This window comes from Melanotaenia boesemani, chromosome 10 (assembly GCF_017639745.1).
Source record: "Melanotaenia boesemani isolate fMelBoe1 chromosome 10, fMelBoe1.pri, whole genome shotgun sequence".
NCBI classification, from domain to species: Eukaryota; Metazoa; Chordata; class Actinopteri; order Atheriniformes; family Melanotaeniidae; genus Melanotaenia; species Melanotaenia boesemani.
This window is the reverse complement of record NC_055691.1, coordinates 12,558,437-12,630,525: the sequence shown is the minus strand read 5'-3', so window position 1 is coordinate 12,630,525 and position 72,089 is coordinate 12,558,437. Positions and strand designations below refer to the sequence as shown.

At 42.0% G+C, this 72,089-nt stretch overlaps 2 protein-coding genes across 2 annotated transcripts; one reads left to right on the top strand and one right to left on the bottom strand.

Moving 5' to 3' along the window:
- Positions 1-16,645: 16,645 nt before the first annotated feature.
- LOC121647525 lies at positions 16,646-21,012 on the top strand. Its single transcript, XM_041997047.1, has 14 exons — positions 16,646-16,723; positions 17,032-17,187; positions 17,270-17,314; positions 17,403-17,490; positions 17,725-17,808; positions 18,004-18,092; positions 18,226-18,328; positions 18,435-18,551; positions 18,723-18,805; positions 19,318-19,356; positions 19,847-19,907; positions 20,443-20,571; positions 20,673-20,768; positions 20,929-21,012. The coding sequence occupies exons 3-14, from the start codon at positions 17,277-17,279 to the stop codon at positions 21,010-21,012; spliced, it is 1,011 nt and encodes a 336-aa protein (XP_041852981.1). The 5' UTR covers positions 16,646-16,723; positions 17,032-17,187; positions 17,270-17,276.
- Positions 21,013-28,614: 7,602 nt separating this feature from the next.
- LOC121646948 (cytochrome P450 2D15-like) lies at positions 28,615-71,083 on the bottom strand. The gene is made up of 11 exons (XM_041996089.1): positions 70,782-71,083; positions 68,329-68,491; positions 63,589-63,741; positions 63,336-63,496; positions 58,573-58,641; positions 39,250-39,354; positions 30,519-30,657; positions 30,041-30,126; positions 29,699-29,800; positions 29,010-29,151; positions 28,615-28,925 (listed from the first exon to the last, which is right to left on the bottom strand). Exons 1-11 carry the CDS (start codon positions 70,941-70,943, stop codon positions 28,738-28,740), a joined length of 1,470 nt encoding a protein of 489 aa, XP_041852023.1. The 5' UTR covers positions 70,944-71,083; the 3' UTR covers positions 28,615-28,737.
- Between the last annotated feature and the right edge of the window lie 1,006 nt (positions 71,084-72,089).

The window sequence follows — 72,089 nt, the reverse complement described above, 5'->3', positions numbered from 1 at the left end:
CACACACTCACCATCCTTCCACCATACACTCTCCCACACCTACCCCATCCTCCCACACACACATCATCCCTCCACCACTCATCCTCCCACACATACACCATCCTCCCTCTCATACACCATTCATCTACCTTCACACCTCCCACACACACACACACACACCATCCTTCCACTACCCATCCTCCCACACATACATCATTCTCCTACACATACACCGTCCTCCCTCTCCTACACCAAACATCCACCTTCACGTACCCCATCCTCCCACACACACACACCACCCCTCCATCACCCACTCTCCCAAACATACACCACTCCCCCACACACACACCATCCTCCCTCCCATACACCATCCATCCTCCCGCACACACACCATCCTTCCACCATCCATCCTCCCACACACTCCCCCATCCCTGCACCATACATTCTCCCACACATACCCCATCCTCCCACACATACATCATCCCTCCACCATTCATCCTCCCACACCCACACCACCCCCCCTCCCACACACCACGCATCCACCTCCACACACCCCACCCTCCCACACACCATCCCTCCACCACCCATCCCCCCACACCCACACCACTCTCCCACCCACACACCACCCCCCCCCCAACACACACACACACAAACACCATCCCCCAACCACCATCCTCCCGCCACCCCACGCCGCGGGGGGACAGCCCCAGCCAGGAGGCGAGGAGACACGAGCCAGGCCCCCACCCCCCCACTCCGCCCCCGCCCCCCACTCCCCACCCCTAAAACAGCACCTTCCCCCCAGGGCCAGCAGCCAAAACCCCCCGGGACAGCCCGCCTACGCCCCGGGCCAACGTGACAGGCCACCCGGCCCGCCCCGCCCCCGGGCCATCCATGGAGACAGGGGCGCTTGAAGACCCCATCCCCCCTCCCTCCCTCACTAGTGATGGAATATATTATGTGCTGTTTGCAATTAAAAAAAGAGGGTTAAAATTGGGGGGCAGTAACTGCATTGAGGAGGGGGCAGGGCCACCTGAGCAGTCCCACCCACCTGACCTCGCATGTTCCACCCCCCAAAACGTGTTTGTATGTTGCAAATGTTATTTGTGCTCAGTGACTAAGTGGAATTAAAAGCTGGGAGGCATGCTGCCGCTCGGCGAAGCAACGGGGCCACTATGATGACCCCCCTGCCCCGCCCAGCGCAACAAGCACACCTCCCACAGCCCTACCTGTGTATGTAGTGAAGAGTGGGGGAGGGGAGGGGTCAGGAGATGTAGGTCCAGAGGGGAGTAGGCCTCCCCCCTGGAAGACGACCCGCCAGTGGCCTAGGGCGCCCCCGTCCCCCGCCGGCCCCGAAGGGCGTCACAGGCCCGGAGCAGGCACCCCAACCCAGGCACGCCACGAACCCCCCCAGGGGCCAGCCACCAGCCCAAGGGGCCACTTTGCTCTTTCTGAGTGGGAGGGGGGCGAGGCAAAGGAAGGGAACCCCAGGCCCACGCCCCCAACACCCGGCCAGGGCGCCCCCCAGAGGACACGTCCTAACCCCCTGCAAACGCACACATACTCTTTTTTTTTTTTTTTTTTTTTTTTTTCCCCCAGCCACTCACACACCCTCTCACACACCTCTATACACCAACACCTCAATACATGCACATACCTCCACACACACACTTCACGCACATACCTATAAACACACACACCGGTGCCCACATACACACACACTCTCATACCCCTCCATACACATACACCACTACATACGCACTCACATACATACCTGCATATACACACAAGCACCTCCATACATACTCACGCCTCCACCCACTCCTTCACTCCTCCACACACACCTCGACCTCCAAGTGCACACACTCATCTATACACACCTTCACACACACCCACACACACCTCCCACATAGACCTCCACACACACACCCGCACACCACTCACACACACATACACGCACACACCTAGACCTTCATACACACCCACACACACATACAGCACACACATCCCTCTACACCCACCCACACACCAGCATACCTACAGACACACACACACACACACACCCACCTAAATACAAACACACCCCCACCCAGGTTCCGGGGCTGCGACCAAGCACCAGGGCACGGACCAACCCCCGGCACGGCACATCCGGACGGGCCCAACCCCCCCAGCAGCGGCAGACCCCCCACCCCCAGGAGCGGGGGGAGACCCGACACCCCAGAGCCCGGGGCCCCCACCCGGCCCACCCCGGGCCCGACCGGCCACCCGGCCAGGGGCCGACGGACACCGACCCAGGCACCCCGGCAGCCACCCCCCACCGCCACGAGGCAGCCCCACCCCGGGGCCCACCCAATGCCGCCCGCCCAGACCGGAACCCCCAGCTGACCCAGCAGCGGAGCGGCCGAGATCCCCACCCAGGAGACAACCGGAGACCCGAAGCCACCAGGGACCCCCCACCCATATCCACCCCCATCCCAGCGAAGCCGCAATCCTCCACCTACATTAGGTGATGTAGCCAGTCACAGGGGACCAGAGGGAATGAAAGTCATCTGATTGGTTCCTGGAGGAGGCAGGCATTGTCTCAATGCTGATGTGATCTAACAGGAGATTTCTAAACTGCTGGATAGACAAATTATTCTTATCTTTCCAGTTCACAAGAATAGTTTTCTTTGCGATGCATAAGACTGCGAGGACCAAGTTTATGGAATGTATTCCTATGTTAGTGTCACCCAGGTCGCCCAGTAGGCAAAGTGTGGGGTTTGCAGAAAAACTGGTTTTAAACCATTTTGAGAGATCTTCACACACCTTAATCCAGAACCTTTGGACAGGTGTGCAGGACCACAGCGCATGGATGTAGCTATCAGAAGTGTTCTCAGAGCAGTGTGGGCAGATATCTGATGGTGAAAGGCCCATCCTGAACATCCTGTGTCCTGTATAATGAGTTCTATGGAGAATTTTGAATTGTATTAGTTGTATATTTGAATTCTGAGTCATTTTAAACATGTTTAAACATATTTGTGACCATCTTTTCTGATCAAAGTTATTAGATAAATCATCTTCCCATTTTGAAGTTGGGAGAGATATCCTGTCTTCTAGCTTTGCAAATAATCTATATATTTTTGATAATAATTTTGGAGTATTAAGATTCAAGAATTCTGCTATTCTGACAGGAAGCTGCAAGTCTAACTGTACAGGGGTATACTTCTTACATATAATTGATTTTAGTTGGTGGTACTCTAAGAATTTATTGCTGTTGATTCCATACTGTGAGACAATTGTGTTGAAAGATACAAAGTTTCCATTTTCTATTATCTGTCCTAACTGTTGTATTCCTTTAGTCTTCCATTGAGTGAAGTTTATCATCTTTTTGTTCTGCAGGATGTCAGGGTTGTTCCAGATGGGTGTAAGTCTACATGGAAAGAGGGAAGATCTGGTTATCTTACAGAATTCCCACCAAGCCATTAAGGAAAAACGGATGTTAAGGCTTTTAAAGCACTTATATGGTTTAATGGTTGAGCTGATGAACGGCAGGTCAGAGATGACTAAGTCCTCACACAAAGCCTGCTCCACATCTAGCCACGGCTCATCCAGATAACTGGGTTTGAGCCACTTTGAGATGTACTGCAGTCTGTTAGCTATAAAGTAGTGATTAAAGTTTGGTAGATCCAGTCCTCCTCTATCTTTAGTCTGCTGTAAGGTTTTAAGACTGATACGTGACGGCTTGTTTTTCCAAAGAAACTTGGATATGAAAGAGTCCAGAGATTTAAACCAACTGGTGGAGGGTTTAGTGGGTATCATTGAAAATAAATAATTAACTTTAGGTAGAATCATCATCTTAATGGTGGCAACTCTCCCCATTAGTGAGATGGGTAAGCGCCTCCACCGTAAGAGATCATCTTCTATTGTTTTTAGTAGCTGAACATAGTTTAATTTTGTTAAATCTGATAATCTGGGGGAAATATTTATACCTAAATATCTAATGTTTCCTGTCTGTATTTTGATATTAGGGATGTTTTGTAGGTCACAGTTGATGGACATGGCTGTAGTCTTAGACCAGTTAATAGAATAATCAGATATTGATGAGAACTTATTAATAACTGTGATTGTCTCAGAGAGTGATGTTTGTGAGTTCTGAAGGAAGAGTAATACATCATCTGCATAAAGACTTATTTTATGTTCTATATTTTTGCCCTGGATTCCTTTAATTTCTATATTTTGTCTAATAGCAGCTGCTAACGGCTCTATGAATATGGCAAAAAGTGAGGGGGAGAGTGGACAGCCCTGTCTGGTGCCTCTCTGTAAGCGGAAGCTTGGAGAAGTTTGATCGTTGGTTTTCACACATGCATTTGGGTTATTATATAATATTTTAATCCACTCTATGAAAGCAGGTCCAAACCCAAATTTGTCTAGTGTTGCAAATAGAAACTTCCAGTTTACCCTGTCGAAGGCTTTTTCTGCATCTAGAGAAATGATTGTGGATTCTAGATTATGTAAAGTAGAGTAATCTATGAGGTTAATTAGTCTACGCGTGTTAGTAGATGAATGTCGGCCTTTTATAAAACCTGTCTGGTCCGGATGTATTATAAGAGGGGTTATTTTTTCTATCCTTCTGGCAAGAGCTTTACTAATTATTTTCAGGTCTACATTTATTAAAGATATGGGACGGTAACTGGATGGAAGTGTGGGGTCTTTGCCTGGTTTTAGCAATAGTGTTATATTAGCTAAGTTCATATTTTGCGGTATTTTTTGGTTTTCCTGTATTTCTAACAACATATTATAAAATGTAGGAGCTAGCGTTGTCCAGAATTCCTTGTAAAATTCTGCTGAGTAACCATCTGGACCCGGGGCTTTATTGTTGGGCATATGTTGGAGAGCTTCGTGGAGTTCATCTACAGTAATAGGTGCATCTAAATTTATTTTATTTTCATTTTTTAGTTTTGGTAGATTAATGTTGTTTAAAAATTGTTCAATATGTTCATCTGTTGGATTAATCTGTGATTCATATAATGTTTTATAGAAGCTTCTAAACGTGTCATTTATCTTGTCTGGGTCATGGCTGATGTTTCCGTCTTGATCTTTAACAGAGGAGATTGTTGTTTTCTCCTTGTTTGTTTTTAGTTGATTTGCTAAAAACTTTCCAGATTTGTTACTATGTTCAAAGTTCTCCAAGCGAAGTCTTTGCACTAAAAACTGTGTTTTTTTATCTATAATTTCTTTAAGCTGCAATTTAGTTTTCCTTATATTATTCATTGTGTGCTCTTCGGGGGAAATGCGGTAAGCCTCCTCCAATGATTTAATCCTGAGTTCTAATTCTAAAACTCTTGCTGTTTCCTTCTTCTTCTTATGTGAGGAGAAGGAAATTATTTTCCCTCGCATTACTGCTTTTCCTGCTTCCCAAAGGAGACACGCTGAAGTTTCAGGCATGTCATTTTTTTCTATATAAATTGACCATTCTTTTTTAAAATAATCAATAAACTCAGGATCTTTCAATAAAGAGGTGTTAAATCTCCAGCTTTTACCAATCGGTTTATTATTTTTGATTCTCAGACTGAATGAAACTGGTGCGTGATCGCTGATGCTGATTGGATGTATCTGAGTCTCTGAAATGTCGCCCATTAGTGAGTTACTATTTAAAATATAATCTATTCTAGAGAAGGAGTGGTGAACTGAAGAGAAGAAGGTGTATTCTCTTAGTTTAAGATGGTGAGAGCGCCAAGCATCGCAAAGACCAAAATCCTTCATGTACCGTTTGATAGTTTCTGACGACTGCCAGACTCGATGACTGCCTGATGTGCTGCAGCGATCTTGTTCAGTCAAGACTACATTAAAATCACCAGCTAGCACTATTCTGTTATCTGAATAATTCTGGAGTGTAGCAAACAGGGAGTGGAAAAAGGAGGGATCATCTGCATTGGGACCGTACACATTGGTAATACATAATTTGATATTACAAATAGATAATAAAGTTATCAGAAATCTGCCTTCAGGATCCACTACTGTGCTATCTATGTCAAAATTTAGTCTCTTATTAATAAGAGTAGCTACTCCTCTCTGCCTAGAATTGTAACAAGCTGAGTAAACATGAGGAAACTGAGCTATTTTAAGAAGATCTATGGTTGAGTTTGTTAGATGAGTCTCTTGTAGTAAGACAATGTCAGCCTGCAGCTCCTGTAATTTATTAAAGATCTTCAACCTCTTCTCCCTGGAACCGGCTCCATGTACATTCCAACAGACGATTTTTAACATGGTTATTGTGAACGGTTTAATGCTTCATGCGTGTTACTGACGCGTGTGTCTTTGTGCGCCCCTCTTGCGTGTTCGCGCGTGTTTGCATGCAGCCTGATTGCGCGCGTTTGTCCGTATGTTAAATGTCCGTATATGTAGTCTACCTTAATGCATGTTCTCTCATACAGAAAACGCGAGTGTTTATATGTATCATGTATGGTGCGGCTGTGCGTCCTGACGGTGTTCGACCGGCTACGTGCGCTGCTGATATTACGAGCTAGATTACAATTAACAGTGAAGACATGAAATAGAAAGATAGTGAAAAGTGAAAAGTGAGAAGAGTGGTAAAACAGAAAAAAATACATCGATCTAGGTGTAGAGGCTGTGGTGAGACGAGCAGTGTGTTCTACTGTCAATGATCTATAATGGCGAGTTAAGAGTGATCATTTGGAGAGATTGACTTACAGCACCTGGGATCAGAAGAGCCACGGAGTGATGTCCGGGTTGCGGTACAGTTGTTCATTAATAAACAGTTTATCCACCGCGATGACAGCGCGAGCGCCATCGGCGATCTTTTTCCTCCTGATGGGAAACAGGACTCTCCGTCGGTCCAGAATCTCTCTCGGATATTGGTCGTTTACTCCGAAGTTGGTCCCCTTCAGTTCGCGGCCCTGGTTCTTCACCTGCTCCTTCTGTTTGAAGCTGACGAACTTCGCTACTATGGGTCTTGGTCTGCTGGACCCGGGTTTCCTCCCGCCGAGCCGATGGACTCTGTGAAAGGAGATGTTTTTCACCGTTTCTTCCGGGAGCTTCAGGTGGGTTTTGATGAAGTTTTTCACCGTGGTCTCGGGGTCCTCCTCCGTCTGCTCTGGAATCCCTGCAAACACCAGGTTCTCTCTCATGCTCCGCGCCTGCAGATCGATCACCGTTTCCTTAATCTTCTTATTTTCATCTGAGAGACGGGTCAAGCCCTCGGTGAGGGATTTTACCGTCTCTCTGAGACCGGCATTTTCTGCAGCCAGACTTTCCACCTGCTTCTGGCTGAATTCTAATGATTCACGTAGCGCCTGGAACTCTTTGTGGAGAATTTCTACCAAACTCAAACGGGCATCAAAACTACTGAGTTTCTTATCTATGGAGATCAGAACATCTGTTGAGTCGTTCCCCGTTGGTGAAATAGCTCCAGGTGAATCCTCATTTCGCTGTCTCTTGGACTTGGATGAGGTGGAGGGGGTGGAGGTGTTGTTTGGTTTCCCCATGACGATTCTGTCGTAACAACGATCTATAAAATCTGTCAGGCTGGCCAAATCCTCCCCGCTGTGCTCCAGAGTGTACCTTTTAAAGACACTATAGTCCTACTTTAAAGAATATTTTGATTAAGTTGGCAAAAAATACAATCGAATGAAAGTAGAAATGTTTGGGCGCGCCTAGTTTGAATCTGCCGTCTCCCCCGGAATTACGTCACCTACAGCATTAGCGTCACTTACCTGCCACTTACCTGCCACCAGCGCCACCTTCTAGCTTTTAGCTGAGCTGGAGCTAAGCTAAAAGCTAGAAGGTGGCGGTATAAGCCCTTTGTACCATCAGGAATCATGGGAAATGGTCATTCTATGCAAGGAACTGGAGACTTTGGTGAGGTAGGACAGAGCTTACCAGGAGTGTTGCTTGTACCTCCTCACAGAGTCTTGGCTGACGGATAGCATCACTGACTTATGCTGGGCTTACTCCAGAAGACTTTTAAAAGATTTGCAAAAGACTCTAGAAACCTACAGCTCACAACCGCTCACATCTAAAGACAAATGTTTAGAGTTTTAAGTCTCAGCTTAGTCTCAGACTGAGATTTGACAAAGACTCTGAATCACTATTTACAAGACTACAACTAGATTCTTTTAGCATTTCTGTGATATGTTGGACAGTTGATGTTGAACAGGGCTGACCTGCCCACAGCAAAGCAAGCAAGGAGAGCGTTTCCCTCCAGGGAATTACCTTTGCATCTCCACCAGGTGTTACACCGACTCATCAGAATCTGGAGGGATGAATGAGTTTTCTATTTTTCTTTCAATTGTTAGATCATGGTACTGTAAAACATAAATGATCCACAGCAGACATTTACTTCTTAATAACCATTGGCTCCTCTTTCTTTACGGTCCACCGACAACATTTCATCACCGCTTCTTGTTCGTCTTTTTTTTTTTTTTTTTTTTTTGTCCATTTTTGACTATCAGGATTCCTGTTCCTGCTTTTGTCAGAGCTCGTTATCATCCAAAGACATGATGCTGGAGGTGAGAGGTTGTTTGTCTCTCTGTGTTGGTCCTGCTATGGACGGGTGACCTGTCCAGATGTATCTGCCTCTCACCTGATAAATGCTCGGATAGGCTCCAGCTTTCCTGTGATTCTTAATGGACGAAGCGGTATAGATAATGAATGAATGGTGTGTCACTTGCCACACCACTCCTTGGGCCGCGGCATGGGGCATGGGGACCTGGGCTGGTGGCTGGTGGCTGCTGGCCCAGGGCTGGGTGGCCCTGGGCCTCAGGCTTGACCGGTGGTCTGGGTGTGGAGCCTGGGGCTCCTGCTGTCCCCCCAGGGCGGCGACGTAATGTGACTAGGGAGGTTGGGCACCTGAGGTGTTGCTGCCTACCACGGCCAGCTGGGGAGCTGGTTGCCTGGGAGGAGAGTTCTCCTTCGGGTTGTGCCCCTCACTTCTCCCACCTCATGACACCAAACATGGTCACATGAGCACGGTCACATGGTTACACTTACATGCTCACTTGTGCGCCCACTGAGGTGCTCCTTGTTTCTTATGCTTTCTGCTGGTTGCTACTGCTATTTGTGTGTTTCTACTTTTCTCTCTGCAGGTGCTATTGATGATTATCTGTGGCGTTCTCTCATGGAGGCTGTATGACGCTTTTTGTTTGCTTCATGGTCTTATTCTAGCTTTTACTTACTTTTACTTCTGGCTCTGATAGTGTTTAAATTAGTTATTGTAATCAAAGTAACGATTTTGGCAGCCTAGTCTGTTTCCTATTCCAGCTGTAATTTCTGTTTTTTATCTCTTCACCTCTTTTTGTTTCTACCTTCTTTTTCTCCTGTATGTGATGGTGGGGTTAGTTTCCTGGTAAGGAATTCATCATAATTTTTGCTCCATATTTCTTTATTTTGCTGTATCTAAAGCACGTCTCCAGATGTGACCTATTTTAGAGAGGGGGTTGTTGCGAAAATAGTGGTCTGGTCCAGACCATGGTCCAGACCACTGTAATGAGTGGTCCCTGCCACTGGGAGCCATTTAAATCAGTGATAGCTACATACTATACATTTCAGATACCAATATAAGAGAGCTAGTTTTATTATTTTTCTTTCTTTTTTACATTTGTTATGGAAGAACAAAATTCATCATAAATAAAAAAAGACCTTTGGTAAAATATGAAAACTGAAGTATTAGAGCATTAGATTTTAAATTTTTTTTAAAGTTATTATTATTTTTTCTTTACAAATTTTCACACAACCTCTCTCCCCATGCTTCCACTTTATGGAATAATAGAGTAATAACCATTAATAGGAAGCCAATATTTAAACAGAATTGATATGAAAAAGGCATTTTCTTTGTAATGGACTTTCAGGACATAAATGAAAATATTTTTCTCAACATTTTTCCACTAAATTTATTTTTATTTTCCTAAAATAGACATCATTAAGGTTTGCAAACCATTCCTGTACCCCTGCTTGTAGTCTTACACAATGGTTTTCAATATTCTCTTCTGAAACCAAGTTTAACAAAAATTGCAGTAGGAGGACTTCATTTTTTTAAATTGATTACTACATTGTTTAAATCTAAGATATTACATAATTATGACCGACATGTCAGACAAACAGAAGATTCTAAACCTTTTTCAGTGATAAAACCTAGTCTAATTTTATAGAATGCCCTGTAAGACCCAAAGTCAAGGAAACACATTTTAAAATGATAGAAAAAAAAAAAAAAATCTATCCTGTTTTAGACATATTAAATAATTTAAGGTGAACCCATGCTCTTTCTGTAAGGTTGCAGTAGACTCCTTAGAGCTTTTTTTTTGTGTCCTGCCCTCTGTCAAACAGTTTCTGGGTTACTAAAGAAATTCAATCCTTCAGGCTTTTGACATTATGTCTACTTATGTCTACTTATGAACCTAAAATTAAATTTCTCTGATGTCAATATTATTATTTTATTGGAAAACTAGAGAAATTACAGAAGCATGGAGCTCTTACCAAAATGAGACCTTATCGCGTTATAACGTGATAGTTTTATTGTAAAAACATGAAACTTATTACGTTATAACATAATAATAATAATAATATATAATAATATATAATAATAATAATAATAATAATACATTCTCTATAAAAGTGCCTTTCAAAACACCCAAGGACACTGTACAAAAGAACATTAAATTAGTTTTTAAAAAACTAATTACAAAACAAAACGTAACACATTTTGTGGTTAAAACATGGACTATAAACCATATTTGTCGTTAAATGGGGAAACTGTGCGTGCTACGTCAAGAGAAATGCCTAATTTACCAAATGGGATTAAGTTGTACTTCATTGGAGCGATTTGGTGAAGCTTGGAGGACACTGTGTTGACGTTGTACCCTCAAAGCAGACTGGACCACGTCTTTGTTTTGGCAACTTGTTTCTCCTGGTCCCAGCAGTGCATATATCCTTTATAATTTTCGTTTTTATGTTTAGGAGACAGCCATATGCGTAATCGCTGGTAAGTGTTATTAACTAAAAGCAGCGCACACACTCTATGGGAGGAATCACTAATCCGGACCTCTTGAGTCAGTGTCCTGCAGGTTTTCACTGCATCCCTGCTGCAACACACTTGGTTCAAATGAAATAGTTCTCCAACAGCTTGTTGTTAAGGTCTGCACCAGTCTCTGAAAGACCCATTATTTGAGTCGATATATTAAAAACCTGCAGGACACTGGCTCAAGATGTCCCGAGTTGATGATGCCTGCTCTATGGCAATTCAGGTACACGCACGCACCATCTCACTGTTCGCAGGCAGGTGACGCACTGCGTTGCTCATAACTGTCCCACATTTCTGTGTGTACAACAATAAACCAGAGTACAACAGTTAATCATTGGTAAACATAACTCAAATGTTAGTGCTTGATGAGTATATTTTCCATAAAATGTATTTTGCTGAAATATAGATCACAACATACAGTACAGACTATGTTCCTACAACTTATCACGTTATAACATGATACGTTTCACGTTTTTACAATAAAACTATGACGTCATAACGTGATAAGGTCTGTTTTTTCAGCTCCACGCTTCCGTTAGAAATAAACCTTCCTATGCTTGTTTTAAAAATGCGCTTATCATATATTATTCATGCCTAAGTAAAATGTCAAACAAGTATGCACATAAATTTGTGTTGCTTTTAAAAAAAAAAATTCCTTCAGAAAAGTCCTGATTTGATGTTGGCTTTTTACTATGGTTTGATAACAGCTGTTGCTATATTTTTTATTTAATTGTCCACTAATAATTTATCTTTATTTACTGAACCCCTTTGGTATGCCAAACCCCCCCCCCCCCCTCCCCCCCAATACATTTGTTGGCGTAGTTCATGGTTGGATTGGCTTATCCGGTGCGTACATTTGTATAGTATACTTCCCAGATGAAACATTATATATATCAGCAGTATTAATAGAGAAAAAAATTTAAATCAGTGGTTTCTGTCAAGCACTGCTGCACAATCCTCTGGAAAAAAAAATACTTTCATCGTTTAAAATGATTTACTCTTTTCACGTTTGATTATGGCGATTTATATTTTAGATGTTTTGCACTTTCATTCTTGTATTTTATCGTAACGCGTCTTTGAGTGTCATGAGAAGCGGTCTATAAATAAATTGTCCCTGCACTAGGCCACTGTAATGAGTGGTCCCTGCCACAAGTGGATGGTCCGGACCACTGTAATGAGTGGTCCCTGCCACCAGGGGGTACCACATCAGTGGTCCGGACCACTGTAATGAGTGGTCCCTGCCACTAGGGGGCGACTAGATCAGTGGTCCCTGAGTGCTCTGTGCCAAGGGATAAAAAGGACAAGCAAATGGTACTGTTCAGTTGTAGGCTTACATTCTGCGGTGCGAGCATTTAGTGATACTTTGGAGTCAACATAGTAGAGGAAGCAATGGCTAATGGTAAGTAACTCCCTTTTTTCATGTTCTGTATTTTGGCAAATTTTTAAGATAGGAGACTGACACCTGTGCTTTTTTTCTAGATACAGTTTTCCGAAGGTTGGAAGATTTGTACTCCAACGAGGACAGGGACTGCCCCTACTGCCAAATAAAAACAACGGCGACTCGAGATCACATGAAACTCGTTCATTTTAAATACTCTGTATTTTTTAGCGTGGAAGGCATTGGTAAGTCGGGTCAGACAATAAGCTTCTTTTTTTAAAAAAGTTGTGCTGGTATTTGCTGTCTGTATTTGCCTTACCATTAGTATAAATAAAAAAAAATTCAAATTTATACAAGGGGTTTAGTTTTTTACTCGACACCCCGACGTGTTCTTGACCTCTTTTGTACAGGGTACGTACACGTTAAAGTAACACAGTCTTACAAGTTTTAGTGTCTTTACAAAAATCTGTTTATAGTAGTATTTGTATATTCAGACAATATTTAAGAGTGTTTCAAGTAGCATAGTTTTGTGCATAGGTTGTAATTTTTTGTAAAAGGTAAAATGAAATCCATGTATTTTAAACGGAAATTTGCTTTTTATCTCATTACTCTGTACATTCCCTTTGTTAGGATATTTGCTTTGACTGAATGACTGAATATAATGAAAAACATTGTACTGGTGATTACTTTCAATGGTAATGGTAATGAAAAGTGCTAAACACACAACAGGGCCCCCATTCAAATTCAAGACAGCAACATTCCAAGGTTAATGTGGCCTGACTGTAAACAATGATCCCTAATGGCTTCCATTCTTCTGTGCTGTAGCATACTTGCATTTTTATTGTGGGTACATATTTATATTCATGTATGTCAGGCTCTTAAGCGAGAGCAATGGATTCAACAGCATCTCAACCCATACAAAATACGTTTTCATATCTGTTGTTTTCCACTTTGTCAACTTGTCTGTTAAGTGTTTTCATTTGTATCAATTTTCCCAATAGAAAAGTTTTGCATACCATGCCACTGCAGCCTCAAACTCCAAAATCGCAGCCACTGGCACTGTCCCAGTTGCACAGCAGTGATACAGCGGAAGCATAACTTTCTGGCACACTTGAGATTTCATGGTAAAAATTTCATATTATCATTACTAATTGATGGTTAAACAGCTATAGATAAGTTGTTACACATAAAGTCCATATGTTCATTATGAAAAAAACAAATTCCCAAACACACCCACAGTCAGCTATGTGCTGCAGAGAAACTTAATAAAACTGTCACAAACTTGTATAATGTACACTGGATCTTTCAAGAGCGACCAGAGTTGTTGAAAAATGACTGTGATGCTGTCATGTCGTCAGACGCTGAAGATGAGGGAGTAGATGCAGAGCTCATGGAATGTGAACCACTCCAGAGAAAAACACATATCTCCTCCATGCAAATTAAAGCCATGGTGGAATATATGCTCAGGGCAAAAAGAATACTGCCTCAACTTCCAGGGGACATGCCTTTAAAACCACCAGACATCCTCTTAAAACTTTCTCCTGAAGAGACATCATGTCCATACTGCCCTGGCCCGACACCACCTAGATTGTCAGCAGAAGAATTGGTGACAAAAAAGGCAACTATATATGGGATTCTAGCAATTCACAAAGGTTTGTCGGTGTTTTGTCTTTTTCATAGCGCTTCAACAAATAGTATATTTCTTGGCGTTTTTAGCACATCTTTATGATATAAAACGTAATAAAACTGTGTTCATGGTATAATTTATGAAATTGCAAATGTATTTCTTGTGCAAAGTCATTAAAGAGGCATCTACATTCTTTTCTCCTCAGATGTCCATGTTTACAAGAAAACCTGCCCAGTCTGTGACACACCAGTAATGTTTCAAGATTACACAACAGGTTTCCACAACTACAACAACAGAGTGATTTTGACTTTGCAGCTTTGCTCATTCCTGACTAATTTACTAAAGGTGATTACACTGGGTTTTAAAATCATGAATATTCTTTCTATATTCATTCATATAAATAATTTTTTGTTTGTTTTACCATAATTTTCTCACTGTCCAACAGAGTCACACTGCCATAGGAAGATTCCTAAAAGCCATGGAGCTTCAGCTGAACACAACTATCCACCATAATACTATAAGAAAGGCTTTTTTCCACTATTCTGCTCTCACAGCATATGACTACAACTTTTCATGCCTCAGATGTGGCCACAACCCAGCTATTCTCATTTCAGATGCCAACTGGAAGGTTTCATTTGACTTGCCTGGTAAGTATGTACAAATTTTCTTTCACTGAAGAAAGAAAACACATAGGAAAAAAATTTGACAGTAGTTTTATTTTACTAGTTTAATATGGCATAAAATTAGCAAACCCTACATCACATGCATGCACACAAACTTAATATATATATGTGCATTGCATAAATGTAAGTATTTGCCAAATTCATAACTATTACATTGATGTAGTTTATGGATTTTTTTTAAAATTCAATGTTAATGCTTTTAAAACACTAACAATTCTATTTCACCAGTAGTAAGTCTTTTGAAGAGGCCAGTATCAGAAGATGTGGCGGAGGTTGACCTCACAGTCAACATCAGACAGAAATGGGACCGGCTGGAAAGGGAGATCTTGGCAAGTGGAATCTGTGAAGGTTTGTTTGAAAGTATAATTCTTTATCTAGGCTCTTTTTTTAAGTAAAGCAATCTAACAACATTAATAATCATGAAACATTGATGAGCCAATATACTGTATCTTTCTTTTTATATAAATAAAGACTTGAACGCACAAAACCCATTTTCGGAGAAACTGGACCATTCCAATTTTACCCTGTGGATTGGAGCACACAGCCGGATTGGTGATATAGTTCCAAAAACTGAGCTACTTAAAGGCCTCACTCATAATGTTACTGTGGGTTCAAAATCCAAAGAAGACCAAGGCATGAATAAAGATGAGCTCCTACGTCTAGTGGAATCCAAGAGGGTATTGTCATTTTATCTGTATAAATCCCAGTTTCTCAAGCAAGCAGATTTGTGCTCATACAGATTCTCTTTTTACATGCTCTAGAATTACATTGTTTTCTCTACTTTTTGCAGCCCTCCAAAGCTGATTTGGTGAAAGCCTGCTCAGATCCTGGAGTTTCATCGGCTGGAACAGAGGCTGACTTGATCAACCGTCTGCAGGAAATGCTTCTGTACAAGGATGTCTATCCTAAGATGTTTCTTAAGCTGCAGAAAACTGGAGGTATGCATAGAGTTTCACCATTAGCATATAGATTAGTTTGAGATAGTTTTATAAGAAACTCAACAAATCATCAACTATAAAAAAGTGTAGGGGTAAAGAATGAATCCAATTTAACTCATTGTAGAAAATTTTAGTTCAACAAGTATTTGCCTTTTTTTTTAAGCCCCCAAAAATTATGTTATTGAACTGCATTCTAAAAAATATTCATGTTCCTTAAATCCCTATTGTGTCTGTGTAGGTGGCGTGCTGCACATGGGCTGCACTCATGCCGTCACCTACTATCACTCCCCTCTGCTATGGCAAGAGAGTGCCCGGGACCATGCAGATGGGCTCCTAAGTTTTGCCCATCCCCCAAACATTTATGTTTCAACAATAGGACAAGGCAGATGTTTTTCCAGCCTAACGATGGAAGACTCTGTGAACCCTCTCCTGAGAACATTGTTGCTGCGCTACAGAAAACACTGAGAGTTGAGCTGCCTTGGGTCAAAACCCTGCAGTTCCGAAGGCACGCCCCAGACATAACCTGTCCTGAAACAACAAGGCAGCACCCAATCACTGGTAGTTCCAATCACTACTCACTCTATGACAGATTCCATCAAAAGAATCAAAAAAGGCATGAGGAGCTTCTTAGAAGCCTTGACATTGCACCAGACCTGGCTTTTGTTAATTCCTCTGAGGCTGAGCAGAAGAATAGGGAACTGTCTTATGACAGATACTTCCTTTGCCAGCTTAAGGAATCACATTTTTTATTTTGTTTACGTGTAGTGTTTCATTTACAAAATGAGCAGATAAACCAAACATTTATCAAACAGATAAAAAAACAAACAGATGTCACTACACACATTGGTGCAGATGGGCGACTGCTCCTCCAAACAGCAGGTAATTCTAGGCAAATTTTTGTTTCAGAGATCTTTTGTAAGTGTGGCTGTGCTTGTGAGAAATTAATTCCTAGATTATTGACCATGTGTATCTATTTTGTGATTGTACCATTCAGAAACAGTGCTACATGTGCACAAACCTGAAATAAAGTTCAAGGAGGAAGAGGCACCAAAACCACAAGGAGTGGGTTTCTCAGTGAGCCTCTTCCACATTCAGGAGGACCTAAAGGTAATTTTTTTGCCTTACAGATTAGCGACAACAAACTTTGCTGCTAATAATTTAAAACACATGTGAGTGGGTCAAGAGTGAACTGTAATTGTACACTTCAGACATAGTTTCATATGGACAAAATGTGTTGTGTCACAAGACCCCCAAAATGCATGCGTCCCCATATGTTTGATCATGTTGTTTACAACTTTGTCTTTGATTTGTCTCACATTTCTTACATATAACTTCCACTTTTACAAAAATGTAAGACCTTTCTGTTGTCGCCATCCTTTTTTAACGCTGCTAATCAACAATGTCTAATCGACTAGACAAAACTGGTTGAAGTCTACCAAGGACCTGAGACACATTATGCACTCGTGAAATTGGACAATGCTTTTGTCTACATGAGGGATCTGGAAAGTCTTTGCCCCAGGCCTCTTCTGGAAGATATCTTTGAGGGCACATATCCTTGACTCACAGATGATGTATGTAGCTGTTTCTCGTTTGATCCTGTGTGGATGATAAAGCAAAAGACATTTATAATTGCCAAATACATCACTGTTCCAGGTGGTGAATGCCAGAATTGTCCAGTTGGCCAGGAAAATGGACAATGTAAGACAAATTTGAATACAATTTACTTCATTAAATAATCTGCAGAGACAATTCACCTACATCAAAATGACATGTTATGAATCTACAGACGCTTTGCAAACATTCCATTTCATTGCCTGGTGGAGAAATTGGATAAATGCAGAATCCATCAACACACGGCATTTGAATGCATCCAGGTGAGTTTGTCTGAGCAAAGTCCAAACATATCTCTATGCTGCTAGTTATATTATGATTATGTTTTGTAAACAATAAATACAAACTTTGTGTTTTGAAAGTTTTATTTAAATGGTACCATGGTAAACTTATTTGTTTAAAACTATTTGTGGGAAAACAACTGTAATTAGTAACTAAAATAATTTCTTTGCTATATATAAGCAAATCTAATAAAGCTTTTTATTTTTTTTAACAAGGAAATAAACCAGAATTCTTCTGTCCTATTTCCTCGTGTGGTTGGACACTCGACTCCAGAGACAGGGAATCATTTCATTCTTTGGGTGAGTACTTGTTTTTACTAAAATGTTATGAGTTTTCTTTTAGTATTTGGCAGCCGGTGAATGATTATAACTTTCTATTATGTAGTTATTATTTAAATTTCAGTGACAATAGAAGGGTGCTCCAGAAAGCATCTGTTGTGATAGTCATATCTCCAGTACATAAACAAGTATGAACAATAACAACCTCTTTTGCAGGTTTTGAATGGCCTCACAAAAGAAATCATGGTGTACGATTCCATGAGGCACCACATGGTCATTTCTCCACAGGACATGGATATACTCAGGTATTGCTTTATAATCTTTATAATATTGGCACCTCTAAATGGCAAATGGGAAGGACCACAGATTGCAAATGCAAACAGATAGATGCTAATGGTATATCATCATTTCATAATTTGCAATTGTTTCTATTTCAAGTCGAGCATTTGAGAAAATATGGAAACTCAAAGAATGGACGGTGACCTTCCCAAACCAGTGGAGGCAGGAGGACAGTGTTAACTGTGGCGTGTTTGTCTGCACAGTAAGTATTGCTAATTTGATAGACATGTTATTGCAAATTAATTTGGAATGACATAGACAGTCCTCCAATAAAAAAAATAAAAAAATAAAAACATTGTTGTTGCCAGGCAGCAGACCTATACATCAGGGGACTGCAAATGAAGACTGAAGCCCTGAACCAGATACAACTGGGCCAGCTCAGAGTGTATCACGCAACCTCCCTGATGGCTGATGTGGTTCCAAAGGTTAAACAAATAAAAAATGTGACTTACTTTACTTCAATTACTCATTGACCTATTAAAAGCAACTACGCTTCGCTTACAAGTAGGATTCACCTGAATTTAGGGTGGGCCAGTTAATAGAAATATGTTATGGATTATATAACTGTGACAAAGTATTTTTCCATTTTCAAACAGGGACAAAAAGTGCGTGAAAATTGCATGGTGGAGGTCATTCATGGCTGCATTTTCTATGACTCCAGCGGAAAGGGACAGAAAAAGTAAGCTATACATTAGCAACTCTACCTTTTTTAAAGTTTTAGATATGTTGTTACTTGTCATTTCATGTTGGGGTAACATAATATAGGATAGAAAGGAAGAAAATTACCATACATTTATAATTTGTCTTGCAAAAACCATTTTGAATGTATAAGTTTCAACACTCTTATAAATGTATGCAAGTTGTCACTTTTTTTGCTATTGTGATGTTTACCACTACAGTTAGAATATTCAGAACAAATAGAAGAAGTATTGTTTGAAAAATTGCTCAGTGCACTATTATTAAAGGGGAGTATACGATCTTGGTGAGGCTGGATTTCCTCAGCTTGAAAACAACATGCTCATGATTAGTTCAAAGTTTATTCTAATTGCAAATAAAAAGAATACTTTGATAGCATGAATAATACTTTGTTTGTAGGAATGCATTTGTAACTTGAACATCAACATTGTGAGCATCCAGAAACTACAACAAAAGGCGATCCCAGTGTGTCATTCACTTTTGTCTATATTTCAGGAGGTTGTATCCACACACAAACAAAGAAAACTGGATAAAGTGTGAGTCATGTAATGGTTGGCTTCATATTTAATGTGCCACGTGTGACCTATCAGCACCTGCTGACATTTTTACATGTGGCTGTGACCTGGATGAGCCTTACATATGTTCAAGGTGGGAACAAATCTATAATTTGCATGTAAATATTTTTTCAATTTGAAGGTCGACCTGTAACTCTATCTTCAGATATTAGGGGGGGCGGCATGGCTCAGTGGGTAGAGTGGTTGTCCTGTAACCCAAGGGTCACCGGCTCGATCTCGGCCCGGAGAGTCCATGTTGGGGTGTCCCTGAGCCAGACACCGAACCCTCAATTGCTCCTGATGGGTCGTGGTTGAGCACCTTGCATGTCAGCTTCCACCATCAGTGTGTGAATGTTTGTGTGAATAGGTGAATGTGACGTACTTTATGTGTATATATATATATGTAAGTACAGACCTTTTACCATTGGGCTTATATTCTGTTTTTTTTTTTTACATATATCACTTTGCAGTACTATGAACTGCCTGCACAAAGATGGAGTCCAAGGCCTGATCTCAGAGGAGCGAATCAAGGTCTGTAACATTTATGTATTTAGTTTTTACAGTTGCACTCATAAGTTAACATACCCTGGCAGGTCATTTACAGAGACTCTGAATGATGGTAGGAAAAAAATGATGCATGGTTATTGGTCTGATGAACCAATTTATTATCATCTTATTATCTTTACTCTTTTACATATAGTGAAAACAGAAACAACTCAAATGGCCCTGGCCAAGTTTACATATCCTTGCTTCTAGTACAGCATATTTCCCCTTTAACAGTAATAACAGTTTGAATGATAGGAGTTAAAGATCAGACACTATATTCTCATTCACAAAAAGCTTCTCTCCCTTCTCCCCCTAGAAAGAAGAAATATCTTCTGATATCTACCAAAACTGAAATATTGGAGATCTTCTTTGTATATTGCTGAATAATATTGAGGTCAAGAGATTTAAGAAGCACCCTAGAGCCCTCACTTTATTTTGCAGCAGCCTATGACAGGGCAGGTCAGTTTGGACATATGGTAAATTAGGTTGCAGTTTCAAACATCTTTTTCTTAATGTACAGACTCTGAAAGACCTGTTGGACAGTGGGAAGAGAAAGTCTCAGAGAATGTTTTTGTGGGAGAATCCTGGGCAGAACATCGCACTAAAGCAAATTCTGAATGGCAGGCCATTAGCTTTTAGCGAAAAACATGTAAGTATGAAATTATAATGTAGGTGGTAATTTTTCCAGACCAGTGTGAAGACTGTAACTGGTGCAGTATGTACCAAAGAGCTTTTGTCTTTATCTTGTAGATGGAAGAGCTAATTGACAGAATCAAAACCACGTTAAAGTTGAACTACAATGATCTGAGGATTGTGGATTACATCATTGATGTCATGGTTCCAGAGGTAGGCCTTATTTTAGTAAGGTTTAGTAGGTTTTTTTTAGTACAAATGTATTTAATCTTTCTCTAATCACAACATATGTTGGTACCATTTTTATGTTTGCATCTTTAAGTATTTATCAAGGTACCTCAATCTTTCAAATCTTTTTCTCAAAAATAAACAGGTCACAATCGACATCCTCATGACATTTGAGGGGATAACCAGGTACCAGGCAGAAAAAATCCTCGGAACAGTGCTGGATGCATAAATATATAAAAAAATGTTTTGTGTAAAAAACTGTTATGGTGTATGTGTCTGCTTTTTAGGGCAAATGCTAGGTGTAGATTCAGATCAGTGTATGTTAGGGCTGTGAGTAATTTTCAGTACCCCCAGGAAATGGTTGGAAACCTTTAAAATTCACTACATTTTATAATGCAGGTAGGAGTCAGGGTGGTGGTGACATGTAGGGAGGACATAAACTCCTAAACCAAACTAGTAAACTCTATTTACAAGATAAGTAGCAGCATGACAATAATAATAGCTCCAGGAGGAAATGCTGACGTGTTATGCAGTTGTAAGAATTAATTGAATGATGTTTAAGTTATTCTTTAAATAAATATTATTCACAAAAATGTCCGGTGACTAATAAACAGCATTGAAACAGACCACCATAGTGGTGATCCATCGCAGGGAGCATTGATTTAGTTTAGGTCCATTTACAACATACAGTGAGTAATGTGCCTGCACACCTTCATTTCATCACCCACAAATGGCAGAAAGAACACATAGTTTATCCATTTAAAAACAAGAGGTGACTAAACTGCTATGACTAAAACCAAATAAAATCATAATAAATAATAGGCCTAAATTAAAGCCAATTAGTTCCATAAGTATATTAAAGAATGCAAATGGTACCATCTAAAAAGAAATATATGGTCATTCTTTTTTAAAAAGCTGAGTAATCCATGTGTGGTTAAGGCATAAGAAATATTCCACTGAATCAAAATCTATTGAGTACTTCTGTTGTGATGAGTCTAAGAAACACAGTAAGGACCACTCATCTAGTTGCCCCATAGTGACAAGGACCACTCATTACAGTGGTCTGGACCATGGATGTTATTGCCCCCTAGTGGCAGGGACCACTCATGACAGTGGTCCGGACCACTGATGTAGTACCCCCTAGTGGCTGGGACCACTCTTTACAGTGGTCCGGACCACTGATGTAGTACCCCCTAGTGGCAGGGACCACTCATTACAGTGGTCCAGACCATGGATGTTATCGTCCCCTAGTGGCAGGGACCACTCATTACAGTGGTCCGGACCATGGTCTGGACCAGACCACTATTGCCGCGACAACCCCTACTGAAGATGGGAGCAGTGGTAAGTTTATTTTATCACAACCTAAAACCTATAGGCCCATTTCTAAACTCCCACTGAAGTAAAACAATGAGAAAAAGTGGTTGGAGAACAAATAACTGTTTTTCTGTGTTGTGTTTCCCTCTACAGAAACTGCGTTACTTCAGATCTCCAGTGACATAATGGTGTCAGCTGACTTTGGAGCACGCTCCGTCTGGGTTTTATTGGATTTGTCTTCAGCCCGCAACACAGTCAGTCATAACATTTTAATAAACAGACTCCAGGAACTGGTTGGGATTTCTGGTTCAGTTTTAAAATGGTTTTAATCTTGCCTGTCGAATAGAACTTTGTGTTCATGTGAACTGGATTATGTCAGATACTGCAGAACTGGCGTGTGGGGTACCACAGGGTTCAGTTTTAGAGCCCATCCTGGTCTTCTTGTATATGCTCCCTCTTGGCTTTATAATGAGACAATGTACTGATGTATCCTATTATTTATTTGCCGATGACATTCAGTTGTATTGTTTATTTTAACCATCTGAACTCAGTGGTTAAATGATAACTACCTCCATCTGAATTCTGGTAAAACAGAAACTTTGATTACTGCACCTGACAATAAAATCAGAGACCATCGATCCTTCAAGGCAGTGGAACGCTGCCTACCTCTTTGATTTGTCTAGATTCAGTCATTCTTTTAAAAAGCAGTTTAAAACATTTTTATTTATTATTTTATTATTTTTATTTATTCTTATTGTAAAGCACTTTGTGGTTTTTAAGGTGCTATATAAATATAAATAAAAATAAAATTTCGGCAGTTGTAGCCACTCTCCGCCTGCACATGTGAGCGTTTAGGGAACTGGCATTGACACTGTGAAGCCACATAAGTACCTGGGTGGTCACCTAAATGACAATCAGGACTGGTCAGAAAGCAGCAATGCCCTGGTCAAGAAGGGCAACAGCAGACTGTTCCAGCTCAGGAGGCTAGGTCTTTTGGAGTGCAGGGACCACTCCTCAAGACCTTTAATGACTCTGTGGGGGAATTAGCCATTGTTTATGGAGTAGTCTGCTGGGCCAGCAGCATCACAGACAGAGAAAGAAGGAAAATGGACAGTCTGGTGAGGAGGGCCAGCTCTGTCCTGGGATGCTCCCTGGACTCAGTGTAGGTGGTAGGAAACGATAGGATGATGCTAAGCAATCATCCCTGTTAAACATCCCTGGGAGTGGTGTGGCTCAACAAAGTAGAGCGGTCGTCTTGTAACCAGAGGGTTGCCGGTTTAATCCTCCGCTAAGTCGAGTTCATGTCGAGGTGTCCTTGGGCAAGACACCGAACCCCTACTTGCTCCTGATGGGTCGTGGCTGAGTGCCTTACATGGCAGTTTCCGCCATCAGTGTGTGAATGTGAGTGTGAATGGGTGAATATGATGTAAAGCACTTTGGGTATCGTCCCAGGTACAGTAAAGTGCTATATAATTACCAAACATGTCCCCCTCCTCTACAGGACACTGACAGCACCGGGCAGCTCCTCCAGAGACCGGTGGGTGAAGGAGAGGTACCGCAGGTCCTTACTGCCTGTACAATAAAGAAAAAGGCCACTAGTTCGCAGACAAATAAAAAAGTAGATAACAACCAGACTGCACAATACACTCCACCTCACGAACTTGGGATATTCTATATGTATTGTGTATTCTCAGGAACATCCTCTCTGTACGGTGTACAGGAATAATTATAAATAAATTCATAGTGATTTATTTTTTGTTTTTTGTTTTTTTTATGCGAAAATATTTTCTTATTTTGTATCTTATTCCATGTCTTGCATTTCCTACTGTTTCCTACAACTGTGAATTTTCCCGCTGTGGAACTAATGAAGGAATCTGAATCTGAAACGAGCAAACATCAAAGAGCTTTCACATCTTTATGCACAACAGCAAGTCCCTAAGGTCATGTGACCAAGACCTGCTGGTTGTTCCACGTACAAAAACTAAAGGTCCAGGACTTGGAACTCTCTCCCCTTTAGTTTGAGATCTGAAGACTGTGAAGCTTTATAAAAAGCAACTAAAACACATCTTCTTACAACTGCTTTTACATCTGGTTGACACATGTGAACCACATGTGATACATACATGATACACATATGTATCACATGTAATTTGCATGTTCTCCACATGTGGATCACATGAAAATGTTTTGGTGATGCTGATTCATACGCACGTAATGGATGTTATTTATTTCGTGCGGGACGTGCATGAACCATGAGCAGGGAACTCTAGCTGTTAAATACCTGTGCAGTGTCCGTATTTGAAGCCAGTGGCTCATTGTGGGGTTGGATTACAATTACTGGTTAGCGACAGCCAGGTGGGAGCAATCAGGTAATCAGGATGCTCAATCAACGAGTCACAGGGGGGATTTCTGCAGGAAGATGAGGGAGTGCGGCAGCAGGCCGATACAGGAGATTTCCAGACAGGGAGAGTTTTGGTGTAGTAATCCAATGCTCTCTAAGTATATCTTGAATGAATGTGTCTCCACTGGCGTGTGTGTGGATGTTTGGAAGTTGTCCCACTAGGCTGTGGTCTGCATGCTGTCAGTACTCCTGATTTGTTTGACAGCTGCTGTGACACATTTTTTATTTTTTTATTTTTGTACTGGACCAAGTACAGGTCTTTGTTTGTTTGTTGTCGCTGTCTTGAGCCTCAGCCTGCCACAGCGGGGAGGGGGCAGGCCACATGCTCCATTGCAGTTTTGTCATTTTTCAGTCCAGACTCTTCTTCTTTTGTCCTCCCCGTGTTTCTGCCTCCATGCTGAGATAAGCCAGATTTCCAGCTAACAGCTCTTTGGGAATGACCTTGTTGCTGCTAAAATCTTGTTTTCTGCCTGATCTTTGCTGATTTTCACACATGAAACTAAAGAAATGGAAACAAATGATAAGTCTTGGTCAAAAGGCAAGGCAAGGCAGTTTATTTGTATAGCACATTTAATGTACAGGATAATTCAAGTGCTTTACATAAAACAAAGGCATTACAGATATTTAGAATAGTAAATGGCATCAACACATAATCACAATAAAATAATAAATTACATTAAAATGATTAAAAGCAAGATAAGTTAAAAAAAAGTTACCGTGCAGATTTCATGCATAGGCGCATGAGAAAAGAAATGTTTTTAACCTGGATTTAAAAATGTCTACATTTGGGGAAAGTTTAATCTCCACTGGCAGTTTGTTCCATTTGTTTGCAGCATAACAACTAAATGCTGCTTCTCCATGTTTAGTCTGGACTCTGGTCTGGACTAGTTGACCAGAGTCTTTGGATCTAAGAGCTCTGCTAGGTTTATATTCTCTGAACATATCACAGATGTATTCTGGGCCTAAACCATTCTGGGATTTGTAAACAATCAGAAAGGTTTTAAAATCTATTCTGTGACTGACAGGAAGCCAGTGTAAAGATTTCAAAATTGGTGTGATGTGTTCAGATCTCTTAGTCCTGGTTAAAACTCTAGCAGCAGCGTTCTGGATGAGCTGCAGATGTTTAATGCTCTTTTTAGGAAGTCCTGTTAAAAGACCATTACAGCATATATGAGTTAGGATGAGCGGGAGTGTGCAACGAAACAGGTGTGTGCATGTGTTTCTGTGTGTGGTTGGGGCGGGGTTAAGTGCACTTGTGGGGGGGGCTGGGCGGGCCTGGGGGTGGTGGGCCGTGGGTCTGCCGCTGTCCCCATCCTCTCATTCCCCGTTAGGGGTGTGGGAGGGTGGGAACTTTCTGGGGTGGGTGGCGGCTCACTGGCTGCAGTCCCTGAATGGCCCGGTCGTGGGGGGCGGCCTCTCCTGGCCTGTCTTGCCCTGGGGGGCCTCCTGGGGAGCGGGGGTGCCTAATGCCACTAGAGGCTCATCATCCAGAGGGAAGTTTGCTTCCCTCTGGACGTACATCCCCGGACCCCTCTTACTTCCCGCTCTCTCTGTCTCACACACACACACACACACGTAGGGAGTTGGGAGGCGTGGGGCCATGAGGGGTGGAACGGAGGAGACCATTCAGTGGTCTCCTTGGATGCACCCCGTGGCTGCTCGCCTCTCAGTTTTAATTGCACCAAGACACCAAAACACAAGAAACACAACACACAAACAACACCTGGGGGGCATGGCATGCGGTGCATGTCGGGTAGGGCCACATAGGTCACTGCCCCTCAATTTTAATTGCACACAACACACACTACATAAACAGTCAGGAGCGGGGAGGGAGAGGGTATTGGGGACCTCTTATGCCCCTGCTCCTCCTGTGGGTGGCTGGGGGCGGGCAGGGGAGGGGGTTGCCCCGGGGCCGGGTCCCGGGATGGCTGCGCTGGTGGGCTGCTGGCTCTATGGGGGTTGGGGCCCGCTGTCCGCTGGTCCGCCTGGGGTGTCCCCCACGGGGCATGGTGGGAGGGTTGTGTGTGGCGTGATTGTGTGGTGGTGAGCGATTGTGGGTGCGGCACGGGGGAGGGTGTGAGTGTGGGGTTATATGGGATGCAGGTTGAAGTAGATGGGGAGTGGGGGGAGAGGGCCGATAGCACCCTGGTTCCCGGGGTGTGCGGCTGGAACATCGGGGTGTGTGCTGGCCTGCGCCGGGTGGCTGTCTGGGGGGGCCTGGTCCTCCTGGGCATGTTGCGGGCCCTCTGCCTTTGGGGGGTGGGGCGGCCGCCTCTGGGCTCCTGGGGCCCTGGGCCCTTCGCTTGGCCCTGGGTAGCCGGTCCCTGGCGGGGCCGGCGGCTGCTGATCTTGGCCCGCTGGGGCCTGTGCCCCGGGACCGTGGTGGGCTCTTGCTGGGGCTCTCCTCTGCCGCCCTTCGGGTGGGGCTGGAGTTGTCTTTGTGGTGGGGTGGCATGGGTTGGTGCTCCGGGTCTGCTGCTGAGGGCCCGGCCCAGGCCCTGGTCTGCCTCTGGCCTCCGTGGAGGCGAGGTCGCATTTGCATGATCTCACTCACCACTCTTCATCACTGATCACTCCTTGTTTCTCATGCTCTGCATGCTGACACAGTCACTGAGTTGTCTAGTGGATTTTTAATATTAAGCAATAATTATTAGAAACAAAAAAAAAAAGATAGGAAAGAAAAAAAAAAAGGAAAAAGAAAAAAAAAAAAAAAAAAAAAACTTGTATTTTTCCTGTGAGTTAGTATCTCGTCGCTGTTATGTCTTTTTGATTTGATTTGGTTATTATTTAAAAACTCTTAATGACTGGCAGCCCTGTTTTTTTTTTTTTTTTTTGTTTTGTTTTTTTTCTGTGTGTGTGTGTTTCTGCTTTTGTAAAAGTTGTAGGAAATTTTCTGGTGTGTTCATGTACAGGTGTAACAGTTTGTTGTCTGGTGATGGTGTGGATTGAAGGGTCGTTTTCCTTCTGTCTGTGATCTTTTTGTCTCCTTTCTTCTTTCCCTTTTGCTCTTTTTTTTGCTATTTTCCATCTTTTTCTGTCCCCTCCGGTCAGGTCCAGCAAGATTACATAGATTCCGTGATTCAAAGTAAATAAATAAATAAATTAATCACATTATCAAGAGGAGCCTTACCCATAGGCCTCCCCTTGGCAGAGCAAATTTGTTCAGCACGATACAGCAACCAGATTATCATTCTGCTTGCAATGATGCTGGACAGGACAAGTTAAAAAAAAAAAAAAAAAAAAAGAAAAAAATTCACTCCCCTTACAGTTGTCATGAAGGTAAACCTGACCTATCAATCCTAAAAAGGATTTTTGTACCAGGCTTTAAACATGTTTATTTCTACTGTGAAGTTGGCCTTTTTAACATGGGAGTCTATGGGGATTGACTCTGTTTTGGAGCCAGCCCCTAGTGGATGAGGGGTGAACTGCAATTTTTTTCACTTCTGCACAGGCTTCACATTTTACCGCCGGAGGTTGCCGCTTACACAAAATAAAGAAATGCAGAGTAGATGCATGGTCGGGACAGCACGCCTGGCCTTAAACCAGCCACCCGATTGGATGTTATCATCCGACTGAATGGACATAATCAGTGCGTATCAGCCCATTTGTATGGGAGAGTAGGGCCCTGCTGTGCCTACTAGCAGGTCCAGTAGGCCGTTAGCATCCATTCACCAGCTTTATCGGAGACCCTGAAGAAGGTTTAACTCTTCTTTCTGAGTTCCTTTGACAGGATTTGTGGAAAAGTTAAACTATGTACACAAAGTCACCACAAGTTTATTACATTCAGCAATAATTTTTCACACTGATTTATTGTTCCTAAGATTGTTTATGCTAGCTGGCTAACACATGCAACAGAAGATCATGGGAAACATTGTAAATTGGAACAACAAAGTAACTCAAATTGGATCAAGTGGCAGTAAGTACGTTGAATCATCACTTAACTTGGTTTGATTCAAATACCCTAAATTGAAATAATAGCAAATAAATCAGATGGATATCATTTCTCCTGCAGATTAACATGAACTCACATCAAGACCTGCTACCACGACACAAAACACACAAGTATGAATACAATGTCAACAGGAAGTGGTACAACATCTGCTAAGATTGGTGTTTTATCTCCACAAAGCAAAGATTTCACATATTTTCATTCAGCTGGTCTGTTAACTGCCAAGGACATGAAGATCTGATTCTAAACATTTCACAGTAAAATTCAACTTAATCATCTAAGGCCACTGGTCACTGCTCTGATCTCAGCTGGACCTTCATCCGATAAGGTTTGGGAGTCATAGTGATCCCAAAAACCGGAGTAAAGTCTGGTTCTCCAGCATCTTCAGGCCAGATGAACTTAAACTTCCTCAGCAGAGTCACCATGATGAGAAAGAGCTCCATACGAGCCAGACCCTCTCCCAGACACATCCGAGGACCTGAGACATGGAAAACAAGTTAAAATCATCAGAAAGAGAAGGACTTGACTCCATCTGAGCAGGTGTCATTTCATTCCAACATACCTGCAGAGAAAGGCATGAAGGCCTCTGGTTTAACAAACTCTCCCTTCTCATTCAGGAAGTTTTCAGGGTTGAACTCATGAGGGAACTTCCACTGTCCCTCCTCACTCAGGACTGAGGTCAGGTTCTGGATGATCACTGTACCCTGCAGAGAAAACAAGAAAATATAAATCCATAAAGGACTCTCTTCACCTTTGGCCTGTCTCCCACATTTTGTGTAAAATTCACTTTCTAAAGGTTTTCTAACAGTTATAGGTGTCCTCGTAGCCTGCACATGAGGCCCAAAAATGAGAAAATTCTGTCTCTTGTTAGTGAATGTGTGCTCAAACAGGTGAGCCTGAGATCTTTCCCTTTGCGACCTCACGAAGGGAAAAACCACGCCCCCAGTAGTGAATACTGCCATTGACACCCCCCCCGACTGGCTGAGCGTGCCCTCTAAAATCATCGAGTGGGTGCCTGTGAAAGGCGGATCCTCTCCCAGAGAGGGGTGTGGAGAAGCTCCACTCATGAACATTTAAAGGTTGAGACACAGAAACTCCATTCTCAGTAGAGCTCACTAGAGCCACATTGGGAATGGCTGAAATTAAGGACCAAGGGTGAATTGGGGGTAATACAGTTTGAAATCAATGTTGTTGGATCTCTGACACCCATATGAAGTTGTTGGAAAAAGTGTATAATATGGGACCTTTCACCTTGGGAATGGAGTATCCCATCAGCTCGGTGTCTTTAGTTGTGCAATGGAGGAGGCTGAGAGGAGCAGTGTTGGCGATCCTCTGGATTTCATGGATCACAGCCTGCATGGAGAGATTTTATCACAAATCTGTTTATAAACTACATAATACAGACTGTCAGATATGATTAGAAAAATCCAGATCAATTAACATGTTGACAACAAAACAAAAGACTACACATATAGTGATTATAAGTGATTGTAAAAACCACAGATTTATTATATGATTCATTTCATGTCATACTAACAGACGTGTCAGCGAAATAACAAGGATTTAGCAGAAACCTGACATGATGTACAGAACCTGCATGTACGGCATGTTGTTTCTGTCCTCAAAACTGGGTCGATCCTTTCCCTCCAACACCTGGTCGATCTCCCGCTGACACCGCTCTGAGGGAGAAAAATAGCATCATATATTCATATGTTTTACTTTACAACTTATTAAAATACTAAGAATTTATGACAGGAAGTTACAGGAAAAAGATATGAAGATGATCAATGATGCTCTAAACCAATAGCAGAAAGAAAAGAAAACATGGGGAGAATTATTACAGCTAACAAAGGAGATGGGAAGAAAAAGTATTCCCTGCTCCATCCTCAGCCCTTTCACCTCTTTAGCCCAACCGTTTATATCCCATAATACTAGAATAATCTAATGCACCAGCTTAGTGTACACTAAACCCAGAAACAATAAATGAAATAACCCAACACAACATATCATGTCTTCCTGATCTAATGCCTCTGTAATAACCATTTATTCTCATATAGGTGTGTAGACATGCCTTGTATGTGTGGGTGGTTCATCAGGTAAAGGAAAGCCGTCAGCAGGGTGTTGGAGGTGGTGTCAGTTCCAGCGATGTAAAGATCCAGGCAGGCTGCTACCAGCTCTTCCTCTGAAAACGAATTATCCTGACCTCCTCTCTAAAAAGAGAGCAGTGATGAATGTAAATTAGAACTATGAAGTTACCTAACGGATGCAAACTCTGGAATCCAGAGTCACTGCCAGTCATGTGAACTTTAGGGGTTTCTCATTTTGCCTTTTTTTTTCCAGTATACATGCACAAAAACACTGACATGCGATTTCAATTCATCAATTTCAGTAGCCATTTGAATTGCAGAGTTCACATCTACAATTTGCAGCATGCAAAAATGAGTAGAAGATTTACAGTGAGCCAAGTTCTGGATAATATTTTTGGTGAAAATGAGGGAGAGGACAAAGAGCAGCATAACAAAACAGATGAGTCATTTTCTGAGGAAGAAGACAACGTGGAGTATCCTCTGGAAAAAGCAGACACATCTGAGTCCAATGAGGAGGTTGCTGGTGCTGAAGCTGCTCCCTCTGAAAGATTCAAGTCCAAAAATGGTCAGATCTTTTGGAGCTCAGTACCTCATGATGTACATGGCAGGGCAGCAACTGCAAATGTCATCAGAATGACCCCTGGAATCACAAGGGGGTCAGTGACATCAAGACAGGTTTTAAGCTATTTATTCCATTGTCACTAAAAGGAGTCACCATTGCTATGACAAACCTTGAAGGAAAAAAAGTTCATGGTAGCATGTGGAAAGATTGATGAGGAATACCTGGATGCTTACATTGGTGTTCTTCTAGCTGGAGTGTACAGATCCTGCAATGAGGCCACCGATAGTCTATGGGACCCATTGACCCATACACCATAAATGTTACTATAGTTAATATTATTAAATGAAAACCAAACAAAACAAATTCGTTTAAGAAATGTGTTCTAACACTTCTTTGTAATAGTCAGTTAACAGCCTTTTAATTTATATGATTCTATTGAGGTTCATTTTACATTTTTTTGAATACTGAAATTGAGAGGTGCTGACATAAAAAGAATTAGAGGCCCACATCAAAAAGATTAAAACCAATATTTTCATAGATAAGGAAGCCTAACAAGGTAACCAAGAGGTGAGAAACAAACTGGATGAAAGCTAATTGTTCTAGTGTATTTTACAGCTGATTTAAAACATGGGTCAAAACCAACCCGTTAACGCCTTCCACTTTGCCGCTGCAAATGACTGGAATACACTGCAGAACACTCTCAAACTTCCAGCTCTGATATCTGTTTCTCTGTTTAGACAGAGACTTCAACAGATTATTGTAGATACTTGTTCCTGCTGACGATGCTGACTCTCCCTTATATACAAACATTTCTCCACTACTTTTTCTCTCACATAAATCCGTCTTATATACTGTGTTCTTCCCCCTTTCATTTTTATATATTTGTACTCACTCTGCGTTTTTTTTCTTTTTTTTTTTTTGTATTGTATTGTTGCATTGTGGTCCTGTGTATGCAGTTGTCTGTTTATATGTATGTACGTTATTTATTCCTGCTGGGGCCTCTTGGCCAGGTCATGTTTGTAAATGAGAACTAGTTCTCAAACATTTTTTTACCTGGTTAAATAAAGGTTAAATAAAAAATAAAAAACATAAGAGATGGAGGTAGAAAGCTAACACAAGACAATTTGCCATTTGTGCACATACATAGACACATAGTTCTGAAAGACACTTACATATATATATATATATATATATATGTGTGTGTGTGTGTGTGTGTGTGTGTGTGTATTAGAAAAGTGCATAAAACATTCAACAAGGTCATTGAAATGATCCTGTGTTGGCCAGCAGCCTCGCTGTTGCCAGGAAGAAGCTGTTGAAAAAGTGTGTTGTGTGTGATGGTGCTGCGTGCTCGCCTGTCAGAGATTGTATGCACAGTGTTTGAGCAGGGGGTGAGCTGGATGTCCTCTCTGCTCTGAAGGGAAGTTCAGTTCCAGTGGTCCTTCCTGCAGTCTTTCTGACTCTGCAGAGCTTTCCTCTCTCTCTGTGGTGTTGCCATAGCAGGCAGTAATGCCTGTTGTGAGGAAAAAAGTCTCTGTTGGACTTTTTTCACTGTGGCGCAGTGTTCAAAGTCCAGCCTTCCTGAAGTCCATTATTATTTCTTTTGTCTTGTCCATGTTGAGGCTGAGGTTGTTCACTCCACCATAGGCCTGAAAGTCATTCACTCGTAAGACTCCTGTACCCCGACCCGTCGAGGCCCAGGATGGTGGCATCTTTGAAATGATGGTGTTATCCTGGGTTCAGGGCTGAGACGGCAGCCCTGTGGTGACCCAGACTGTCACGAACCAGGAGATTGGACTCATAAATTATCAGGAACGCAGGGACAGGTCAATAAGTTTTATTTAGCAGAATTAACGGAGTGCAAGACAATTCAGGTTCTGACGGTGATGAGAGAAAAAGAAGCAGGTGCATCCGTGTCTTCCGAAGGAGCAGAAAGGCCAAGTCCGTGATCTAGAGGCAGACACCAGTGAACAATCCAGAGATCAGTAAAACAGGGAATCCAATAGTTAACCAAGGCAGAGTTACCAGTAAGGGAGCAGGCAGAGGCAGAAGTCCAGGTTCAGAAATACAGGGTTGACGGCGGACAGGCAGGCAGACAAGACTGAGTAATCAGGGAACGGGCTGAGGTGAATATCCAGATACCGGAATAAAGGGTCGATGACAGGCAGGCAGGCAGACAAGGCTGAGTATCACTAAGGGAGCGGGCAGCGGCGAATAGCCAGGTAACGAAATACAGAGTCGGCAACGGGCAGGCAGACAGACAAGGCTGAGTTAACAGGGAGCGGGCAGAGACGAAAATCCAGGTGCAGGAATAAAGGGTCGGCAGCGGGCAGGCAGACAGACAAGGCTGAGTATTAATAAGGGAGCGGGCAGAGGCGAATATCCAGGTACCGAAACACAGGGTCGACGACAGGCAGGCAGGCAGACGGGTAATACAGGTAGGGACGTTATGCTCGAGCCGATCTGCTCGATCACGTGTCGAGCATGTGACACGGAAGTGTTGCGAGCATTGTCTTTTTTTTTTTTTTTTTTCTCTCTTTTATTTCAACTCACAATGCCTTACAATTCACATTAAATTAAACTTCCAAACTTTTACAATGAACTCATTTGAGGAAAAAAAAGCCATTGCTTGCGAAATTACACAAACAAACAAACAAAAAGTAAAAAAAAAACAATTACAGGGGTTGACATTTCAATGAAGTGCTTGAGCGTGTCTAATGACAAGGGCATGTAAACTTAAAAGACAAGAGACTCCGACATTATTTCATACAACTCATTTATTGACTCATTTTCCTCTACTAATACTTTTAGGGATGTTGTATAATTTTTCATTTCATTTTTAAAAGCGTTTATGGAGGGCTTGCTGTTATTCCATTTATTTTTATGTATATGGTACTTTCCCAAAACAAAGATAATGTTAACCATTTTAGATATTTTTTTTGACAGACCGTCCATGTAAATCATCACTTGATGTGCGTTAAACGAAGAATTGTTTATCCCAATATTTAACCACCGGTAAATATCTTTCCAAAACTTTGTTGTGACTGGACAAGAGAAAAATAGATGTTATATTGTTTTGTTACTTGTCATACAGAAAACACATGGATTGACTTCAAAATTGAACCTTTTTCTCATAGTTTCAGCAGCAGGATAAATATTATTTATCAATTTGTATTGAACTTCTTTTATCTTGGGTGAAATTGGCCATTTAAGATAACTACAAAAAGTCTGTTTTAATGCAACTTCATTTACTGTTATTTTTATTTTTGTTGCTTTTTTGATATCATGGAAAAGCTTTTCTTTAAACACACTTCCAAGTACTCTGTTGTTACATTTTCTTTCACCAATTTTCAGTTCACCGATTTTTAAATCAGGTAACTTAACAGTCACATTTGAGCTCATGAGGATATTTTTAATCGTGTGTTTTAAGGGAAGTGGAATAGCTCTACTGATTTGATTAAATTCTCTATAAGAGCATTTTATATTGAATTTTTCTGCAAATGTATTAAATTCCAGCACATTTCCATTTTCATCCATCAAGTCAGTAACAAATAGAACCTTTTTGTCGTACCATTCTTGTTTAAATAAAGTCTTCCTGTTGATTAATATGGTTCTGTTATTCCACAAGGTGGTGCAATGTGGCGTGAAGTTGTGAGTGAACATCATTTTCCAGTACAGTAGTATTTGTTAATGGAAATCAGCTAGTTTGATCAGTAATTTAGTTATTTCAAAGTCACCTCTTAACAGAAATTCTAATCCTCCAACATTTTGGAAAAGATATTTTGGTATGTGAAACCACATGGAATTTGGTTGTGTTAAATAAGCTTTTATCCAGTTCATCTTTAATACACCTATCAAGGATTCAAAGTCGGCAGCTTTTAACCCACCATGTTTATGGTCTTTTACCATTATAGATTTTTTTAGGTAGTGTGTTTTATTTTTCCATATGAAATTAAAAATGATTGAGTTTACCTTTTTAATCATTTGGGGGGGGGGGGAGAACATAAAGAGATTGACAAGGATATACTAATTTTGATAAACCTTCTGCTTTAGTTAATAAGATTCTGCTATTCTGCCAAGCATGGAAAGATCTCTCATAAGCCAGTGGTTAAGAGATTTTTTCATACTATCTATTTTCCCTTCAACATTCAGTTGTTCTCTCATATATCTGTCTTTAGACATTATTAAACCCAAGTATTTTATTTCAGTCTTGACAGGAATGGAGCCTATGTTTGTCTCAGTGCATGGATGAAGACATAGTATTTCACATTTTTTCAGGTTTATGCATAGACCTGAAGCTTTGGAGAAGACTGATATTATATCTATGGCTTTTTCTACTAAGGATTTATCTTTTAGAAAAATTACTGTGTCATCTGCAAATTGACTTATTCGGTATTCATAATCAAAAATGGTGATTCCTATCATTTGTGGATGATTTACAATTAAGTATGCTAGCATTTGGGTGCATAAAATAAACGATCTGCTAATGTTTGTGCTTTAGCCGCTTTGCTAACGTTAGCCATCTCGTTTTCGTTGTAAACAAAAGAATAGAGAAAACAGAAAAAACAATTCTGTGGGACTCAGGCGATGTTCATACAGTTCTTTAGTGCCGTTGTTGTTGTTTTTTGTAGGATAGCGGTCTAGGACAGTTTCAAAAATCTTTAATACCGGAGCCTGCAAAAAACGTTGCTGCTCATTCCGCCATCTTAACTCCTCCCTGTTGCGAGCATTGTCTCTGAGCATTGATTCAGCATGCCAAAAGTCACGTGATAGACCAAACGAGGCCTCGAGATTCCAAATGCTGAGGAGATCACGGGTTTTTGAGAGGAGATTCTGTAGCGATTGTGTGACATTGCATTTTGAAAACAAATTTAGGAAAAGCATCACATCAGCATGAGCTTATATTGAATCACATTTAGCTTTTAGAGATTTGGGGAAACAAACGTCTGCGCAAGACGCCGTTGCCAGAGTAACTGCTGAATGAGCTTGTAGTATGAGAGAAAGACGGAGCAGGGGGTGCCTTCAACATCACAGGTAAGCTTAATTCCCCTTTCTTTATATAGATGTTTTTTAAATAGCCTTGCAAAGAGCAGACTTTAAAGTTAATCATAAACTTCAACCAGAAGCATCAGAGGAAACGTCTCAGTCTACAGCTGCAGAGGAAAACCACCACCTGCAGGACCTTAGACACCAAGCTGGTTTCTGATCACCATCAGCAGCAATTTAATGTTTTTAAACTTGGCTAATTACAATTTTGTTCTTGTGTTTCTTTCAGGTGCAACCTCTCCAAAGCTGGAGAGGCAGTGTGCCAGAAGAGGGGCAGACTGAAGCCTGACAGAAAATACGTTTTTAAATAAAAATCTATGACACATCACAATGTTGCCAGAGTTTTTTTTTTTTTTTCTCATAATACACTTCAAGATTCAAAGTGTCTTTGTCATTTGCACAGTAAGGAAACAAGTTTCCCTAAACAATGAAAATCTTACTTTGCCGTCCAACCTGAATGCCATAAAACATTATAAAATAAAAATAAACAATTTGAAGAAAAAAAAAAAAAATAGAAGATAAACAAAAAAAAAAAAAAAACTGAGTAAATAATCTATGTACATAAATGTGCAGTGTGCTATAAATTGTTGTGCTACCTTCAACAACGATCAGCTATGCAAAAGAAAACAACTCATGAGGTAGACGAAAACACGCATTTGCAATATCTGTTATAAATAATAAGACACATGAAACAGTAAACAATTTTATTACAACTGTATAAAATAACTAACACAGTCACTATACCCGTTGCACAAACACTCCTTCCCTCATGCCTTCCCACTGTGAGTAACTACTATCATTACAGATTGGTTTACTTAAGTTACACCACAATTCTGTTACCTAAACAAATGTTACCTAATACCCCTCCTTGTTATTTATATAACAACAGAAAATAAATATTCACTCGGATGGTAGATTACGTATCGTTTATTGAACACGTATTCAAAGTTCAGATAGGAATGACAGATGTGAGGTGTCAACGCCGTCCTTCTGATACATCAGACTCCCACAGCCAGCAGATGGAGCTCTTTGGTTTGGTCAAATGATTCAGAACACCAAGCCATTTTCATGCATTTGTGTCAAAGTTGGCTCGATGATTCATGAGGCCTCGCTTTCACCATCCCTAAATACAGGGAAACAGACAGGGAACAGAGGCTGTATACGTGCAGGGTGAAACCGAGACGATCTGGCAGGGGTGAGTTGTCACTGGCAGGTATATAAAGGGCTCGGCGCAGGTGGAGCGCATCAGCAATCAGTGAGTGTGGAGAGGAGGTGTATTCAGGACAGCTGGGAAAACCGGGCGCCGTACCACGGAGCATGACACAGACAGGAAATCCAAGATCCAGTTAAAGGTCAGAGTCGGAATGCTGAGGTCCGTCAGCTTCTCAGTCAGCCCGCCCGGGTGGATGCTATTAAAAGTAAAGCTGTAGTCAAGTAAAAGCATCCTGATGTTCGTTGCTCTGCTGTCTAGATGTTACAGGATGTGATGTAAAGCATTGGCCACTGAGAGGTGGGGTCAGTAGAGCTGGAGAAGATCAATCTTGCATGGGACCATGGTTGATGTGGGTGAGAACCAGTTTTTCCAAACACTTCATGACACCCGGCATGAGCCACCAACCTGAGGGCTGGACGTTTGTGGGAAAGCAGCCTCAAGCCAGATATTTATTGCTTTTAATATCTTTATTCTAAGAGACAGAAATTAGGGAGTTCATGTTTGTGTAGAATGGTGGTGGGGGGGGACACGACTGTTCTGTGCATGTATGTGGACATGTGTGTGACTGCATGTGTGATAGTTAATAATGAGTGTTTTTAAAATTGCTGCTGTGTGAAGGCTTGTTTTACTTTAATATGCATGCATAAATTGTTTTACCATGTAAAGCACTTTGTGTTGCCTTTGGCAGGAAAAACACTTTATAAATAAAATTGATTTGATTAAAAATACAGGGACTACTGCTTGGTTTAAAAAGACAGTTTTAAAATGTCTACAAACACACCAGTGAGCTGTCCGCACAGACCTTCATTACTCTGGTCATGAGCTTGTAAGTTAGATGCTCCATACTGTGAGAACATGCTTTCGTGCACCAACTTTGTTTGACTAGGATGGCCGTTCTTTCGCCACGGGTCTTGTTGCTGTCTGCGGCGATTCAATCTTCCCTGAAAGCCGCAGCCCTGTGGTGTCATCACCTCGTCGGGTGTCCTCTCCCCCGACATGTTTCACAGAAGCACAGCATGGAAATATAATCTCTGCAACTCTTTCTCAGTGGAGATCAACACATGGAGCTCATCCACCTTATTTAGCAGAGACTGGATGTTAGCAAATCGTACAACCGGGAGGGCTAACCTTACAATGCTAACCAAGCGCTGGAGCCATCTAAGTTTTATTCCTGGTACATCAGATCTGCATTAGTTCTACATAACATGAGGAGGTCAGCCTAGGTCAGTGTAGACCTAAACATGTTCTCAATAGCTGCCCTTTGAAATTACTTATATTTGCTTTAAGTTGCAGGCATTTGAACTGTGAAAGTGATATTTCAGGGTTTCTCATCAGGTCATAAAAAGGGAGCACAAGCCAAGGATTTCACAAAAAGACAGAAAAAAACTGTTCTGTGAACCTTTGGCCAGACTCCAATGAAAATCATTTCAGAATTTTTGGTTTTAAAATTGCATCAGCACATTGTGCGTGTTGATGTTAAGGCTCTTCTTGTTGTTCATAAATGTCTAAACTTCTTCTCCCTCTTATTGATCTGACCTGATTTTAAACTATGAGCCCTCACAGACCCTGTGGTCCTATGGTACCGGCATTTTAGTTGTCACCAAAGCCCACACTAAAACCTACAGTGAAGCCTGGTCCACTATGATGGACCTCATTTGTGGAACAGCCCGTCTGAGGGCCTGGTCCACTGTGACGGGCCCCGCCGGTGGAACAGAATGCTTGATGGCCTCAGGCCTGCAAACACTGTTGATGTTTTGAAAGACTGATCACATCACATACATCGACATTTTGAAGGAATCTAGCAACACCACATAAACATAAACATTTCCCATTTGGTATGTGAACCTGCAAAAATCATATGATAAGCTATACTGTACACCTGGCTTTACACACAAACCTTCTCCAGTTCATCCAGGTAGCAGTCAGCAAAGTGTCTCGGCTCTCCAGGGACTCTGGTCTTCTTGAACTCATTCACCAAACGTCTGGCAATATTTCTACAAGTCTATAGACAACAAACAAAAAAATCTAATTTGTACAAACACAATAAAGACATTATTTATTCTCATTGGCATAGTATGATTCCATTCATCCATCCATCCATCTTCTGCCGCTTATCCGGATGATTCCATTATTTTCACAAATTCTATTTGTCTAAAGTTCATTTTAACCTCCTCCAGATTCAAGGGTGGAGATTTTGACTGATCATTAGAAACAACTCGGCTTTCCTTGTTAGGTTTTCTAAAGGAGATGAGTTCTGGGTGAAGTGCTGGATGAGGAAACAAATGCTCAAAGGGTCAGTGAATGGGAAACAGGTGTAATCAGGAGTCTTGAGACTGACAGGCTGGAACAGGTGCGGACAATCAGGAGAGTGATTACAAGGGAATTTGGCTGGGCAGAATGTGACAGGGACTGGTGCAGGTGTGACTAAGACAATATCTGATTTTAAAACCTTCACTGCTAGGCTTACATTTTGTCTAAAAACAAACCAAAACATGTAACCACTTATAAACAGTACTGTATGTGTCATGAATGACAGCGGAGGTGAGGACCCAAATGCATGCAGTAAGGCAGGAGGCAGAATGATGCTGTTGACCGAGGTTTATTCCAGCACTCAAAACAGGAACCATGACACGACAGGGGTAAACACAAGGACCTGACAAAGACAACTGAAAACATACATACATGATCATGACAGTATGTGTGTGAATGGATTATAGATTTTGTATTGTGTGTTTAGGTGAGTTTTATATAGGTTTTGTAATACATTATTGTAGTGTATAAAAAAAGGCCCAACCAGGGACAAGAGTTTAGAATTAACTCTGGCTAAAAGCTCTGCATGACATCAGCTACTAAATTGTGTGACTATGTACAAATGTAATGTCCCTGTCAAACAATTCAAATTAATAAATAAAGTCAATACTTTAAAATGGATTCAGTTGCATTGTAAAATGAGGGTTTTTGAGAGATTTTGCTAGCAATCATTCATCATTTGGGATTGAAGGAAACCTCACATTAGAATGATAGAATAGCTTTTGGGAATTAAACATCTGGAAGCATCAGAGGAAATGTTTCAGTCTACAGCTGCAAAGGAGCACCACAACCTGTGTGACCTTCCACAGCCGAGATTATACTGATTTTAAAGTTGCTTAATTGCAATTAAATTCTTGTTTTTTCAGGTCTGTCCTCTCCAAAGCTGGAGAGGTTGTGTGCTAGAAGAGGAGCAGAGCCTGACATTGACAATGCAGCAAAATACAGATCGACCTCCGAATCCCTAAAAGCAGGCACCAAGGAGATGCACTTGCTCACATCAAAGGCAGGGGAAGCAGAAGGAGCCGCTGCTGTAGCAGTGGCAGAAGGGGGCGGTGCCTGGGCTTGAGCTTCCAGCTCCAGCCTTCTGAGTCTGACAGTCTTGTCAGCCTCTATTTCCAGCTTCCGCAGGTCAAATTCCATCTGAGCTTGGCGAGCTTGGGCCTTCTCACGGGCCTCCAGCTCCAATCGAGCCAAGCGCAATTTCAGCAGAGCCCCACCACGGGCTTCACTGCTTTCTGAGGAAAGTGGATCAAAGCGAGGAAGTGTAACTGCCGTTTTTGCCCCATTTCTTCACCCCTGATCCCACCTCCTCAGCAGTACCTGCGCTGGGAGTCTGTGGGTGAGGTTCCACCTCCCCATTCGTTGGGTCGCCCCTAGCCAGAGTGCCCTTACACGCACCTGCGGCTTCCACAGCCACCGTCAATACCCCACAAGCTTCCAACTGTTCCACCAGAAGAGCCTTAATCTGGCTCTTGGTGGCCTGTTTTGGGATTACCAGATCAAAATGATCTGCAAGCTGCACAAGATCAGCCTTGCGGCAAGAGTCGAGAGCCACATAAGAGCCACAAAAAACTGATCCAAACTGAAGGACGCAGCCATCCTGATTCTCACTTGAACCAACAAAGTCTTACTCCACGCCAACAATACTCACCGCATATGGGAAACAAAAAAACTCCCGGACAAGCCCCCACTTTGTTACGACCCGCACAGGGGTATAATGGACGTAACAAAAGAATGAGAATTGTGGACAGATGTAAAACCGGGAGATAACAGAATTTATTGATACAAGTGGGAATGAGGATAAATCCAAAAACAACTGGTGGTGAATTAAGTGCTGGGGTTAGTGAAGCTGCTTAAATCAAGAAATCAATATAAGAACTATTTTCTAAAGTTAACTCAAAACAAGCCAGTAAAGACAAAGCTGATAAAAAAAAAAGTGAACAAAAATTGGCCAAGTAATCTATATAGTAACAAAGGGTGAAGCAGCTCCAATACCTAAAATTTAACCAAAAGAATTATAAATCACTACAAATCCAAACTAGCCCAACACATTCTAATTTTACCACTAAACTAACAAAATATAACTAAGGGAGAAGCCAAAAGGGCTTAAAAACTTATCACAAAAGAATAACAAGACAATCAGTCAATACCACAAAAGGAGAACACAAAAGCCCGAACAGTTTTAACACTGTGGGAGATCTACACTAAACTAAGCTTCTCTATTCACAAAACCACCAAACAAAGCACATACTCATAACCAACACTCTCAGACCAAGGACAGACTGTCTGTGCAAACAGTTGCCAAAGAATACACAGCTGCAGATGGCTTTTATTTCCTCAACAGGTGGCTGTAGGGATGGTGATTGACCTGGCAATTATCCAATCAGCTTGATGAAGGCAGAGGTGTGGTGTAAGGAGCCAATCCTCAGTAGGCAGGAAGTAAGGTGTGTAGAACATGACCAATCTCAGATGGGTGACGACACACAGGCATTACCATGCAAAATGAGAGGGCAATTAGTGAAATGACAGGCAGCCGTAACAATTGAGAAAATACTTTAAATAACAGTCTATGACTGTGTCTCAATCCACGCACTTACGTGAGTGCACTGGAATGTAGTGCATAGTGCGCACTAAGCACTTCCTTCTGTAGTGCACACTATCGTGGGTTAGTGCAGACCTAAATGGAGAACTGACGTTTTGCACTTACCGGTAGTGACATACCAGCATTTGAATGTGATTCTTCAGCCTGTGAAAAAATCTGCCCACTTTAATTAAAAAATGCATTTCCTACTTGTGACTTTACTTTCTTTTGTTTACTCCTTACTTCCCCCCACCTGTAAACTACGTTGCATTAAACATCGATGCAGGATCCTCCTCCTTTAGGCTAAACATGAGTTGGTGCTTATTTATTTTTTATGTACATGAACCTACTACGTATGTAAATAACCTGAAGGTTTGAAATGGCTGCCTCGGCACTTTCCGATAAAAGCCTGGAAATAACAAACAGACAGATCACCAACCTGAAAGAGACATCCGGAAATTATCCGAGAAACTGAAGATAAAAAACAATCAACTGAATTCCCTGATGGATGTAGCCCACCAGCAGTCGATTCACATAGCGTCACTTAAAGCGGCTCTCCAGGACACAATGACTTGGGACCCTGCTACCTCGCCCCGGCCCTCTTCCAGCTCCACGCCGAAACACTTGCCATCTTGGTCTGAGGTGGTTTGCCGTCCCAAAAAAGACTCAAATAGTGCTTGCCTGGTTTTATCTAACTGTTTCCAGGTTTTGTCTGATGCTTCGCTGTGACTCTGTGGCTGGCGGGACTGCCGGTGCGAAATCGAGCAGCGCATCGCCGGTCTGGACCAAGGCCCGATGGTCATCCCAGGGCTCCTCGAGGCGTCGAAAGCTTCTGAAAGCCGCGGTGAAAAGACACGCCAAGACACGCCCTGGGAGTCTCGGCCGGGAGTGTGTCACCGCTCGAGCTGGATCCTCCCCCTCTTCTCCTGCGTCCACTGCTGCAGGAGTAGTAGTCACTGACATTAGCTACTCCACCCACCAACTTTCTCATTATCACCCCTCAGCTTCTATCACAGTTATACATGTAGACACAAATGATCTTAAGTTCCAGCAGTCAGAGACACTAAAGATGGATTTTATCAACTTCATTGACAAGATCAAACAGTTAAATAAACACTGCATTATTTCCGGTCCACTACCTTCACCCCGTTATGGAGACGTTAAGTTCAGCCGCATCCGACAGCTTCACATCTGGTTAAAAGGCTACTGTCACTCCTTCAACATCCCATACACCGACAACTTCACCACATTTTACAATAGACCATACCTTTTCAAATCAGATGGCTTACACCCAAATCACACAGGTTCTCATCTTCTCTCCATGAACATTGATCTCACTCTCCAGTCCTGTAAAACTTTTTCAGATTGACGGTCCAGCCAGTCCACACCTCCCTCAATTAAAACTTACTCTCTGATACATAACGTACCAGTACACATCACCAGCAGACAATACAGACATGTCCATCCACGTTCACATACTCTTACCGTCAGATGTCTACGTCCCATACATACAGCTCCCAGTACAGAACACATATCCTCAACATCACAACCAAACTTTCCTGCAACGTTTAACATGGCTCTTTTAAATGTCAGATCACTGTCAAACAAATCTTTTATTATCAATGATCTGATTTTAGATAATAATATTGACTGTCTCTTTTTAACTGAAACTTGGCTCGGCACTGATGCTTCAGTAATCCTCACCGAGGCATCTCCCCCAAATTTAAATTTTTTATTTTTTATCAGGGGAGGTAAGAAAGGCAGTGGAACAGCTTCGATTGCTCAACAGTCATTATCAGCACAAATAATCTCATTGACAAACTATTCTTCATTTGAGCATCACACAATTGTTTTCAACAACCCGCCTGTTTTATTCAGTACAATTTACAGACCACCAAACCCTCCTTCCTGTTTTATCAAAGAGTTTTCAGTTTTTATCAACCATACATATTAAATACAATAAGATTTTAATAACTGGTGATTTTAACCTTCACATTGATAACAGTAGCAATCCCTATGTCAACGAGTTTTTAAACATTTTAAACAGCATGGGTTTTAAGAAACATGTAACACAGCCTACTCACAACACACACCTTGGACCTGGTCATTACCTATGGCCTGTCCGCTGGTGTGTCCTCTGTTGGCGATCTGGCTGTGTCAGACCACTACTGTGTGTTTTTTAACATCACCAGTTTTAGCCAGCGGGAGACCTCGGTGAGAACTGTGAGGAAACGATATATTACTTCTGAAGTGGCAACATTTTAAACCAAACTCCTGCTCAGATCTTACCTGCATCATGTGATTTTATTGTTGACCATTTTAACAACAAACTAAAATCAGCCATTGACTCAGCAGCTCCACTTGAAACAAAAACATTAGGAGTTAAATCCAAAACACTGTGGAGAAGCCAGGAAATGAATGAGTTAAAAAGAAGTTGCAGGAGAGCAGAGAGGAAATGGAGGAAAACAAAATTAACAGTTCATTATGAAATTTTAAAGGAACAACTCAAAATCTACAATAATACAGTAAAACAGGCAAGAAAACTCAAATCTCATCACAAAAAATAAAAACAACCCAAAATTCCTTTTTAAAACAATAGATCTTTTAATAAACACAGATTTTAACAAGTCCTCCATGCCTCCATCAGACGCTGCATGTGAGGACTTTGCAGACCACTTCACATGTAAGATCAATACTATTAGATCCAGTCTTTTATCTCAACAACATGTTGATTTTAACAGAACTGAAGCTTTGCTTTTACCTGAGGAAACACTGGAGAGTTTTGTCCTGGTTGATGCGAAAATGCTTGGTCAAGTTTTCTCCCAACTAAACCTAACAACCTGCCTTTTAGACCCAATTCCCACATCACTTTTAAAAACATTTTATGGTTTCTTTGAGCCTGAGCTTTTAAACATAGTAAATTGCTCTCTTCAGACGGGCGTCTTCCCTGCAGCCTTTAAAACAGCAGTGGTGAGGCCCCTTCTGAAGAAGAGTCATTTAGATCCAAACATTCCTGATAACTACCGACCTGTATCCAACTTCCGTTTTTAAGTAAAATGACAGAAAGAACTGTTTTTATTCAATTGCATGAGTTTCTGAATGAACACAAGATTTTAGAAAAATATCAGTCTGGTTTTAGGACAAACCACACTGCTGAGACGGCCCTTTTAAAAATTGTTAATGACCTTAGACTTAATTTAGACTCACAGAAACTTTCTGTCCTGGTTTTACTGGATCTTAGTGCCGCATTCAATACAGTTGATCACCAGATTTTACTAGATAGACTCAGAAGTCTGGTGGGCCTCTCAGGTACTGTTCTTAAATGGTTTTACTCCTATCTCACAGATCGCCAGTTTTATGCAAGTATGGATACATGCTCCTCAAGGATCCATACAGTCAAGTGTGGGGTTCCCGAAGGATCAATTTTAGGCCCAATAATTTTTAATTTGTACATGTTACCTCTTGGGGATGTCATCAGGAGACACGGCATTGATTTTCAGAGCTATGTTGATGATACACAGCTTTACATTGCCGTGTCTCCCGATGACCTGGAGCCAGTTAACGTCCTTTTAAACTGTATTTTAGATAGTAAGTCATGGATGGCAGAGAACTTCTTACAGCTCAATCAGGACAAAACTGAATTATCGGTCCTGAGGGCAAGAGAGAGATAATTTTATCAAAACTACATAATTTTAATCCCTCTCAGTGTGTGAGAAATCTGGGTGTTCTTTTCGACCCTGAGCTTGATTTTATTCCACACATCAGAAATGTCACAAAGACAGGATTTTATCATCTTAAAAACATCGCCAGAGTCCGCCTATTTCTCTCCCTTGCCAGCACGGAGGTGCTGATGCATGCCTTTATTTCAAGTAGATTAGATTACTGTAATGCCCTGCTCTCTGGTCTTCCTAAAAAGTCCATCTGAAACTTACAACTACTTCAGAACTCAGCGGCATGTGTTCTGACGAGGACCAGAGGGCGGGAACACTTCACACCAGTTTTAAAATCGCTGCATTGGCTCCCCGTGTGCTTCAGGATTGATTTTAAAGTTCTTTTAGTAGTTTATAAATGTCTTAATGGTCTTGGGCCCTCTTATTTATCCGACTTGCTTTTAAATTATGAACCCTGAGGTCCTCTGGTACTGGCCTTTTAGTTGTTCCAAGGGTGAGGACCAAGACATAGGGCAAGGCCTCTTTCCATTGTTACGGCCCTTGTTTGTGGAACAGTCTGCCGGAGGGCCTCAGGGCTGCAAAGAACTTTGATGTTTTTAAAAAGAGGCTTAAGACCTACCTTTTTAGCTTGGCTTTTAACTAAATTTATTTGATCTTAATTTATTTTAGATTATTTTATTTTCATGTTATTTTATTTTCATTTTATTCAACTGTACTATTTATTTATTTATTTATTTTCTTATTTATTTATTCATTCATTTACTTATTTATTTATTCATTCTTAGCTGTTCTTATTGTTTCTTAAGGTTGTTTAATTTTAATTTTAACTCTAGCGTTTTCCTCGTTGGGATCCTCCACGCCGGGGGGCTTTGCCTGCTTGGTCTGGGGGCTGCTGTCGTGGTGATTGCACCTATCAGGGTGGCTGGGGTCCTGCACTGCGGCCTTTTGGCTGTGGTGTGGGCCCTGGTCTGTTCTGATGGGGGCGGTTGCCGCTGTTTGACATGGGTGGACTGGCCCCTGGTGTGGATGGATCCCCATGACACTGATATTGTTTCCTCACAGCTGCATCAGGCCTGATGCTTATCACGTTCAGTATTTTTAATAACATTCAGTTCGAGACAGAAATAAGAGAATCATGTTTGTATAGAATGGGGAGGGAAGGCTACTTGGTGTGTGTGTGTGTGTGTGTGTGTGTGTGTGTGTGTGCAGCTGTGTGAAATATTTTGGTGAGTGTTTCTATTGTTATGTATTCCTACTTTGTTTTGTTTTATATGCATAAATGTTTTCAATCATGTAAAGCACTTTGTGTTGCCTGTGTCATGAAAGGTGCTTTATAAATAAAGTTTGATTTGATTTGATTAGATTTGATTTGACCTTGCTAACATTTCTTTATTGTGAAATTGGTCCATGAAGTGTACTTTTAGAGCTTTAATATAGCTAAAGCTTTTATGTTGAAAGGTTCAGAACAGCGTGGTGTCGGAAACCTGTCGCAACTGCTGCAAAACACATACAGCAGCAGCGGGAAGTCCCATGTGCAAAGAAAAAAGGACAAAAAAAAAAGGGAAAACGCTGATGTTAAGGTGTAAAACAAGCTACCTATAGTCCTTTAGCACCTGGTTGATGAGGGAACAAGGTTAGTAGAAGTGTTGTGTTATGTAAATGTCATTTTGTTATGTGGAAAATGTTATGGGAAAACAGGCGTGGGGGAGCCTGCTTGCCCTGGCGGAACGTTTTCGGCTGGATATGTGATGGATTCCTGGGGAGCGTGGAAAGTCATGTGTCTGTCGATTCTTTCTGTCGAGGACGCTGAGGACATCTATACATTCGGTTTCATGATAACTGGGTTTCTGCTGTTTGGAGCGGGCGGTTTCCTGGCATATCGCAAAATTCGGACACTGTCGGCAGTCACTGGCAAGCTGCCGGATTTCTGTGCTGGTGTGTGCCGAGCTACGAACAATCAGGCTGTGGCGGTACAGGAGCTGAATCGTAAACTGGAGGCTATTCCAGTTCTGGATGGCAAACTGGTTGCGCTTTCTGGGCTTGTACGTGAGGTGGTCACCAACTTGGAGAAGTTGTCAGCTCGGCTGGATGGAAATTGACCCAAAATTCGGATCATTGGGAGTCGCCAGTGGGACCACTGAGAGACTTAAGGCAGACGAAACAGCTCTGGCCTGAACCAAAACAAATGCTGTTATCAAATTTGGCTCCCTGTGCTGGCCTTGATGGCTGGCTGAAAGCTCCCTGGAATGTTTTGTTGATGGACGCTCAGTCCCCCACCCTCCCCTCACCCTCTTCACGGGCGATGGACTTCAACCTGGATCAGCCCTCAAGGATGCCCCACCATCATCAGGTGGCAGAGACTGTGAGGGAGAACTGGGGCAAAGTTCATATGCTCTCTTCTACGCACACACACGCACCACACTCAAGTACACCACTACAGATACACCTCCCCGTTATTCACTGCCTTGCTGTCCTTCCACCTCCTTCCACTCCCGGGCAGTGGGTTCATTGGACGCGCTCTGAGAATGCAGCTGCGTCTGCACTTGCTGCGATGGGAGACCCCCCCTCCCCCCGCCATGTGTTTCTGATGTTGTGATTGTCTGAGTTATGTTCTGTATGTACTGAGGAGTGTTTTTTGTATCTCAATAATGGGCCCTTAGGCCCAGTGTGGAGATGCCTTTTTTATCCTCTCCAGCTACATCTTACTCCCCTAATGTTACCTTTCACCTATATCTAAGACAAGGAGCGCTGTAGAAATGGCTGCTCCGTCAGTATGCCTGTTCTGTTTGTGTCATCATATGTTGTTTTGTCTAGTCTTGGATGGGTTGTACTGAAAACATGAATTTCCCTGCAAAGGGATTAATAAAGTATTTTTCATTTCATTCATTTTTCATTTCATTTCATTTTACATTAAAAACTTACTGCTAAGTGTGAAGTTATGTTTTTACCCAGTAGAGGGTGCTCATGCTCTTTGATAAAGGTTATGCTTAGTCAGCTATGTAGTTTAACCAGTTTCAATGTTAATGTAACATAATAATAAATATAGTTGCAACATGTTGGCTATATTTCCTTTGTTTAAAATGTAAAAGCGTTGCTTCCTGCTTCTATCCCCTGCTGACGCTTGCTGCTTTGCTCTCCTCTTCTGCTTGCATTTTTCTGCCAATATTCTTATTTTTCTAATCAAGAAACTTATGAGCAACGGCTCCTGGATACTTATTAATCACCGGGACTGTATTTTGTGGTAGACTTGGTTGGATACTACTATTTTTTAAGACTCTTACAATCTTGTCAGTGTCACGTCAGCGTGGCCTACAAATAACAGAAGCCTTATCTACAGTTACTCAGGAGCTAAACCTAACTAGCTGCAAGATGCCTCCCTTCTCTACAGATGACTATCACAAACTTCTACAGAGGATCAACATGCTGGAAACAAAGATTCAGCAGCTCGAGGTGAATGTGGAAGTGAATGGATTGTGTGGAAATGAAACAACCTTGCCTTTAATAAAAAACAGCGGACAAGATTGTGCTAACACACAGCTAATTAGGACAAACTTAGCTGGAAAGAAAAAGGAGGACAATGTACGAGCTAATAACTCTTTCACTGATAGTCCTCCCTGGAATGCTTTTGGTGCATACCCAAAGAGTAAATCATCTCACAGTGAAATGGGAGGACAAGTAACAGGCAGAGCCCAGTCTGTTGAGATTAGTGACACGACCGGCTGGCCTGCTCTACCATCCAGACCAAGCACATCCTCAACCCCTCTCATTAGCAAGACACAGTCATGGCCAGTTATCAGAAGGAAAACTAACAAATCCTCTCCACAACAACCGGACATGCAACTACAGAACAGGTTTGCTCCACTGCTGCAGGATTCTGGATCTACATCTGATGATCGGAATGAAATCTCCCTACACACTGAGGTTAGACCAAAAAAGAAATCAGAAAGTTAAAGGCGACAAGAAAAGCAAACGGCTGGGCCTCAGACTCTGATTGTTGGTGACTTCGGTGTGAAAGATGTGAGAAATGTGTATGGAAAACATACAAAAGTACTGTGCTTTCCCAAGGATATGGTATCAGATGTGAGAGGCAAAATTAGGCAAATTGTGGCGGCGCACCAACTGTGGAAAACCCCATCCTGCATGTGGGGTCGAATGATGTTGTGAAACAACAATCTGAGCTGCTGAAGCAGGATTTTACTGAACTGCTGGATACGATCAGCTGTCTGAATGCCCGGATATTCATCAGTGGCCCTCTCCCTCCCATCAGAGGTGGAGTGGAGAGATTCAGTAGGCTGTTAAGTCTGAATGCATGGCTGTCGGCTGTATGTACCACAAGTCCAGTTCATTTCATAGACAACTTCAACTTCTTCTGGGACCGCAGGCACTTTTTTAAGACAGATGGATTCTGCCTGAACAGGTCTGGAGTGAAGCTGTTCGCCTCCAACCTGTTTTATTTTCTGAACAGACACTCTGTTCCCTCGGACAAGGACAACAGGCAGGAGAGACCAAAACAACGTGATAAGACAGAGGGGAGAAAAACCACCTCAGCCCCCTCCCAAAGAAAGCCCCAAAGCTCTTAGCGAGAACCTACCCCCTTCATCTCATCATATTCCATCCAAGACACCCTCCCTCTCCCCATCCTCCCCACCCCTCCTGGAGTTCACCTCCCAGATGAAGCACCTGGTCAATATTGCGACCAAACTAACCCCATGCCCCAGTATGCTTTTGTCCCCCATAAACCCCTCACCAGAGCGGCTAAAGGGAGGGCACCCAGCCCCTCCTGTGCCACCATGCCAGCTTTATGTTTCGGATGTATGATGTGTGGAGGGTTCAGGCTGCATAGATAACAGCAGTCATGATTTTTCCCAGGTCCAGCTGGACCCGTGTTTATTAGAAGGTTCAAAAATATCTGTACTGTTTGGCAACAGAAGGAGAAAAGTAGCTCAGTCAGAACACAGAAAGCTGCTTTCTAAAAGGTTTCCAAGTAGAGTTAACATACCCTGTGAGCCACAGCTTGCCCCCAAACATAGGGTAAACAATTCTAAACCCATCAAGTTAGCTTTATTAAATGTTAGGTCATTAGTAGGGAAAACATTTTTAATTAATGATTTTATAACTGAATCAACCCCTCCCAACTTTAGTTTTATTAGTGAGGTCAGACTGAACAGGAGAGGAGGGGGGGTTACAGTTTTATTTAACGAATCGTTTCAGTGTGAGCAGTTATCTCTTGGAAGTTTTACTTCTTTTGAATACGTGGCTCTTCAGTTGAAAGCTTATTATAATATAATTTATCTAAATTTCTATAGCCCACCAGGGCACTGCGCAGAATTTTATGATGAGTTTAGTGATCTGCTGGCTACAATCTGTGTAGACTTTGACTGTGTAATTATTGTTGGTGATTTTAACATCCATGTAGACAATCCTCAGGACAAAGCAACTAAAGATCTGTGTAATAGTCTGAAGAACTTTGGGCTGACTCAGCAAATAAAACAGAGCCCACACACATTAAAGGACACACTCTAGACTTAGTAATTTCTAGGGGTTTGGATCTTTCCATGGTTACTGTGTGTGATGTGGGCCTGTCTGATCATTATTGTGTTTCTTTGAGTGTACATTTCCTGTTCACACAAATGTCTCAACAGAGGTCATCACAAAACGCTGTATAACTTAAAACACGACTGGGATGTTTAATCAGGTCTTCTCTTTAACACCTGCCCTATCAGGGGGTTCGGCCAATGATCTTGTTGCTAGTTTTAATGCTAAAATGTTAAATATTATGGATGCTATTGCTCCTATTTAGGTGAAGGTCGTCTCTGGAAAGAAAAAGTCTCCATGGAGAAACTCCACACTGGTGAAGCATGGAAAAAGAGTGTGTCGGAAAGCCGAGTGTAGATAAAGAAAAACAAATCTACAGGTTCATTTTGACATGTATAAAGAGAAACTTCACTCTTACAATTTACAACTAAGGAATGCAAGAAAGTCCTATTTCTCTGACATTATTAGCAAAAACTATCATAATGCTCGGGTCTTATTTGCTATTGTTGACAGGTTAATAAACCCTCCTGTATCAGTAGCACCTGAACTTTATTCCACCGAGGCCTGCAATGAGTTTGCCAAATTTTTCACTGAAAAAATTCTGAATATCAGACAAGCAGTTTGTTCATCAACAGCAGGTTCAACAAACATACTGTGTCCATTGAAAACCAGTTTAAGCATCATGACACAGTTCAATCCCATTAACAGCAAAGATCTGGGCGACATCTTATGTCAGCTGAACTCCTCCTCCTGCTTGGACATCCTGCCCACAGGTTTCTTCAAAAGGGTCTCAAAGACTCTGAAGCCAGATCTGATACAGATTGTGAACTTGTCTTTAATTTCCGGCGTCTTCCCAGAACTTCTAAAAACAGCTGTAATCAAACCCCTGCTACAAAGGGACAACCTAGACAAGACACAAATGAGCAATTTGAGATCTCAAATCTTCCTTTTCTAAGTAAGATAATTGAAAAAGCAGTTTTTCATCAACTAAACAATTTTTTAACACAAAACAACGGCTACGATGTCTTCCAGTCAGGTTTTAGACAGCACCACAGCACCGAGACTGCTCTGACCAAAGTCATTAATGACATATGTTTGAACACAGATGATGGAAAAATGTCAGTCTTAGTCTTACTGGACCTCAGTGCTGCATTTGATACAGTCGACCACAATATATTGCTTAAACGACTAGAGAACTGGGTGGGCCTCTCTGGTACTGTGCTACACTTGTTTAAATCTTATTTAAAGAATAGAAAGTACTTTATATCAATAGGTAATTTTACATCTGAGCAGACAAAAATTACATGTGGAGTTCCCCAAGGTTTCATCCTGGGGCCTCCTCTGTTTAACATCTACATGCTCCCACTGGCACAGGTTATAAAGAAAAACAAAATTAGTTACCATAGCTACGCTGATGACACACAGATATATATTTCAATGTCACCAGGAGATCGAGGCCCCATACAGGCTCTTGATAAATGCATTGAGGAGATTAATGACTGGATGTGTCTAAACTTTCTTCAGTTAAACAAAAACAAAACTGAGGTGATTGTCTTTGGTGTGAAAGAGAAACGATTAAAGGTCACCACAGAGCTTCAGTCTATACACCTAAAAACCACCAACCAGGACAGAAATCTGGGTGTATTGATGGACTCAGGCCTTAACTTTGAAAAACACATTAAGGGAATTACAAAATCAGCCTACTATCACCTTAAGAATATATCAAGGGTAAAAGATCTGATGTCTCAGCAGGACCTGGAAAAACTAGTCCATGCTTTCATCTTTAGTCGGCTTGATTATTGTAACAGTGTTTTTACAGGTCTACCTTAAAAAATCAATTAGACACCTGCAGCATATTCAGAACTCTGCTGCTCGAGTCCTCACTAAGACCAAGAAAGTGGACCACATCAGTCCAGCTCTGAGGACTTTACACTGGATGCCGGTTCGTCAGAGGATAGACTTTAAAGTTCTGCTGCTGGTCTATAAAGCTCTGAATTGTTTAGGAATGAAACCTGCCAGAACCCTCAGGTCATCTGGTTCCAGTTTCTTATCAGTTCCCAGAGTCAGAACCAGACATGGAGAAGCTGCATTCAGCTTCTATGCTCCACATGTCTAGAACAAACTCCCAGAAAGCCTCCGATCAGCTGAAACCCTCAGTTTATTTAAATCCAGGTTAAAGACCCACCTGTTCTCTGCTGCATGGAACTAGTTTTTATCTAGAAGTCAAAATCTACATCTTCTTTTAAGCTGGAATCATGTTTTAACATTGTCTTTCCCCACACTGAAATTTTATTTCTTGCATTTTATCTATTTTATTTTAGCATCTTCGTTCTGTTTTTATTTAATTAATTGCAGTTCTTTTAATCTTTTAAATCTTTTATTATTATTATTATTATTATTATTATCATTATTATTATTATTATCATTATTATTAATGCACTTGTATTGCTTTCTGCAACCTGCTGAAATGTTTTATGTAAAGCACTTTGAATTGTCTTGTACATGAAATGTGCTATACAAAGAAGTTTGCCTTGCCTAAAAGACCATGTTAAAATGTTTAATAAGTACACAGAACAGAGATACATAGCAATAGCACTCTGAATAGAGATTGTTAAGAGTTACTAATTATATTTTGCTTATCTTGTAGCTCTTACGGTGTGTTTACACACACGGCTTTTCAATAAAAATTGTGAACCATCAGTTTGAGAGACCATCTTATCAATCGGGGATGCTACAACATGCTGCCTAATTTCAGCGCCGCTCCATTAATGGGCTTACTTTTCCTGGGACAGTCCGCCCAACTAAGTTCTTTGCAAGAAGTTGTATAAAGATTGTTGTGTAAAGATATCTTCACTGAATGAATATACTTTACATCATATAAATCTATTTTAATTGGTGTTTACATTGATACAGCTCATGTCTGGCAAAAGGAACTCATTTATAGAAATCATAGTTTAAAACAATGCAATGTAGTGAGGAAGATGATAAAACAAGGATGCAGCAAACTTGTTACTGAAACATTTTATTTAAATATTTACCTGAATGAACATCAAACACCACAAATATTAAACACAAACATTACAAAACCCTTTCTAAACTTGCCATGAGGCGCTCCTCCCTTCTAGCTCTCTTTCCCTGGCTTCGTCTTTCCGCTGCTGCTCTCTCCATTTCCTCAAGTGCCTCCACATAATGCCTGTTGCTCTCTTTTAAGGCAGCAACCATGTCCTCCACCCTGTCTACTCACTGTCTTTTTGGGGTCGACAGAGTGGAGATAGTGCCCCACTCCATAGGAGGGGGTGTGGTCACTGCCACTGCCACTGCCACTGGCTTGATGAGGCAAAGAGAACAGGTGGTGTCACAGACAGCCTGCTCCCTACTGCCTCATCCATGAGGTTGTACCTCTTCCAACAAGCGACACCAGGTTCTCCTTCTTTCCATCAGGGCCTCACCTTCCCTGCAAGGCCTCCTTCTTTTAAGAAGACATTGGTGAACACACATTGGCAGCGTATATAAAAGTGAATATTATTTATGTTTATATGTACTTTATAGGTACTTTGCAGACTCTTATCTAAAGTGGTGTACAATCTAAATATAACATTAGTTCCATTAGCCAAGAACAGACAAAAATGCAGTTCAGAGTAAATTACACTATTTTGTGGTTGTGTTCAGCCTGTAGTTCATAACTGCTTATAAGTTACGGTCTGCACACATTTACTTGTAATTATTCAGCACCCAATCTAAACAGTTATGCATACATTTATACTTACTTGTAAGATTTAGTATTCCTCTTTCCAGTGAACGAGGGACTGGCTGCCCACCAGTGAATAAGAGCCCTGGTGTCCTTATCTGTCCCTGCAACATCCAAAATACCTCAATATAAATTAGAAAAATAAAACTTAACCTGGCAGAGCCAAGTAGAAGAAAATTACACACCTTAAACTGTTACACTTTAACAATAATTATACTACTGCAGTTTACTACAGTTACAGTTAGAGCGTTACCTTGTAAACATTTGCAACTACAGCATTGTCAGCTGTACCATGGTGATAGGCCGGTTCTCAAACTGGCGTTGTTTCCAAATCAGTTTTCAGATCAAGGACCATTTCATTTACATCACAGACACCACAGTGCTGAATCTGGAGGCTCAACAACGATGAATAAACATGCAGAACCTATAGCATTAATCATTTCTAACACTTATAGCTGATCTACATCTGTGAAACTGTCTAAAAACTGCTAACATTTACGTGTGCTAACTCTACTGAGTCGGTATAACCGCAGCCTCCAACAAACGATCAGATCCATAACTGTGGTCAGGGATAGAAGAGATAGGTAGCATGCTGCCATATATATTAGAATTATAATCAAATAACTTCATACTTACATCTTTACAAAATAGCTTCTGCGTGCACTGGTACCGCTGATCCGTTGGCCGCCATTATTCAGCTCTGGAAAACTGAGTGAAAGTCCCTCCCCTTCCACTACGTCAGGAAGATGCCGTCCGTTTAGTGCACATAGTGTTCATTGTTTCACATTAGATTTTTGGCCGAGTTTAGGGTACTTTTGGCGCACTATGCACTTAAACATAGTGTTGGAACATAGTGTTGGAAGTACAGAAGTGCGCAGACTGAGACACACCCTGTGACACTTCACCAAGTTGTACAAGCATTTGTCTCAGAATTGATTTTAATACAACGGTAACACCATCCCTATGCCTGCTGCACCAGCACCTTTCCGTCATACGTTCCCGTTTACACATACAGATGTAGCCCACTGCTGTTATTTAAGGTTGGTCAAATTTAAATAACAGACAAATAAATGAAGTCCGCACACCAGAAGCTGCTTATGAAAATGTATTAAGTGATACTGCCCTTTCAGTCCAGCACCCAGCAGCAGTTACTTTGTGTATGAAAAGTGCTCTATAAATAAAAGTAGATTTGATTTGATTTGACTTTCCACAATGGCTCTTAATACACGGCTAAACATACTAAAGAACTAACTCATGTTTCTAAATATAGATATAATAACAAATGCAGTTTTTTCATGGAATAATTATACTGAATTTCCACAACATAATGACACTAAAAGTATCAGGAATATTTTTTATCTATTTTTCTTGTCATTAGGTTGGAAACTATGGAGTTGTTTTTTTGTGTTTGTTTGTTTTGGGGTTTTTTGTTTGTTTTTTTTTTTTATAATTTTTCCACAAATATCTACATCCTATAGAAGAAAGTCTGTATATCCTCTTTTGGCAAAGTTTTATGTTTTTCTCTGGTTAGCGTGCGAGGAATAATATTTAACAGTGTTAATTAATTAATGTGTCAAGCGATAATAACGCGTTAACGTGCCCAGCCCAAGTATATATTTTAACAGTCCTGTTCTAACTGACGTCATGCTGTTTGATTATGATGTTGGGTGGCTAAAAGCTAGCGTGGACCCACTGATGCTATTAACTGATAATTAACTGTTCCCCATCAAGGATGGCGCTAGCAGACTGAACACTTTCCAAACCAGTTCAGCACTTATGTGGTCAGACAGATATATTCTGAAAAAAAAAACATGCACTTGTTGGTGCTGAAAATCCGTCTGATTTTCCAAATTCCTGGTTAAAAAACTCCCAAACATCCAGCTGACAGAGATATTGCTGTCTGATTTACCTTACCTTCACCATTTACAGCTACCTGGTCAATGGACAGTCACACTTCACGGGAGCAGAATTAAAAAGCATAAAGTCAGATTAGAGGTTTATAAATATTTTGTGGCAGAATGGGAATCAGGGGTTCATCTGTGGAAAGTTCCCCAAACAAAGTATTTCCTCTTCATGTCAAAGCTGAGTAGAAACAAGCAGATGCAGAAAACGTTACCGCAATGTAAAGATTAGGGATGTCCCGGTGAGATATTTAGGAGTTAACGTTACTAACAATTACTAGGAGGAAACATTGCTGTTTAAAGACTGTTTGGTTTATTGAGACCACAAAGGAAAATCCATGTCCAGCTTTTCATTAACACTGGAAGCTACCGTCACCGTGGCAATCCGCGGTGGAGGTCGGATTAGTGGAACATCCAACCAGTTTCACCACGGTCACATTTCCACTGGGAGAAACTGGAGCATGTTTGGTTCATTCGCTACTTCACAAAAAACATGACTTGCGTATAAACTTTTTATCTGACCGTTCTCCCAGTTACACATAAACAATGTTTCTGTGTTTTTGGTTTTGGTTTTGGTTTTTGGTTTTGAATGAATAATTTGTTCTCTTGTCTTTTCTGCTTGCTGTCGTCTTTCTAACTTTTCCTGATCATCCTTTAGCTTCTTTTCTCAGGAGTGCAGACAAACAGGAAGATGGATGTGACATAGGCTGGAGACAACGGCTTGTCTTTCACCCAGGGGAAGACACAATCAGCCTCAATTACATGTCCGTTAGCAACTGGCTAACATGAAGTTTCTGGTCCTGGGAACAAAGTGCTACTACACAGCTGAGAGTCTCAGACAGTTTCCAGTTATCTGGTCTGACAGCAGCAACACATTCAGCCGTCGTTCAGGGTCAGCAGCAGTCTGAAAAAATACAATCCCATCCTTGGGATATAGACTGGAACATGGATGTACCATTATTATTATTATTATTATTATTATTATTACATTTTATTTTTATTATTATATTTTTTTATGTGAAAAGCTAGCTGTAGACCTGGGCCCGTAGCAGGAGGCCTGCTTTGTTGCTTTGTTTATCTTTTTGCCACCAACAAATGTCGCCAACATGCAGGTCACATGATCAGTAATAAAACATGAGAATGGTCCATATATATGATGTTCAGTCCTTCAGTTCTCCCTTTTGACGTGATTGTAGAAACACATCTTTAGGGTAGCGCTTTCTTTCTTAAACCTTGCAACCATCAGAGATGCTGTGTGTGATACTGGTTCCACCCTATCGTATGGTTCCATGTGAAGGATGGTAAATGGATGGATGGATGGACAGACAGATGGAATTTGGGTGGATGGATGGATGGATGGATGGATGGATGGATGGATGAATGGATGAATGGATGAATGGATGGATGGGTGGATGGATGAATGGATGAATGGATGGATGGATGGATGGATGGATAAAGAGATTCTCCACATTACCTCATGATTCTTGAAGGCCTTCCTGAATGGCAGTGGCAGGTTACGAATTATGGGGAGAGAGTTATATATCTGTAAAAAAAAAGATGTATCGTTAGTTTGAAGAGTCATTTAGGAAGCAAAAGGACCTGCATGTGGCCAGTAGAGGGCAGTGATACTTGTTATCAAAATAGACAGAAGTCAAATAAGGGCCCTGCTCAGTTACCTATGGCCCTTTTTCCTCTAGTACCTACTCAGCTGAGCCGGTGGGTGGGGTTTTCCATCAGAGGTTTCCCTGGCTGAGTAGGTACTTCTTTTTGCATCTACTCTGCTGATTCCAAGCGAACCAAGTCAGGTAGAAAATATGACGTCTACCGACTCCAGGTCACTTATTGGCCAGGGAGCTGCTTTACTGGATGAGTCATGAGAGCCACTCTAGGACCCTTTCATTTTCCAAAACCTGGCATCAGCTACTGTTGAATTATATTGTTGTTCGCTAACTGCTACTAAACCTCAGAGAAAGTAGACCATGTGATTTACCTACTCTGTAGTTGTTGATGTAGTAAATGGGTGCACAGAGATCATCACGGTGGTCCAACAATGCTTTTTAGGCATTTCTATATTTTAAATTAATGCTGCTGTTTTTGTATGTAGACAACAGCCTAGCAAGTAGCTCTGCATGCCTCTGCCCCAGCACCAGCTGTAGCTTTAACACAGATACCAGCTGACCCATTCCATTATTTTTGCACATTGTACATAGTTTGGAATTTGCTCCTGACTTCAATAAATAACCCAGTGAATGTTTTGTGACATGTCTTTATATGTTTTGAGAGATGTGCTCTCATTTAATTTTTCTTTATTATGCCCCTGCAAATGTTTAGTTTCGTTCATGATGTAATGTGGTGATCATGTGACCTACCTGATCATGTAATGACCTGCAGGTGTACTAAATCAAAGGTTGTGTTCCCGCAACACGGTGGTTCACAAAGAGTACATGTGCTGTGGTTGTGTCACGTTAAACGCTGTGATAAAATAAATCTGCTAACAGGTTACAGGCCCAGACTCATAACGATAGTTTGGCTAACTTGCCAGGTGAGAGTTACGATTACAGCGTGCACCTGAGAGCTGGAATGGAGTGATCTGCAGCAACATAAGCAGAAAAGACAGAGACGCAGTGCCGAGTAGCTGCTGGGCGAGACTCATTTTTGATGGTGATGAGAAAAGTTCTGAACTGTGGGAAAAAAAGTTTTTGGGCCACCCCTGTCTAAAGGGTTGAAAGACACTATATTGAATGAACAAGCTCCCAATGATGATGACAACAAGGAGAAAAATGCCTAGGCCCACACAGTGCTCATTCAGTTCCTGGATGATAAGAGCCTGACGCTGATTATGCATTACGCAGCAGATGATGGATGCACAGCACTGAAGATTCTCCGGGAATATTATGCTGGAAAAGGGAAACCCAGGATAATACATTTGTACACCCAGTTAACCTCCTTGTAAAAGTCATTGAGAATGTCACTGAATATGTCATCAGGGCTGAGACTGCGACCACTGCCTTGAGAAACACAGGTGAGGCGCTTAATGATGGCTTTTTGATAGTAATGGTTCTGAAAGGGCTGCCAGAGACTTTCAAACCATTTGCAATCCACATGACTCAGAGCAATGATAACATGACTTTAATGTGACAGTGGTTTCCAGGCCATGACGCACTGCGTGGAGTTGGCTGAGGGAGTGGCCAAGCACAGAGGCGACGCAGATCCTGGGGATACGTAGGGGTGTACAGGGCCATGGTGATTTTCAGTGAGAGGAACAATGTTCTCCTCCATAGAGACGGTACTGAATTTCCCATACACGTACACAACAAGCTATGCTATCCGCACACATCAGAAAATGACTGCAATGATCAATGTAAGAGCCTTGATTTGCAGAGTTGGCATGAAACCCTCGGACACTGCAATTATGCAGATTTAATGAAACTAAGCCATATTGTTGATGGGATGGAGATTAAGGGGGAACAAACCTATCCTGTGTTGTGAAGTCTGCACTCAAGGGAAGTTTGTTCAGACAAGGAACAGAAGACCAGATGTAAGGGCTAAGGCACTGCTTGACATGGTGCACGCAGATTTAGCCGGTTCCATAGACCCAGTTTTACAAGATGGGCTTAAGTATGCACTGTCCTTCACAGATGACTACTCTAGTGCTCTGTTTGTGTATTTTTTTAAGAAATAAAAGTGACACTACAAGCTACTGAGAGGTTTATAGCTGATCCGGTCCCCTACGATAAAATAAAGTGCATGAGATCTGACAATGGGACAGAGTACACAAGCAGAGGGTATCAAGCATTAATGAGCAGGAGTGGTATTACATCAGCCCCATATTCTCAACACCAAAATGGTACTGCTGAGTGAAACTGAAGAAGTCTGTTTGAAATGGCCCGGTGGCCAGGAAGGCATTTTTGTCGGATATGACAGGAATAGTTTAGCTTATATGGTTTACTATCCCAGCAACAGGAAATTACATAAACATAGACATGTGGAGTTTTTAATCCAGAATGAATTAGGAAATGCTTGATGCTGAGGATGACAATCTTGTAGTTCAAAGTAAAAGACAATCTGTAAAAGCCCTGCTGAGACCTGTTTGCTCACAAATGGCAGAGAACCAGGAAGTGGTCACAGAAATCGATACAGTGGAGTTCAATGTAGACACGGTGAAAGCAGAAAAAGTAGAGAAAGCAAATGATGAAGAAAAACCTGCAGAGAGGGGCTATCCTGACAGAGAGGGGAAAAGCTAGATTACTATGGTGACTGCATTTGTGGTTTTGAGGATGAATTGACCACTACTGACTACTGGTACAGACTTGTGTGTAATGTACCTCAGATATACAAAGAAGCCGTAACTTCAACAAAAGCAAATGAACGGCTTAATGCTATGGATGACAAAATGCAATCATTAAAGGACAATGCAGCATTTACCCTGACTTCTCTACCAGAGGGCAAAGGTATAGTGGGGGGTAAATGGGTCTATGCAATTAAAAGGAAGGAAGGTTAAAGCCAAAAGAAAGGTGTAAACTATGATGAGACTTTCTCTCATCTCTCATCATAGTTTACACCATATGAGTAGCATTTTGGTGTTAGCACAGCAAGCGGTACAGGACAATCTGATTGTTCACCAGATGGATGTAAAAACAGCCTTTTACATGCACCAGTCGAGTGTGACATTTACATAGAACAGCCTGAGGGTTATGAAGTTAAACCTAAAGAAAATGGTAAACTGGTGTGTAAACTGAAGAAATTCATGTATGGTCTAAAACAGTCAGGGTGCAGTTGGAACAAGTTGTTGCATGAATATTTGTGCGAGAAACAGTTTGTACAAAATCCAGCTGATCATTGTGTTTATAGCAAAGTTACTGACAAAGAAAAAATCCACATCATCATATGGGTAGATGATTTGATTATTGCTGCCAGTGATGACAAAGTATTGACTGATGTAAAAGAAATGCTGAAGTCCAAGTTTAGAATGAAAGGGTAAAGTAACGTATTTTTATATTGACTTTGAACAAAGTGATGATTGCATTAAGATGTCACAATGCAAGTATGTTAAAAACATAATGGAGCAATTTCTTATGCTAAACGGTAAGCTGAGAGCTACCCCCATGAACAAAAACTTGACTCAAGTGATGATGCTGAAGAAACGAGTGATGTCAGGAAATATAGAAAAGCAGTTGGTAACTTAATCTACCTAGCAACTTGTACAACTTGTACCAGCTCAGATGCCACGCCAGGTATATTCCATGAAGTCTCATCACCAGATGGTAGTCAATCACTTCTCTTCAGAAAGTAACACCACCTTCTCTTCAGAAGGTAACGCCATTTTCTCTTCAGAAGTTAATACCATCCTCTCTTCAGCCCAACGGTTTGCAGTGGTAATTTTAAGAGAGCTATCTGAAACACATATTTTAATACCCGACAACTTGCAGTCATTACAACATTGTACATAACGCTTATTATGAACAAGCAAGCTTGCATTAGCTACAATTAGCTTACACTCATCCATTGTCTATTTTGTATCTTCTCGACTTCGCCGGTTACCAAACTCTCCTTCACTTTTCCAAGTTACGCCTGCAGTCTTTGTTTTTTTTCTTTTGGACTGATTCAGACAAAAAGCTACAAACTGAGCAGGGGCTACCTTTTACAATCATGTTGATGTTCTCAATTGTTTTGTTGGTCTCACAGACAAATAACATCACAAGACATTCAAACCGCATTTTAAATGGTCTCCACCCATATTGAGAGACTCCTCAATTGTAAATGAAAATGATCAAAACTTAGCGGAGTCGAGCCAAGTCATGCTGAGTAGGTATGAGTTGAAAAAGGCCATCAGTAATCTTCTATTTCTAAAGCTGGATTTGTACGTGCAAGGTGTCTGCATACGGTAGGGCCACCGCAACTGGCGCTGGTGAAATGTGCTCTTGCACTTGAGGGTAGGGTTATGGCATCGTGTTGTAGTTTCTCTTCTCACCCAGTTTTTTTACAGCACAAATTCAGAGAGAAGCTCCAGAAATCCAGAAACACATAATCACAAACTAAGCAATCACAAGGGAGTACCTCTGCATAACTGCGCTGCAAGCAGTGGTGATCATCATGTCTGGAAGAGGTGCATGATGAGCCTCCGCGGACCTACGTGGCGCTTACAATACCATAACCGACCTTATGCAAATGCTGAGTATAAATCTAGTGTAAGCCTTGATGATCAGTTTTAGTATCTCTGATAGTGCTTTGACTCACCATAGCCCACGGTCCATTGGATATTCTAGTATTCTCAGTGAAGCACCGAACAATCGTTTTGATGGTGTCATCATCATACTCGTAGCGCTTACCAAACAGAACCTGGCAGATGATGTTAGAGGCTGCGTTATGGAACATGACCTGAGGACTCAGAGTTTTCCCTGCAAATGTTAAAACAGAGACTAAAGTATGACTCCAGAAAAATGACAAAAACAACATTACAGAAATATATACGGACCCACATGTGACATACCGATGCTGGTTTCTAGTGTTTTAGTGGTGTATTGAATCTCATCATGGATTCTGTCCTCCATCGACTTCTTTCCCAGACCAAAGTTCTTTAAAGTCATCAGAGCAAAGCGACGATGGTCCCTCCAACTGGAACCATAATCTACCGTGAGCAGTCCTGAAGCAACACAAAAAGCAAGAATGTAAACAATAATCTGATGTAACATGTCAAGATTTTACTGTTTTTAACCCTGACTTTTGGCATGTTGGTTAGACAACTGGGGATGGATCTGAGGGATGACTTTATGAACATTCAGTCAGTAGACTTCTTAATTGCAAGGCAGTCAGTTTATTTAAATTTATCTCAAGTGAACACTTAAGGTTCTCTGCCTATTATAGTAATCAAAATATTTTATTTCTGTCTTCATAGAGCACCTAAAACCCATTTACCGCAATCATTTTGGAGTTTTTATCACCACCATTTTACCTGCATGATTTCATTCACTTTAACCTTTATTAACATGAAATCAAAAGAACCTTACAGTGACATCAGCTAATTCTGTTTGGACACAAGTACTGAAGTACTGTGTCCAAACACTGGCCAGCAGCAAACCCCATTTTCAACCAGAGTTCGCTTCTTTGGTCAAAACCAGGAGACCCCCAATTTTCAATGAGACCAGAGTTCACTTCTTTGGTTCGATCCAGGAGACACTTGGTTTTCAACCGCACCAGAGTTCACTTATTTGGTCTGAGCCAGGACAACCCCAGTTTTCAACTGGACCAGAGTTTGCTTTTTTTGTCCAAACCAGGAAACCCCCGGTTTTCAACTGGACCAGAGTTCACTTCTTTGGGATGAACCAGGAGACACCTGGTTTTCAACTGGACCAGAGTTCGGTTTTTTTGTCCGAACCAGGAGACCCCCGGTTTTCAGCTGGACCAGAGTTCACTTCTTTGATCCAAACCAGGAGAACCCCGGTTTTCAGCTGGACCAGAGTTCAGTTCTTTGGTCCGAACCAGGAGGCACCTGGTTTTCAACTGGACCAGAGTTCGCTCCTTTGGTCCGACCCAGGAGACACCTGGTTTTCAACTGGACCAGAGTTCGTTTCTTTGGTCCGAACCAGGAGACCCCCGGTTTTCAACTGGACCAGAGTTTGCTTTTTTTGTCTGAACCAGGAGACCCCCGGTTTTCAACGGGACCAGAGTTTGTTTCTTTGGTCCGAACCAGGAGACACCTGGTTTTCAACTGGACCAGAGTTCGCTTCTTTGGTCTGAACCAGGAGACACCTGGTTTTCAACCGGACCAAAATTCGCTTCTTTTATCCGAACCAGGAGACTGCTGGTTTTCAACTGGACCAGAGTTTGCTTTTTTGTCTGAACCAGGAGACCCCCGGTTTTCAACGGGACCAGAGTTCGTTTCTTTGGTCCGAACCAGGAGACACTTGGTTTTCAACTGGACCAGAGTTCGCTTCTTTGAGCTGAACCAGGAGACACCTGGTTTTCAAATGGACCAGAGTTTGTTTCTTTGTTACACAGAGTCCAAATGCATGATCAAATTGCTCCACACAGACCAGATTATTCATGGAAGTGGACCAGGGTTTGTTGAGAGCAGCCCAAACAGCAACAGTGTGAATGCATCCTAAGCCAGCAGTGAGTCCCAGAAAGGTGGTGCAACATCATCTGCTTTTAAACATCACTAAAACCAAAGAAGTTGTGGGTTTCTGGATAGCCAAAAGGAGCAAAGGGGGTCCATTGGCTATCATGCTGGAAGGAGTGGAAGGTTGGGTCTCATTAAGTTCCTGAGTGTTCAAATTACAGAGGACTAGACAGTGAACACCTCCATCCAAGTGAAGAAAGCTCAACTTCCTGAGAAGTATAAGACCTCAGAGAGAGTATTCTCTGCTAGGCTTCCCTGTGTTATATGGGTTCTATGGAGGAGAACAGCAGGAACCTGGCCCAGGTAGTGAAAACAACACAAAGGATCACAGGGGTCATACTGCCACCCCTGGACACTGGTCATGCCAATCAGCTGCAAGGAAGGCGAGGACAGTCAGTGCTGATGTAACTCAGGACATTTTCTGTTTGTTCCCCAGTCATCTAGGAGGAGATGCCTCACTTTAAAAACATGCATTAAACAGTTAAAGATCAGCTTTCTTCCTGTTGTGTGTAGCTCAACTCATCCAGGAGATAATGTACATGAGCAACTAATGGAAGGCCAAAGAAAAGAGAGAAAGAAAAAAATAGCAATTATCATGATAATAATAGTAATGGTTACAGTAAAAACAATGATAACAACTGCTACCACCAGCACTACAACTACTTTTCAGATTACCACCATCATCATTGCCAGCAACACAGTGACCTTTTTTTTTAAAAAAAAAAAAAAGAAAAAAAAGAACTTTATTTAACCAGATAAATAAACCCACTGAGATTAAGATCTCTTTTACAAGGGTGACCTGGCCAAGAGGTCAGCACCACATGTCGTAAGAGCAGTTACATAGAGGTGATAGCATTACTTAAAACATACAAAAACATACAAATTTGGGGGTGCAGTAGTATTTTCAAATGCAGACGCTGTGACACAACAACAAACAATTTAAGATTTAAAACACAGGCACTGTTTAGTGGTCTCACGCTGTCTATCCCTCAGGATAGATTGGAAGGCTCCAAGTGGAATCAGTTCAGAGAGTTTCAGTTCAGTCAGTAAAGTATTCCATGCACGGGGAGCAGCAAAGCTGAAAGCTCTTTTTCCAAATTCTGTCCTTACTCTAGGAACAGATAAAACAAGTGAAGTGCAAGAAAGCAAGGCATAGCAACGGCTTGTTGTCTGCAATAAAGTGCACAAGTAAGGGGTAATAATACTGATAATAATAAATATGTTAAGTCTTTAAAGCCTGAGCTATGGCACAATGGGCAGAAAAATTATTTTTTTGGCTCTTTAACAAAACGTAAACAAACAGAAACACATTTGCATTTATGTACCATTCATTACTGTGATGAGTCAGAATTATTGTAGAGTAGGTGGAGGTTAGTGTAGATGGAGGATTGTGACCTTGTCGCTTTGGGGGTTGGATATTGGTAGGGGGGGGGGTCCTTATGGCTGCGGACCCTTGGTGGTTTCCCGTGGTGGGGATCTGGGCTGCTCTGCTTTGGGAGTGGGTCTGTATATGACCCTGTGGGACTGAGGGGGGTCTGCGGTTGGGGTTGCTATGTGGCGGCGGGGCGTGGCCACTGGTGGGGCCTGGGTCGGTGGGCATTGGCCCTGGGCTGGGTGGCTGGGCTATTCTGGGGCGGGCTGGGGGGTTTGGGCTCTAGTGTCTGGAGATGGCCCATTCTATTAAGGGTGGAGGTGACGGTTGGTGCCGGGGGATCTGGGGCTGCCTGGATATGATGCCACGGGGTGGGTTGGTGCATGTCCTCGTGTCTGGTTGCCACCCCGGGACCCAGGGTATGGTCCAGGGGCAGGAAGCGTGTAGGGAGACTATCCTAATGCCTCTGGGCTCTTGGGGCTCAGGGTCCTTTGCTCTGGCCACCCTGGAAGGCTGGTACCTGGTGGGGTCAGCGGCTGCCGATTCTGGCTCACTGGGGCCTGTGCCCCGTGACCCCAGGGGCTCTGGCTGGGGCCATCCTTTGCCGCCCTCTGGGTGGGGTGGCTTGGGTTTGTGCTTGGGTTTGTGCTCCAGGATTGCTGCTGATGGCCCTGGTCACTGGGCTAGGCTAGTCTGCCTCTAGCCTCTGTAGAGGCGTGGTCACATTTGCAGGATCACACTCATCTCTGATCACTCTTCATTCCTCATCCTCTGCATGCTGACGAAGCGGCAGCGTCCGCCTGTAAAATGTGAAGCCGATGCGGAAGTGCAAACAAATTGCAGTTCACCCCTCATCCTCTAGGGGCTGTCTCCAAAACAGAGCAAATCCCCATAGACTCCCATGTTAAAAGGTCCAACCTCACAGCAAAAATAAACATGATTAAAGCCTAGTACAATCCATTTTAGGATTAATAGGTCAAGTTTACCTTCATGACAAGTGTGTGGAGGGTAAATTTTTTTCTAACTCATCCATTTGAATGTTATTTAATCTTGAAATTCTGCATAATTAGGGGTGTGTCCTTTTGTCCGTTTGCTTTTTTCTTTTAGAAAACCAGAAGTCATTTTGTTGTTGGGAACTGAAATGATAAAGCTCCATCATCCTTTTCCTTCCTCTCTCCACTCATGGATTTTGTTGTCATGTTTGATTTACAAAAAAAACAAAAAAAAAAAACCCAAAAAAAACAACAACAACAACAACAAAACAAACTCAAATTTAGGAATAAAGTTCGACACAAATGAAAAGTTTACAACTTCTCAGTGGGACCAGATCAAGTGAAGATCAACTTCAGCAGGAGTTTGCTAGAAAGACTCTACAAGTGCAGCAACAGTTCTGTTTGCTTGGCTAAAAGTTGCCGCTGATGACTCAGAATCTCTTCTTCTTTATGAGCATTGATAAAAGCGATGTATCATGCTCCTAATGCTGTTAATGTCAGTTTTTTAGTGATGTAGGGAGACCTACAAATATAATGAGTAAAAGGTTCAGTTCTATATCTTTTCAGCATGCTGCAGCATGTTTTGTGACCATATAAGTAAAACAGGTTTTCTTTGTTTTCTCTGTTATTCATAAATTATAATGGCATTAAAAACTGCAACTTAATTTAATCTTTCTTTGGGCTAATACTCCTTCAGACATGGACTCTTTTTTTGAGCATGGGTTTCATGTGACAGGTGGTTTCTACCTTTTTTCTGGGTGACATCGCTGAACAACACGTCCTGGGGTCGTCCAGCGTAATCAGCCGCCCTGATCACCATGGCCTCCTTCATGGCCTTCAGCCCGTTGATGACTACATTGGGTCTGGGACCAATGAACAGACTGTAGACGTTTCCATAGGACTGTCTCAGCTGGGAGAGAATGAAAGAAGGAGTCAGAATCTTACATGCATGTCTTACATTTTTAAATGAACGTTACCTTTTAAAGACCCAGGACATTTTTGCCCTTTAGGCACAGAAAGTTTATTTGTAACACAATTTAGTTATAGACTGATTCAAAGTGCTTTACAAAGGCTTAAAAGAAACATGTTCTTGGCCCTCTTCCGTCTTCAAGAGACAGTGGTGTAGCTTCCGGTTGGCTTTTCTTTGTCTCTGTCTCCTTTTAATGCGTAAATACTCTGATTCTCTGCTGCAGATGGGCACCAGACTGCTGAGGCTGTAGTTCTTCCTAACATACAGTATTATTATTCATCATGCCTTCAGAAGGCTGGACAAAGAATTTCTGATGTTATCCTACTGTCTGCTGCCAGGACGTCAGTAATATAATGTTTTCTCCTTGTGGGCTGTGGCGTGGACAAATACTCCGGCTAACCTAGGCTGCAGCCTAGGCATCCCCTACTCACGTGGGCCCCTGGCCTGAAGAGCTTTAACCTTCACCACAACTGGCCCACTACGAACATTGCCCAAAAAAACAAAACAAAACAAACAAACAAAAAAAACTTAATGGGCTGAATGTACCCGGATCCCGATGACTAGATCCTGTAAAAAATAAAAATGAATAGGTCCAATTGCCAACCTAAATGCACCAGAACAATATGACTGATAAGCGAAACAAAAAAAGTGCAACATCTGAAACAACTTTGTGATCACGATCCACTCAAGAAAATCCCTAAACTGACCTGACTTTTAAGGCCGAATCTACATCTAGTCATCAACACAAAGATTCACAGCAGGAGGACTCTCTGCTAACAGCTAATGTTGTAGCCGCTCAAACAACTGCAACACACAGCAAAGACTTCAACCAGGATGGGGGCCACCATGCCTCACAACAATCTCACTCAGGTCAGGGGTCTGGACTGACCCCATGAAACATTGCTAGGTTGTGCCACCGTCACTCCCAAAGTTACCCTCGGGACCCATGACCATCTTAATCCACCAGGTGGATGATGACCTGCAGGACTGGTTGGATACGCTCCAAATGTGAGGACAGATCATTCTGTTCTGACAATAAGTCATGCAGAGACTTTCTGGTTAACCTGTACCGTTAGATGTTTAACCGTGTCCTGGTTCAGTCCGTTCCATGTCTCCAGACAGGCATCTTTATATTTGTGGGTACAGCAGGGTTGACTCAATAACTTTGGACCTCAGGGTTCTTTGTACTCAACACGTGCACATCAGCAATCAAGTCTTAAAACCGCATTTTTCTTTTTGCTGTTTAATGTTAAAAACTAAAATTACACAAAAAGGAACTTAAATCTAAACTTTCTATAAAACCAAATGAAACATGATGTATGTCAAAGGATGTGGTTCTAGATGCAGCGGATTCTACTTTATAGATGATTTAGTCATCTCAGTCCATGATTTAGTATCAGTCACTAATTAAACTCTCCCTTCTACTGAAGCACAGACCCGTATCAGCACAAAAAAAATAAATAAGTCACATCACAAAACCACATAGTAATGGGAGAATGGCTACAACAGAAGTTGGAGGAAGCTGGAGCCTATCCCGGCAATTAGCAGGTGAGAGGCAGGTACACCTGGACTTGTATACCTGGACAGGCTGCCAGTCCTGTGATGGACTGGACTGGACCTGCCAACACAGACTAATAACCACTCACTCCTATGGAGAATTTAGAGAGACCAGTTAACCTAACAGGTCTTTGGATGGTGGGAGGAAGCCTGCTAACTCTACACAGAAAGACCACTGTTCCACTCTCCCCCAGCCGAGGATCAAACCAGTGACCTTCTTGCTGTGAGGCTGCGGTGCAACCACCATGCAGCCCAATACTGATTAAGTTTAGCTTTATTTATACTGCATCAATTTACAACAAAATCATCTCAAGACACTTTGCAGACATGATCAATTCAAGCTGATTCATTGTGTCCATTAAAACACATCAGTCCAATTTATAATAACCGTGTTTACATAAACCAGCTCATCAAAAAGACAGCATTTCCATGGAAACCAACAGATTAGATCAGAGCAATTCAGTCCTCCATCCTGATTTTCCCAACAAAATGGTGGAGAAGAAAACCCCCATCAGAACCAGAACCAGGAAGAAAACCTCAAACAAACCAGGACTAGGACAGATTGCATGCCTGGACCGGTTGGGGTGGACAGGACAGGGGGGGCCAACAAGCAGCAGAACTTTTATGGAGGGAGACCTGCCGACAGAAAGATTCAAAGAGCAGCAGTTCTTACCCTCTCAAAGTCCTTCAAAGGGTTCTCCAGGTGCAGGTGCAATATGTTCCCCAGTATGGGCAGGATGGGGGGTCCTGGTGGGAAGTTCTTGGGTCGGTGAGACTTGACGTGGACCACGATTAAGCAAACACAGAGCCATATCAGAAGTACTGTGATAAACATGATGCTATGTTTGGGCTGAGACCAGCTGTAGGATTTCAGTAAAGATAGAGACTGAGATCAGCTGTTAGCTCCGCATCCGGCAGCTTACGATGTTCTGTAGTTGAACCTGACTCCGAGGCAGAGAGGTGAGACCCAAAGATTTTCCTTCCTCCACCTTCACTCTTTTATTCACAGTTGCTGCCAGAAAGGTAGCGCCTTAAAGAAGGTGCTGGGCTCTGATTGGTGATACTTTACCCTGCTGTAGACATGCAGCCACCCTCTGGTTGAATCCTCTCGGGCTTCAATAAGTCTGACATAAAATCTCCTGGAGCAGCTTCTCTATAAACTTGGTTAAACATAGAGAGAGGCAGCAGATTCCTCATCAGGTTATCTTTAGTTTCTTGATCAACTCCAGTCCATTTATACTGTAACCTACATAAATCTAAAATATCAGTGCAGGGTGATTCTGCTGTTCCTCTTAAGCCTGGTACACACATAACAATTTTTTTTAATCTTGTGAGATTTTTTATCTGGTCGAGACCTCACACGTGAAGATAAAAAATCAGTTTTGATCATACTGTGTGTGGTGTGCTCCGAAAATGTAATCACAGAACAACACACACAGAGTGCTACACTGGCAGAGGAGCTAAACTGCTTCTTTGCCCGGTTCGAATCTCAGCAGCATGCATCTGCTCCAACCATGCCCCCACCCCCACCCACACCCACACCCCCATCTGGCTCCCGCACCACCCCACTCACCATCCAGGAGCACGATGTCAGACGGGTGCTCCTGGCAGTGAACACTAGGAAGGCTACTGGCCCAGACGAAGTACCGGCAAAGTACTCAGAGCGTGCGCCCACCAGCTCGCCTCCCCACCTTTACCAGCATCTTCAACCTCTCCCTGGATCAGGCAGTCATCCCACACTGCCTCAAATCTTCCATAACAGTCCCGGTGCCGAAGAAGTCTCCCATCACCAGCCTGAACGATTACCGACCGGTGGCCCTCACTCCGGTAATCATGAAGTGCTTTGAGAGACTTGTTCTTCAGCACATCAAGGACTATCTCCCCCCAGACTACGACTCTCACCAGTTTGCATACCGCGCAAACAGATCCACTGAGGACGCCATAGCAGTAGCTCTTCACTCTGCGCTGAACCACCTGGAGC

What these genes read in the sequence shown, in the direction of transcription:
- LOC121647525 (XM_041997047.1), top strand. Translation starts at nt 17,277, where the DNA reads ATGCCAGAATTGTCCAGTTGGCCAGGAAAATGGACAAT. An exon ending in TGGCCAGGAAAATGGACAAT is followed by an intron (nt 17,315 to 17,402) that starts GTAAGACAAATT and finishes ATGAATCTACAG; the next exon opens with ACGCTTTGCAAACATTCCAT. An exon ending in TAGCTTTTAGCGAAAAACAT is followed by an intron (nt 20,572 to 20,672) that starts GTAAGTATGAAA and finishes TTTATCTTGTAG; the next exon opens with ATGGAAGAGCTAATTGACAG.
- LOC121646948 (XM_041996089.1), bottom strand. Translation starts at nt 70,943, where the DNA reads ATGTTTATCACAGTACTTCTGATATGGCTCTGTGTTTGCTTAATCGTG. An exon ending in AACACTAGAAACCAGCATCG is followed by an intron (nt 63,497 to 63,588) that starts GTATGTCACATG and finishes TAACATTTGCAG; the next exon opens with GGAAAACTCTGAGTCCTCAG. An exon ending in TGGGATACTCCATTCCCAAG is followed by an intron (nt 29,152 to 29,698) that starts GTGAAAGGTCCC and finishes TTTTCTCTGCAG; the next exon opens with GGTACAGTGATCATCCAGAA.